The 72,089-nt window shown below is 37.7% G+C and overlaps 3 protein-coding genes across 4 annotated transcripts; all 3 read right to left on the bottom strand.

Annotated features, from left to right (window-relative positions):
• Positions 1-34,790: 34,790 nt before the first annotated feature.
• On the bottom strand, positions 34,791-38,532 carry LOC135080145 (UDP-glycosyltransferase UGT5-like). The gene is made up of 9 exons (XM_063974831.1): positions 38,428-38,532; positions 38,078-38,227; positions 37,235-37,328; positions 36,741-36,939; positions 36,227-36,424; positions 35,901-36,117; positions 35,538-35,757; positions 35,190-35,409; positions 34,791-35,105 (listed from the first exon to the last, which is right to left on the bottom strand). Exons 1-9 carry the CDS (start codon positions 38,428-38,430, stop codon positions 34,847-34,849), a joined length of 1,560 nt encoding a protein of 519 aa, XP_063830901.1. The 5' UTR covers positions 38,431-38,532; the 3' UTR covers positions 34,791-34,846.
• Positions 38,533-43,418: 4,886 nt separating this feature from the next.
• LOC135080142 (UDP-glucosyltransferase 2-like) lies at positions 43,419-49,499 on the bottom strand. Of its 2 annotated transcripts, none has more exons than XM_063974828.1 (9): positions 49,442-49,499; positions 48,126-48,269; positions 47,256-47,349; positions 45,822-46,014; positions 45,221-45,418; positions 44,911-45,127; positions 44,385-44,604; positions 44,041-44,260; positions 43,419-43,740 (listed from the first exon to the last, which is right to left on the bottom strand). In XM_063974828.1, exons 1-9 carry the CDS (start codon positions 49,475-49,477, stop codon positions 43,482-43,484), a joined length of 1,581 nt encoding a protein of 526 aa, XP_063830898.1. In that variant the 5' UTR covers positions 49,478-49,499; the 3' UTR covers positions 43,419-43,481. The 2 variants fall into 2 exon arrangements, with proteins under 2 accessions (XP_063830898.1, XP_063830899.1); XM_063974829.1 differs by having other exon boundaries at positions 45,822-46,011.
• A 10,494-nt stretch (positions 49,500-59,993) lies between these two features.
• On the bottom strand, positions 59,994-60,827 carry LOC135080283 (uncharacterized). The gene has a single exon (XM_063974970.1). It carries the CDS (start codon positions 60,825-60,827, stop codon positions 59,994-59,996), a length of 834 nt encoding a protein of 277 aa, XP_063831040.1.
• Between the last annotated feature and the right edge of the window lie 11,262 nt (positions 60,828-72,089).

Raw genomic sequence — 72,089 nt, 5'->3', positions numbered from 1 at the left:
CTTTTAAAATATATATTGGTTATGGCTATTGGAGCGGGTACCACTTTCCATACATTTGTGCCCATCATCCTTTAAGTTTGAGTGTAAATTGAGTTTCCTCGTTAGTTTAACCATTTCTTTTGTTTTTCCTACTTTTTTGCTTTATTAAAATTGTCGTAACCATTTTTAACTAGGTAGCTTGCCCACGTGGTTTTCCTTTCAAGATTTTTTTTATCGCGTACTTGTGTTAAACAGCGCCATCTATCAATTCTTTTGTAAATAAATATGATTCATCAATGCTCAATGATCAATGGCTTGTTTCAGCGAATAGCAATTAGTTCATGTTATCTTTAATGGATGTCGTTATTCTCTAAAATACTTGTAGCATTTTTTTACTGTTCGCTTAATTACGATACAAAAAAAAACAAGTTAAGTAATCCTACCTACCCATTAAACTTTAACCTCTATTTTTTTGGGTCAAACAACTACACAAAAGTTTATAAGTCATAATCTAGACATGTAGTCAAAATATTCCATAGGTACCTACTAGTAATTATTTATTACCAACTTGTTCGAGTTTAATTGTTGTGGAAAATTCTGTAAAATATTTTCTAGCAAGTTTTCGTTTGTTTCAAAATTCTTCAGTACTCCAGACTATTCCTTCCTTATCTACATTGCCACAGGGTATAATAAAATTTTATGTAAAAATAATTTATTAATTGTGACAATAATAGCCTAACGGTGTAGTGTTCGATTCGAGACCTCGGTAGTTCGAACCTCGTTCTCTCCCGTTCGTTGTCCTTATTCTGGACAAATATAATATTTGGGGTACCGGGATAATTAGTGTTTAAAAAACTACTGTCATACCTGGAACCTCTCTTGTACAGTAGCGTACGGCACACCGGAGTACTGTGCGTAAAAGCCGTCGGGAGAGACGGAGCCGCGCAGCCAGCCGCTGCTCACGCGAACCGGCGGCGTCGGCTGCCGCACCAGCCGCGCCGCCCACAGCGCCCATAGCACCGCCCACTTGCCGCGAGCGCGCATAACGGCCTCTGAAAGCGAACATTAACGGGCTCAAATTCTCCAATAACCAGCATCGCTGCAGCAGCCCAGGCTGCTTGCTTTCTGGGGGGGTCTAAGGTGGTTCGAGTAGGAAAATAAACTACCGTCGGACGAGAACAGCTGTGTGCTCCCAGCTGCCCTTGTCGCCCCCCTTCCTGGGAGGCTTGTAGGGCCCGCCGCGTGTAGGCGGGCAATCGCCGGGAGAGGCTGTGGTAGAGAAGGCTTTGTCCGGAAACCCACAGTTTCCTCCCACTTATGGCGAGTGACGGAGCACCGGGGTCTTTTTAGTGGTATGCCTCGTCCTTCTGACTTGGTGAGCTCCATATAACCTACCCTGTCCTCGCAGGTATGCGATTCAACGCATTTTTTCCCCGTAAAAAAAGAAGATAAATCACAAAACGCGCATAATGGCCCAATCAAGAGTTCGATTGCCCTGCAAAACTTAACCAAGTAATACACTCCTTAGCAGACAAAACTATACCAGATTTGTACAGAATTCTATTGTAGAAGTAGAACCCCAATAAATTAATTAGAGGCAAAAGGATTTTTCCTACCGTCGCTAGGTTTTGGGGTTTGTGGTAGCTTTGAAAGCTACAAAAAGTAATTTTATAGCAGCGTCAATCTTTTACGGGACTATTCCCACCTCTCCTTTCCACCACTGCAACTCCTGTGTAGCCAGGATCTACAGCTTGACCGCCACAAAAACCCAACCAATGAAGGTCAAGTTTGTCCCGGGGGAAAGTTAAACTGTCATTGGACCCGCAACGAAATTAATCAGAAGAACATAGGAGGAGTTCGAAATTAATGTTCGACTTCCCTCCATTGCAAAGCGGATGACAGGTGACAAACAAAGGTTTAAAACCTTTAAGAAAAGATTATGCACCAGGGACAATAAATTTAATTAAGGGGGCCTATCTTATGAGCAGTTAGCAACTACCTGCTAATAATTATTTTGACAAAATCGCTTAAAAGCACGGACATTTTTCCTTGTCGCGACAAGATCGATGTAATAAATTGCGGAAACAGATACAATGTATTGTATGTTGTATTGAATTAAGCATTATTTATCACGTTCAAGTTTCCAAAGATCACACTCCCACAAGATATGATGGGCAGACTGCTCATGACTGACATCATCAGTGGAACACTCGCAAAAAGGAGACGGAACTAGTTTGAATTCGTGAAGTTTATGTTTAAAGTTGCCATGTCCCGTGAGGAACTGCGACGAGCAATGGTCGATTTCTAACCATCGCCTAGTTAGACGTTCGCGTACATTCGGGAAGAATTTATATAAGTGACATTATTCATAAGAAAGAGAGTAGAGTTTTTACTGGTCATAAAAAGTAATATTGACTAGTAGACTATTATTTATTTATTAGTAGCCCTTTTCCGAGCCCTTAATACATATCCCAAATACAGTTTGCCTTATCACGACCTCGGGATCGGGAAACATATCGGCTGAAGCTGAGCTGATGTGGCTGAAGAAAAGCCACTTTTGTTAAGATAATTTTATAATCTTCCAAAAAACACGGTTTTACTCTCACCTGTTTTAATTTTCCTTCAGAACCTTAATTGCTCATTAGCACTCTATTGTGAACCTGGCACCAAGCTAGTTCCTAGTCTACTTACTGACATGTTATAAACAATTAATCAAACATATTTTATAAACAAATACCTAGTCTATTCAACTCGCGTATCTGCGCTAATTCGTCGTACACACTTTATGTGTGTTTAATATCTATGTACAATCTACGTATTCATGACTAATCTCTTTCTATTTATCAAAGACCTCCCATTTATATGGAAATGCGTTCATTTCATATAATTATAGTCTCATAATAAAACATGTCAATCTCATTTTCATAATGCTTTTTTTCTTCTAACTACGAGTTAAAGATTGACTATAATTACTATTGAGTATTGTTGTAACATGTAAGTAATTCATCTGCCAGACAAGTTTAGAATAAAAATTGACTTACTACAGTTTGATTACTTGAAATTACAATCAATTACCTTTTTTTAACTAATTAGAGTTAGTTTTATAAGCACTAGATGCCGCTAAGCCGGCTTTATCTGTCACTGTCACTTCACTTATGTCACATCACACACTCAAACTATCGATCGCGACCTTTAAAACGTCACTGTGTTGATAAACGAGTCACAGACCGCTTTTAATGAAACTGTGTTATCAGTACCACTGGCCATGGTCAATGTCTGTACCACACTGAGTATGGTCAGTTATTGGAGTTAAAACAAATTCCATGCGTTACGTAATGGCCCGAAAATAAAAGTAAACAGACCCATGCCCGACATGAGCCGTGGCCTTGGCGGCTCGTGGTCGGACGGCAACTAGTACAACTAAGTTTTGGGCAGTAGGTTAGATGTAACTCAATTAGGTTATGTCACACACGCGCAAGCACTATACACGCACTGATAGTGTGAGCAGCAGCACGATGCTGAATAAGATGATAAATAAGCACACAAGAAAAACTCGAGTAAGAAAAACAGCATGATCCATTTTATAAATGTATTTACAAGCAAAATAACTTGTTATGATTACGTGCGTATCTGTGATTCAGTAGTTAAGGCTTTCTACTCTTAGATTTGGGTTTGATTCCCAGTTTAGGACCACCTAGTCCGAAAATAAATATTTATTCTGTGTTTCGGAGGGAATTTTTGACATACCATTAAGTCCATTAGCACCCGAGTTAAAATATTTTTACATCTCCCGTAGATTACATGTTTTGGAAAGTTAATGTTACATTTATTTATTGTAGTGTTCATGTGAGCCTACTTTTTCTATAGTAATAATATAGTTCTACATACATTAGTGTAATTACCTAAGTATCGTACAATTCTGTGCCATAACAACTTCCGACGTAACCTTTGGAGTCTACGAATGTTATTATCAACCATAATGACATGTTTATTTATATTAATTTCCTTAACAACAAGAAATAAGCACAGTATTGTAGGTAACTTTATTTATTTGATCACCAACAATATCGTAGCATTCACAAACTTACATATTATCATCATCCTCATCTCAGCCATAGGACGTCCACTGCTGAACATAGGCCTCCCCCAATGCTTTCCATGTTACCCGGTTGGTAGCGGCCTGCGTCCAGCGCTTCCCTGCTACCTTTATGATGTCGTCGGTCCACCTTGTGGGAGGACGACTCACGCTGCGTTTTCCGGTACGCGGCCTCCACTCCAGAACCTTGCTGCCCCATCGGCCGTCAGTTCTGCGTGGCCTCTCACTATAGGCCTTATACAGAAGCTCAAAGTTGCACAGCGTGCTTTGGGCTGAGGGCTATGCTCGGTGTATCTTTACGAGATCGAATCAGAAATGAGGAGATCCGTAAACGAACTAAAGTCCCTGACATAGCCCGATGGATTAGCAAGCTGCAGAAGTGGCAATGGGCAGGGCACATAGTACTAACTTACACGACACTTGTTAAATGCAAACTTAATTAAAGGTGACAAAAACATGTTATTACATTTTTCCAATACGCGCTCCATTTGGGAACGGAACCCCGGACCATGTGGGGACACCCAACCACTTGTCCTGAGGTAAGGCAATTATTTGGACAGTACCTATTGCCCAATTTAGCTAGCCGTGTCGACACGCCTCCTTGAGTAAGGCTCTCGAGTTAGGCTGCGCACACATTTGAGGAGTATCGGTTAATATAATTAGTTGGTGTTTGGGGATGCAAGCGGTATTAAATGAAACTATTTTGCAACACTATAGTCTGATAAGCTGTCGATTTGTACCAAAATCAGGTGCAAGAAAATTTGTGTACTTCAAAATAAAGCAAAGTTCCGTTATATCATAAGATTTTGGTATTGCGGATTTGAATATTTGCAATATCATGTTTGTCTCTTGTCTTTGATTCGTAGTCGTAGCTCGAACTACGAATCAAATCAAATCTCAATCAATCAAAAATAACGTATCCCTTGTCTACGGTACGAAGGAAAGCATAATCACTGAAATGATTTTGATGAACTTTGCTAGAGATTGGTAGAGATTTTGTGACAGATCCTTTAATGCCGACTTCCTTAAGCAAAATCATCTTCATTTAGTTTTCACTTCAGGACGAAGACCTTCTCCAATTTACCAGAGGCATATTGAGGATTTGGTCATTTGGCCTACAGCCCTACATTCCTGCTTGTTAGATAGGTTGAGGAAGGCCTGATGTTCGCATAATTCTCCATTGGTGGCTCTATTTTACCCTTTCGGAACCACACGATACCTTAGTAAAAGAACTCATGTAAAGGTATGTACGTAATCTACTATATAAAAATAAGTCGGGTTTTCCTTCCTGACGCTATAACTTCAGAACGCACGAACCGATTTCCACGGTTTTGCATTCGTTGGAAAGGTCCGGGCTCCGTGAGGTTTATAGCAAAGAAAATTCAGAAAAAAAAAATAAGTCGGGTTTTCCTTCCTGACGCTATCAAAACGGGATCCACGCGTACGAAGTCGCGGGCGGTCGCTAGTAAGGTATAAAACCTGTGTAATTAAAATAAAATAAATAAATAAATATAGCCTATAAGCTTGTATGGATGCAGCTTAATCTTGCGAATTGGTCGAGTAAGAGTAAAATTTATTGGTTTGGTCGCCGTGTCCCGGCCCGCCCACCTCGGGTCCTCAAATACACTCGGAGGCAGTATTGTGTCCAATGATGAACAGCCGTGCGTTTTCTCCAGCTTTTATTGTGGTGGTTTTGCCATAAATTACTATTAAAAGATGCATAACTTACGTGTAGAGAAGGTAGAAGAAGTTGCAGGAGTGATACTAAAAATTCCTTGATTTCGGAAAATTTCAGCTATGAATATTGCTTGTTGCGCTGTACGGTAAGGTAAACATACTAAACACTTGAATAATTATACAAATATTGAAAACGTCCACGACTCGGGGTTTATATGCTCGTGCTCGTGACACAAACATGACGTAATACTGCACGAATGACTTTGTAAAACTGTTAAATAGTCGTTTTGCTAATCAAACAGTCTTTAGACTCTATATCTAACGTGGTTGAATTCATTTACCTTCTGATAAAGTATGTTGAAAAAATCTTATCATATTGCACATCAGATGTTACCTGCTTGTTCCAAAAATGGCAGTAACAGCTATTTTCTATTTTCTCTAGGTTTCTATTTTCTGGTTCTGGCAAAAATTGGCAACAGGTATTTGACGTATGACATTTCCAGTGTCATCGTTGAGGTATAGAAGTCTGACTGTAGTGTTTGCTAGAGCTGGTGTCTGTCAAGCGAGCGACGCCGAGATCTTTACGACTATCTTATTACGCCACTAGCTCCAGTGCGGGGCTCGTAAACCCGGCCATTACTAGCTCGTAGGGACGCGAAGTGTGTGTATCGATAGATTTTTAATAGAAAATGGGGAAGCTTCAAGCTTCACTTGATTGAGATCATAATTGCACTTTGATATGAACACCACCAAAAATTTTACCATTCGTTGTCTACCTTTCTTTAAAGACACCGTAAGCTTTCTAATCAAAACCTTCATCATCAGCTCATTTAGTCTCCACTGCAGGAGCACGACCCTCTAATTTACCAGAGGCAAATGGAGGATTTGGCCTACACTCCCCACGCTGGCCAGACGGGTTGGGGAAATCAAAATCTTATGATAGGTATTTAATTTTGGATAAATTATTAAATGTGACTATGCGTGTTGTCCATTAAGGATTTTTTCTCTTTACTACTTTTTCTACTTTGAAGTAACAAGTCTTAAATACCCTCGCCTCATCTTTGTATAATATTTACACATGACAGGAAACAACGCTTTAAAACACAAAAAATAATAATTACAGTCGTGTACTTTTGTGAACACTTGTACAGTTGACAGCACGTCAACCTGTATTATTTGTTGCTAAGTAGTACCTATTGTAACTAAATAAAATACAATTAATTATCTTTATGTTAACTTCTGTTCTGTGCTCCGTACATATTTAAACATGTTTTCATTGCGTCCTTTTTAGTGAATGCATCTTTTGTATATTTGTTGACTATTTTTTTATTTAGTTATGTTAGCTTTAGTCAAGGTTAAAGTTTGATAACAGGCGTAACACTCATGTCAATTTAGATTTTTAACAACTGCCATTATTTTTTGATATGAGTCATGTTATCGATGTTCTTGTATAAGACCATCACTACTATACTTTACTCATGATTAAATATAGACCTTACACATACGTGATAGAGTGCACGAAATGAAAGCGTTAGTGGCAATTCAACATAAATACTCTGGTTTATGTACGTTTATAATGAGTTGTATAAGGTACACAAATTAGGACAGAAGGCTTGTTCGACTACATGGATGTGTTTTCATGATTCATGATGTAGTTTTAATAATTGTCAAAAAGGTTTCTTTACGCAACTGAACCACCCCGTAGATATAATAGAGAGCAACAAACTAGCAATTTTGAAAAACAAATGATACCATTTAACATTATTATATATTTGTCTATGGGCCTAATTACATTGATAAATTCTACCTTTGATTTGGATATCATTTGGACTCGTATCTGTACATGTAGAGCTCTTTATTACGTCACGGCGTCGTAAGTTTTTAGAAATTGACTTTTTTTGGGAAAGGCATTCAGGGCATTGTGGATATAGTTTTTTTTTTAATATTTTCATATAACGTGACACAAACTCAAAAATCAAAATTAAAAATATTTATTCAGTTTAGACCACAAGTGGCACTTATGAACGTCAAAATATTATTATAGACAATAATAAAAAAAGAAAAGGTAGTCCTTATGGGGCACTTTACATGTCTCCTTATCTTATTGAACACTTAATAATGATTGATTTTTACATAATAGTAGATTCCCGTCAAAAGATAACAGATACTAAGAACCGCGTTTTACTTTATCAGAGTCAAGCAACTCAGACCCATGCGTTAAAACTATTCTTCAAATTCAATTTTCAGAATTTTCTTAATATTTCCAAAGGGGACATAAAAGAGAGGCTGAGCCTTGACATTCTTGTAAAAAGTGCTGGGGGCCTATTAATTCTTGGTGGCGCTGGGTTGTTTATGGTGGCCGTTTGCGGGCCGCCTCCGAGGCGCCTCCAGGGAAATTAGGGACTCCGAGATGCGCTCGTCGACATTTGAAAACACCCAATTTTGAAAGTTTAAACTTCGAAGCAGCGTACGGTTTCTTTTTAATAGGCGAACGGAGCAGGCCAGGTTATGTTCCGCGAGGGAACCGCGAACTAAACCACAGACTAAATGGAGACTGTCCGAGGACTGCGTGTTTTGAATAAGACAGAACGTTGTGTGCTGTCCTTGCTTCAGAAAATATCTGGGCCTGAGTCAAGAGTCAAATCTTAGAGAGGTACTAAGTAGTCGTTTAAGAATTAAATTGTCCATCACCTAGTTGTTATAATGTTAACAGAAAAAATATTTTGAATAAGGATACATGCTACTTTGATCGTGGGAAAATGCATGGTTCCCGAGGGAAGCGCATCATCGAAGCGAAATCCTCGTGGTTTACGGCTAATGAATGAGGAAATTCATTAGTCTAATAATCTGTTTATAATCCCCCTACTCCTTTCCTTGTAACAAAAAATCCACCACGAAGATTTGCATAAACCTCAACCAAAACTCATTAAAATGCATTTCAGTTTAAACAACACTTTAAACCGAACATTCGCCGTAAGGAGAAACATTTTAATTTCTTTAATTCATTTTTGGGTGAAAAAAGCGAGTCGCATAGACTAGAGGAAAAAAGTTAATAAACAAGTCTCTGGCTTTAATTAAAAAGCAAGGAAGCATGAGCCAAGCAATTATGGCCGAAAAGCGGGACTCCTGTTCCTTGTTCCCGGAGTATTCCGGCGGAGAGCGGTTGTGTATTACATTTTATTGCTAATTGCGTGCGTGCGCTTTTGATTAATTTCCAGGTGAGAGAATGAAGAGCTGGCTTTTTTGTTTTTAACGTAACATTAGGTACATTACCTACCATAGAAAGCTTTGAAAATAAAAAATAATACGACTTTTCGTAGATCGACCCTTGTCTTTAGTTCCCCGAAATGCGCTGAAAAAGTCTGCAGAATAATCCTCAGTATTTTATATTACAATTCTAGGAATACTGATAGCTGAATAATAGCTTAAAGAAATCGCTGAAAATAAAAGGCCAATTACATACTTACTTTCGCTTTTAAACAAATTATGTACACACGTAGGTGTCGTAGGCTACGTACCTAACTGCTGAAGAGTTTGTCTTATGTAAACGAAAAACGTTTTCTTGTTCTCTGAAAAGTTACAAGTGGTTACTTAGGTTAACGTTGTTTGATAATTTGTACGATGTTTTCAAAATTCAGTAGGTAAGCAGTAAGTCGAGAGAAAAACTGGCAGAAAAATATTCTCGGTCTCGCCCGCTGCGCCTGAGCCAAAATCTAGGTGTCTATAAGTTTTAATTTTGCATTCCACAATAAAGATTAAGCGCGTTGCACCCGACGTGGCGCCGTAAAATCCGGGGAGCGCCGAAAAATCCGCACGACGCCGTATATCCGCGGGAATGCCCATAATCCGCGCATTTACCATAATCCGCTGCTATCGACACCGCGCACGGGCATATTTTGGGACACCATTGCAGCAAAGGCCATATTTTGGGCCAACTACCAAGCGATAGGTCCGTGAACAGAGCAATCGTTTTCGTTTTTAATTCGAGCTGATATCAAATTTTTATTTACCTAGAGAACGTGGTATCATATTTTTTTTTGGGATTTGAAGCACCATTATCAGCAAGCTGATTATTGTTTTTCAAATGTGATTTATCATGGACAATGTACTTTCAATGGCTTTTGTGGCTTCTCTATTACTTTAGTCATCTTCAGTATGCCTTACACTTCAGGCACATTTCCCAACGAGAGAGCAATTTAATGTAACAGGGCAGAGTATAGTGTTGCTACGTTGAAAACATGCCTAGGCTTATTACAATATAATTCCGCGTTTGTTACCAATTAGTTAACGGTGCAAAGTTGATTTAAAAGAAAAATGCGATCATTAATTCCGTTGATCATAAATTGCTCATAATTTTGCAATTTTGCCAAAAGCAAAGTTTTCAGTTTTCACATATTCATCATACTGAATCCCAATCGCGCTGTGGTCGCGTCCCTTAATGGCAAATAAAAATATGATTAGCCAGAGCTGCGTAATGTATGGCAGGAGCTGATACTAAACCCTTTCTAATTGGCCCTAAAATTTAATGGCCGCCCAAGGGTGGAAAAACTCAACGTGCGACCAACGCAAAAATTATGTGTGAATATGTACAATATTTTGCGTAAATTTTTAATTTTGGAGATGTGCAGTTTTGTATGTGAGCCCGGTGGTGACATTTGGTTTAAATTTTAACTTTGGTTGGTGGTTGGTTTGGTATAGGACTTCAGATTTGTGGGTACATGGTGTAGTTCTACGTATTATGTTATGATTCCCTCTCGACTCTATTTTTATTTTAATTTTCTCAGAAAGATCTTCAGCACAGGTTTTCTTTTCAGATCTAGCATTCGCTTTACACTGGAGATTCTTAGCTATGAATTCCTTCCATTTTCTTCTGATTAATTTCGTTGTAAGTCCAAAGACAATTTAAGTTATTTCCGGGACTAACTGCATTTACTGGTTAGGTTTATCAGAAGTACAATTTTCTCGGTTATATTGCTATGCCTTACATTTAATAGAGTTAAATTCGTACATTTCCATACTAAGATCTCTATCCCAATGCTACCGAATCCAACGAAATGCTTCCGTAAAGTACAATAGCTAAGGAAACTATCTCTATCAGTGACGTTAACCCTTACAATATCTTAAAGCCTCTATTTTAGATACGAACCTTTTCGTCGCTTCATCATTAACCCTAAAGCGCCGAATAAACATACCCTGTCCCCCGGTTTATCTCGCCAATGCGTTTGCGTCGCTCGCTAATAGTCCGAGACGCGAATAGGGCTGTAAGCACGATAATGTCGACAAAAAGTCGATAGCAAATGGATGTCGATAGATATAAAGAGTCGGGGACAGATTACAAAAAGCTTTCGCAGTGAAATGTTCGCCAGATGTAATTTAGATTTTTTTCCTGAAAATAATGGACAAAATCTTTTAATTTATTGTTTTTGTTTACTCTTCAATACAACCATTCTCTATTACGTCGCGCCAGAGTGCATTTAATTATAATGTGTACTATTTTATCTCAATTTATTATAATTGGGCTCTTCAATCTACAAAAATTTGAAACGGAAATGTTGGAAGGTCATGAAATTTTCTTGAAAAAATTCACTTCTTTTTAACAAAACCATGGTCTGGCTGGCATTTCTCTTTTTCAAATGAGATGGCATTTATTGCCTTCGATCTTTATTACCCGACTGCGCCAGAAAGAGGGTTATTTAATTATTAGTATTTTTATTCCATCGATACTTTCTCCAAATCGACGCGTCTATAAAATGTTAGATGATGTCGAGACTTAACCCTTCCGATGATAAACTAAAAACTGGTGGGTCCCGACAACGGCCTGCGCGACCGCCTACAAATCTGGCCGAATGGCCGAGTGGACCGGCCCGGGGTGAGTGGCAAGCTGCAGCGAACCACGAAAATAAGCATAAGATTTAATTTTTAACTTAAGTCAATTATAGCGATTGTGACTTCGCCGGTCAAAAAGAAATAAAAATATCACTAAATAGCAAGTTTTTGATAACTCTTTTATAATGCGAACAACTAGGGACTGGAAATCGCTGCCTGCTCCTGTCTTTCCCGAACACTATAGTTATAAAAAAAGTTGGTGTAATCCAAAATCGCTGGAATCTAACACTTGCGCTGCCCAATATTTTGCGGGTACGTGCAAAAATGTCCCCGTTTTACCCGCATTACTCACGTTATCTACCTGGCTAATGTGTCCCTATAAATATTACAATATGATAACTGCGGCTACTTCGGCCCATCGTGAAAGTTATGCGTCGGGTCGAGTGGACCCCAATGCCTTTGGAGGGTTGGGTCAGAATTGCATAGTTTTAAAGGAAAGTTAGCTTATCTGAAGGGACAGTATAGGAGGTTATACGCTGTTGATGTTAAATGTAACCAATGCCTAACGGTGATGTTCCATAATACTTAATATCACCATAGAATAAGATTATGCTTACTGTGACACTAATATATGTATTTCAGGGTAGGCAGTGAAGAAGATTTTCTGATCTATCCTAAAATATAAGTGTAGTTAGGACCTTTAAAGATAACAAATTAATTACGACGAAAAAAATCTTAAAAAAATCACTTACAGGTGTTAGGGCTTGTTCCCACGGAGACATTCCGTTTTTTGCAGGATCCTGTTTAGTAGTATACTTACTTGTTTTGATATTAACGTGCACGAACATCCCGTTTGCAGTGTCCCGCAAAAAAACGATCATTCCGAATTTGTAATTCGAATTTCAAACACACGTGAGTTCACACGACTGTCTTATTTTGCGGGGTCCAGCATTACTGGATTCCGCTAAACTGGATTGTTGTGGGAATGAGTCCAAGGTGTGTTTAGATTTGAGTCCCGTTTTTAGCTGTTACATTTAGTTTAACATTGATATTTAAGGGCGTTGTAGGAGTAGGTTAGAAATGAGGAGACCCGTAAACGAACTAAAGTCGCTGACATAGCCCAACGGATTAGCAAGCTGAAGTGGCAATGGGCAGGGCATATAGTACGCAGAACTGACGGCCGATGGGGCAGCAAGGTTCTGGAGTGGAGGCCGCGTACCGGAAAGCGCAGCGTAGGACGTCCACTCACAAGGTAGACCGAGACCTCATAAAGGTAGCGGGAAGGCGCTGGATGCAGGCCGCCACCAACCGGCCATTGTGGAAATCGTTGGGGGAGGCCTATGTTCAGCAGTGAACGTCCTATGGCTGAAATGATGATGATGATGAGCAATAGGTAGGTACTTAGGTTGAAACGAGCTATACTACATATTACGAGCCATACAGAATTAAGAGCTTTTTGTAGTAGAATTGTCGCTGCCAGTAGCAACCATCTTTTCATTGACATGTGAGTTAATACGAGCTGTAGATACAGTCAGTGTCAAATAGTTCGTGGCACCCAAAGTGGGCAAAAAAGTTTACAACACAACCTAATTCAAATTGTAACAAAGACGTGTTACGAACTTTTTGGCTACTTTGGGTGTCAAGAACTACGAGTATTTGACGCTGACTATACAATAGGTATAGACAGGATACAGATTCTGCAAACAAAATGTTTGCTCCCCGTCTTCCAGCCCACTGGGTAATCTAATCACCAGCACTAGATTACTGCATCTGCGACTAATTAGCCCCATTAATTACGCACTATGCCATTCGGATAGATTTGATTTAGTGCGATTGAATTAATTTCGCGGCGCTAGTTTATTAGCTACCTGCGTGTCCAGTTAATTAAGTTATATCATGTTTAGTGTTGATATTGATATAGAGATTAATCAATATTGTCTTATACATAGTGTTATTGAAATAAGACCTAATGCTTCATGACAGATAGGGTATTATGGGTGTGCTCATGTGGGTAGATTAGCGTCTCACTCTAGTTGTTTCCAATCTAACAATAGAAGAAAAAATACAGGACACACGCCATTTATCGTTAAAAGTAAATCTAAAACTTATCGAACTTCGTAAAAACAAAACGAAATAGATGATAGTTACATAAGTAATAATTGGTAGGTATTGACCAACCCTCTAAATTCAGATTTAAAGTAAGAAGTGTTTACTAATATTATGTGATCTCTAACTGCGAATTTAACTTAGTAATTATCATCAAGACACATTTTGGGGTCAAAAAGTAATATTTACTGTCCTATATTTCAGTCTTATTTCTGTAAAGTCAGCAAAGTAAACATACTTAGTAAGAACGTGTTTAGTTTAAGCAATACCGCGCTGTAAATGTAAAATATGTCACTTACAAGAGCATAGTACCCAAGTAAGCACTACTACATACCTGAATTTAGTACTTCGTGTTTAACCTAAGTTACCACATTCACATTGAAGTGGATGAAGTTAGCTAATAGCTGGGCACAAACTATTCTCCCGATCAGTCAAGTTTATCCAACTTATGACAGATTACACTACAGTGTTACAAGACCTTCATGAACTTCAGTCTTCAGGACTCCAAAACATCTCTGTCCATGTTGTTAGTTAATCTAGTTTATTGAATACCTAGATCTAAGGCAACTTAACAATTGCGATGTTAAACGCCCCAAACGCCTGACTAAATTGTTATAGCAATATTTTACAAGGGAGATACTGTGCTAATGAAAACATTTTATTACTAGATAACTGGGTTGCACCATCTTACTTGAACTTTGGAAAACGTCAAAAATCTGTCAAACTTCATACAAAAACATACACCGGTTGTCGTTATAGTTACGGTCAAAGTTAGGTGGTGAAACTCAGCCTTAGTATTTTTATCATTTTAATTAAGTAGTATTTACGCAGTTAAATATTTTACATGAAATCTAAAAAGAAAAAAGTTTACCTACCTTTAATAAGGGGGTTGATCCAGTAGGGTTTAATTGCAGGAATTCGGGATAGGGATCGTACCAGTGGGGTTTTGCAATACTGCAGGAAAGCAGTTCTGAGAATTTTGAGATTTTACTTAAAAGGTTTTCCTAGAATAACAACAAGTAGACTAGAATGTAAGCATACCAACCCTGTCCACTGTTATACACTCGCGTGAGCAGACACTGAAGCGTGTGATCGCTAATCAGGCTAAATTAGCCTTCCGCGTACAAGAATATTAATTAGTATGTATTGCTGTATTGGGTGGAAGTATTATTTCTTAATGATAGTATTCCTAAATCCTCTGAACAACCTGTAATGGCTCCTGGGCCTTACGTAAACTGAGTTCGTATTAACTTTGGTATTATATTCCGATAGGTAAATCAAAGTGCACTACCTACCCTACTACTAGGGTGACCGTAGTAAGAAAAATACTTATTCTGATACATTTGTTGAAGGAAGAATCTTACCTTCAAATTATTTTATTTACCCTGGTCATGATCATGTACCTAGTCATTGAATTTATTTATAAAACCTTAAAATTCATCTTTAAACTTAGATTTGAATAGCCGCCATAATAATTATAAGGCTAGGTTCCGATAGACGCGCGTCCGAGTATCGCTCCTCTGGACGCAAAGAAATTCATAATAATTAAGACCGTTATCAAAATCGTGCAAAGGAACGTACCGCGCGTCATCTGAATGTGTCTGAACCTAGCCTAATTTGAAGTTAACGTTTTTATATTTTCTGTTGCAACTACCTCCAATTTGAATTTAGAACACCCAAAGAAACCGTTCGAAAATTGAATTACGCATCAGTCTATTTCGCGAGTCGCAGAGTGCTGTTGTCACCTGTATTTTGTGCAAAAATTGCTTCAAACATTTTAGTAAATTGTAAAGTGTTATGTGTTCCTTATAATTATAATATTTAGCAAACCTAAGTACTATGGGTGCTCGTGAAAACATTGAGTGAAAGACTTTGTTCGTGATCTGTTGTGTGTAGTGTTTCAATTTGAAAGCTGATTGTAGTCCGCCATATTTAGGTAAGCGTTTTTGTAATTCTTCAGTAAGTTACGAGTGTCTGATGTCTGGTATTCTGAATGATTTTCCGGTCGGTGTATAGGAAACTGGGCGCATTGCAATGGCTTACAGGACGTAGTAAAAGTACCTATCTATTACTACTTAGTATTAAATAGATTACTACTTAGTATTTAATAGAATAACTTTACTCACTCAACTAAGTAGGTACTAAAGGTAGATAGTTTTTTTATCCCAACTAATATTATAAATGCGAAAGTAACTCTGTCTGTCTGTCTGTCTGTTACGCTTTCCCGCTTAAACCTCGCAACCGATTTTGATGAAATTTGGCATAGAGATAGTTTGAGTCCCGGGAAAGAACATAGGATAGTTTTTATCCCGGTTTTTGAAACAGGGACGCGCGCGATAAAGTTTTTCTGTGACAGACAAAATTCCACGCGGGCGAAGCCGCGGGCGGAAAGCTAGTTTTTTTTATAAATATCTTTAAAAGTCTTTTCTTGTTTTTGGTGGTGTACCTACAATAAAGTATTGTAGGTACAGCCTAGGGAGAGGATAGTGGTTAAAAGTAAGGTACACGTATCCTATTTGTACAAAAGTTGTATTCGTGTGAAAGTAAATTAATATTCTCTCTGAAACATAATTCCTGAATTCAGTTGTTTGTCGTTTCCAACATGGCGCGTGAAATAATGACGTTACAGCATTAGCCTGTCATGTCCTCGTGCTCGTGAAATTAAATACTTCCATTCCGAAACGTTCGGTTTGTTGAACAGCGGGTCTATTCTGAAAAATATCTCGATTTCCAACTCGATACTTATCTCTCGCTCATTCTGTATGCGAACGAAAGAGTGCTAGGCATTGGGATAATTCTACTTCTCGTTTCTAACCAACTATTGACTCCTGCGGAGCCAGGATTAGTTTCTTTCAAGATAAGTTAAAATGAGAGAGAGAGAAGAAAAGTCGAATCGGTTGAGTTCTGTATTGGACATAGGTAGAATAACTCAATTCTTGTTTGTCTTTAAAGTGATTTCGAACATGGCAGGTGTAAGATTTCCCAGAATATGGCATAGGACTCGTGTAAAAGGCAAATATTATAATGGGAATGAGGTCCTTAAATGAGACTAACTCTGAGAACCTTGTAAAACTGTTTGATTCTAATGACATTTGTAAAAATAATGTTAATTTATATTTTAGGTCTCTATTTAACACGTTCGTTCGTTCGTTTCAGCCAAATGACGTCACTGCTGGACAAAGGACTCCCCCAAGGACTTCCAGAACGATCCTGCGCCGCCCGCAGCCAGGCAGCTCCCGCGACCTTCACCAGGTATTTAACACTTGTAATTTGATAATCAAATTATGTTGCAATTTTGATCATATTATTTTCCATTCGTCGTCCTATGTATGAGAATGTAGGGTAAACTTTTAAGCCTCTGTTTAATTTTTATTTTTCTATGTTTTTCTTGTAAAAAAACGTAATAATGTTCTGTGGACTAGACGTGAAAACGTACCAGATAACATACAAATAATTTGGCATTTAAAATTTACAAAATATTTAAACAGTTAAGATTAGCAATGAATATTATTCATCCAAATGTGCAAACAATCAAGAACAACCTAGTTTCGAAGGATTAAAATGGTTCAAAGTAACATTTAAGATACCCGCCACAACTCGCACGGTTCATTAGTAATCTAAGATTATTAATAATTTCAATTCATTTAGGGATAACGGTGTAAGTTATTTAATCAGCGTTCCGCGTAACGACCGCAGTTCCTAGTTTTGCGGATCCCTAATTAAAATTGCGCATTCGTAGTTAAACCAGTTACGGGGGTCTGACGTGGGGTGAACTAAACAAATAAATTACGCCAAAAACGGCCTAAATAAATGCGGGATTGAGCCAAGATCGCCCTGGATACCGCAACGACACGGCAATCGTAAACTCAAATATTCAATTTAGTAGTTGACACCTTTACTCAATAATTCTTCGTAGTGGATACCGTTGACCAAATTCTTGGTGACTCTTATGTCATTGAACGCCACGACACTAGACACAATGGAAATTTTATTGTTCGAGGCTCACCGGTGAGCCACGTGGCGCCCAACGTGTATTACATTTAATTCTAACCCGGAAAACGCTTGCCAAGCATGGCGATTAAGGCAAAGAAATCCCCTGATGGAAAAGAAATCTTTGGTGATGAAAAAGAAAGAAAGAAAGAAAAATATTTTTATTTAGTTCAAACATCCTTAGACTACTTACAACAACATAAGTCCAGTAGTCCGTCATTTGGCTGAAATGGTTTATAAACAACCAAAGTACTTATTATGTATATCATCATCATCATCATCATTTCAGCCATAGGACGTCCACTACTGAACATAGGCCTCCCCCAATAGGTAATTACACATTAGTGAGTAGTAGATACAACCTACGTAGTATGTGCGTAAATAGGGGAATAAGTATTTGTTCAATAAAGTATGTAGGTATCCTCACTACATCGATATAGCTAATACTTGGCAATGAAAGCATAATGACTAAATGTTGCCGAAAATTTGCAAGAACTAGCCGAGGCGGAGAGCGCGCGGCTAACGGACGATTGGGGGCAAATGGGGCGTGTCTCATTTGCCCCGTCCGGCCTCGGGCAGCGGGAAAGGCCTTTACACACCACACCGTGTTCAGGAGAATTCATGTTTTTAAGTTAGTTCTTAAGTTAGTTACATCAATTTGAAAATATAAGGCTTTATTAATCATAATTAATTTTAAACTTACGCGGATTAATTTAAATAGGTTTAACCAAGATCAAACCAAGTACCAAATTTTTTGTCATCACATTAATGGAAAAAAATGTATTTCATGTTTTCCGAATCTTAAATTCCAGCAAACCGAAAAATTCCAGTACAGTAAATGTACTCTTACTAAAGTTTTCATTTTCGCTATTGAGTAGGAGCCCTTTAGTTCAATGGTTAAATAACTGAAATATTTGAGTAAGTCTTTCTAAATTCAATCACGATCACTTTGAAAAATCGCTTCGAATGAAACGGCCATTTCGCGAATATTTTCACTGCAAAATCGATTGTAAAGGCTTTGCATCTACTTAAAATACAGTGTAGACGAAAAGCAAAAAGCAAGCGAGTGGACTTCGCCGGCGAGCAACGGTCGACTGGGGTCAAATGGGGCGCGTCTCATTTGCCCCGCTGCTCAGACTGGCATAATTTTCCTATTCGACTGTACCGAACTAGTTGACCAAACTGACGTGGGTGGATAATGGTCCTACACATAGTATAGCTGATGCATGGGCTATGTACTCTTAATAGCAGAGATGGTTCATTTTCTTTCATCATTATCAGCTTGTTGATTCTGTAAAATTTAAAAAACAACTTGCATCTCACTTTGATCTTCACTGTTCCTTGACATTAATTACTAAATGACCTTTATTTAACATATTTTTTTATTGGAGCAAACTTGCATACTTATTGTTATCATTCTTTTGTTTCAATAAAACTAATTCAAAATTATTATTAATGTACACTGGTCATCACAAAAATCAGCCCACCTACGTTTTACAGGAAAACTCGTTTCTACTGACACAATCATGGTGCCCCAACAATATTGGTGTTATTTGAAAGCCCAATAAATATCCTTAAAGAAAATCACATTTAATTTCCTAATAAACGATTAACATATACAATAAATGTGACTTGAAAAAAGACCTTACTTTGGGCTCACCTCTGGGATCAATTAGACCAATTTTTATGGTTATAAAACCAAATATACCCACTAGGTGGACCGACGATCTGGTGAAGGTCGCGGGAAGTACCTGGATGCAAGCGGCGCAGGACCGGTCTTTGTGGAAATCCTTGGGGGAGGCCTTTGTCCAGCAGTGGACGTCTTTCGGCTGAAACGACGACGACGACGAAAACCAAATAATGATCTCACGTGTCCTCTTTAACAGATGGATAGCGATTAATCCCAACTTAACAGTTTTATAGCCATAAAAGTTGGCTCAAGCGTTACTACCTATTTTATGAAGAACTGACTCTGGATTCTTCTACAGACATATTTTTGGGGTAAAAACCTTTCCTTTAATGAAATGAAGTTTAGAACTAGGCTTTTAAATGGTAATATAGTTTATAGTATAGTAATATTGGTGGGAAGTGGGGATGCATACGTTTGAAAGTGCTTGTCGCGGGTGAGTCGATTTTTATGATGACCAGTGTATAATGACTGTTGTTTTTAATAATTTAAAATGTAATTTTATTTGAATCCAAACTAATAATTTTGTTTATTGTTACAGGTAAGTCCACTAAATATTACAGCTGCATGCAGTTTCAGGTATTTGAATCTATTTTATGTGCCATTATTTTTCTGTGCTTGCATACCTTTTCAGTAGTTTTCAGCTTTTCAGTTGAGCTTTATCAGCTTGAATCGACTTTTGCGTGTCAATTTATAACGGCCTATGATATTCGGACGGTAGGTGATTTTTGTGCCAGAAAAAAGGATTTTCTTGCGAACATAACTCAAAAGCGGGCATAATCTAACCATTCGTAATATCATAACTAAATTCCTTCGGTACCATGAAATATGTTGAAGTTTCGGCTAATTCTCCGTGACCCCATAGATAAGCCGGCGGGGGGCTGTTTACTTACAAAGAAAAATGGCGGCATTTTTTTACGACTTACTCCGTTATTTATACTCTGAGTTAGTAATATCGCTGATATAGACGCTGGGGATAAAAAATGTTACGTTATTCGACTATAATCTTTTATTTCGTCGAAAAATGATATCGTTTGGGTCAGGTTCCTAAAGCTGTTTTTGACGGGGTGTTCAAATATGTATTTTATTATTCACGGGTTGCAATAGCGTATAAAATATAAAATAATTGAAGTGTAAACATGTACGGGCGACAGAACATCAAAGTAAACACTGATTGTATTTTATAGTTATTGTAATACGGTTGCGGCGATCACCTTCTTTGGAATCAATAGTGTTTTCTCAGTGATAATAGACCGACAATATTGCTATGCTAATCTGTGCGGCGTTCGCAAGACAATTTTAAAGGATTTTTTTTTTTCACCCACTCTTGCAATCGCACCATACCTTGTACCTACTGAGCAGAAATTTTAATATAATCGTTGAAACCCGTAAAAGTGTTGTGATTTTGGAACCATTGTGTTCTACGAAATAGTAATATTTTGCAACAAAATGGCAGTCATCATAGAATCTAAGGGAAAAAAAAATCAATAAAAAAAAAACTGTACCTTATAACCAAAAGCATGTAAGTAGTAAATTAAATTGCGTTAGTTACAGACTCATTCTATATTCCACCACTCTCATGCTTTATTAAAGTGATTTTTCTTTAAAAAACTGTAGTTTGTAAAACGTAGTTTACGTTGAGCAAACTTTTTAGTCGCGCTCCCCGCTGGTCAGTGATTTGTATAAGTTCTTCGGTCGCAGAGAGCCAATCAATTTACTTCACTTTGTTAGTTGATTGCACGCTGGACTGGAACTACGAAGGAGTGGACATGATGTTCTGTTAATTGACTAGGTATTCTTTTACTTCCGTCGGTGTGCTCTAAGAACAATCTGTTGTATGATTGTCATTTTCATCATCTTCTCTAAATATTTCTGCGCCCACCAGGGTATGGAATTGATTTAGTAGAACAAGTCGTGTGTATCACGGAAAGCATTTTAAAAATATTAATTAATTTTAATTTAAAGTGAAATTAAAATCAATGAACATGTTGTTCAATTTAGTAAGGACATTCTAGGATTCGAATCAGTCTGATTGCCCGAAAAAGGACATGATTGTGGGCTTCAGAGGGTTGTGGGTATACTGAAATCAATTTATATTTAACTGTCAAATGTTTCTACAATAAACCAGTCATTGCCCAGACCTCGGTGTATTACTACGTCTCCCGTCCTCTGCACCTTTACATGGCGCAGCCGGTAATAATTATTATCGAATAGTAAAAAGAAGAAACTCAATTTTTGTGGTGACATTAATAGACTGTACAAACAAATCAAGTAGTGAAAACCGTAAGAAATGCAATCAAGCATGCTTAATTTACAACCGCCTCCTCCATTTTATTTTGAAAATGACCTTTTGAGTGTAACGTCCGGAAATTTGAATAGACAGTGGACGAAATGGAAAAGTGCGTTTTCAATCTACTTCAAAGCTTGCCAATTGGATACTAAGCCTGATGATGTTCAAGTGAGTATTTTACTTCACATAATTGGTGAAAAGTGCCGCGACGTTTATGAGCAGTTCGGAGATGAGAGACCTAAATCTGTGAAGGTATTATTGGAGAAGTTTGATTTATTTTTCTTGCCGAAGAAAAACCTAACGATTGAACGACACAGATTTTTTACACGTAATCAGCTAGAAAACGAAAGTGTAGAACAATACGTTTTCGAGCTGAACAAGCTAGCGGCCACTTGCGAGTTGAAAGATCTCAAGGATGAACTCATCAAGGATAGGCTTATATGTGGGCTAAGAGAGGATGCCTTAAGAGAACGGCTTTTGAGAGAATCTGAACTCACACTAAAGAAAGCATTGGACATATGTCGGATTGCAGAAATGTCTCGGGCGCAAGCGTACAAAATACATCATCCACCAGATCGACGGAATTTGCTATGGTGGCTTTTGAAGTATAACTCCAGGGTGACCTTATTTACGTCACACGATAGAACAAGATATTTTTTATGGCGATGATACTAACTTTTTCCAAGTGTTGTTGACACATTATGTACTCGTAAACTTGCCGCATCCAATTCAGTACTATATCAGCTCCTGGTTTCATCCGTTATTAGTTTTAACTTCTGCAGGTACGGCAGTGTACCCAGCTGTTGACTTGCATTTCGATTTTCAGTCTTATAACGCAGAACTTAAAATTGAATTTTAAACTATAGCCCTGGATGTGGAGTTGCACAGGCGCGTTTTTTAAAATTCGTGTTACAACAAATTTTATTGTAGGTGTACCTCCAAACAATTCATCGAAATAGTATTTCCACATCTTTAAATTAATAATAATAAGTCAGTGTCTTTAGTAATTCTGTAATGTTTTGTTTGGATCCTTTGGTATTGCTTATGAGTCCCTATTTGTTTCCCGGTCAGGTCCGTTTAAAAAACAATATGGTTGATGGCCGTCAAGGTCGGCGGTGGCCTTCAATCTCGGCCGGGCATCCCTTTGAGTGTTAAAATGAGTTACTTACTTAAACTTTGAAACGTAAATGACGTCAAAGATTTAATTATCCTAATCATTCTTCTCTTCTTCTTTTTCCCTGGTCTTTTTTCCCATTATTTGGGGTCGGCTCTCCTTGTTCTAAAGCGCCAGGACATGGCAGTCTGTTCTGAGTTATGGAAATATTTGTTTGGGCACGCTCTAAGTCCTTGGCCACCGGCCACTTTTTCATCCTAAGTATTTCATTATTTTACAAAATTTTACCTGGAATCTAGCTAAACGGATTTGCAACTTCCTTACGACTTAATTAAGTCTCGCTTCACCACTGTAGGATAGTCTATGCCGTAACGCTTAGAATATTGTAAAAGTGATACTTAATAAGGTTAATGTGTCTTGTTTTTTCACGTCTGTCGACGAGTGTTTTGTTTTTTAGTGAATTACTCCGGACGCCCTTAGCATAAGATCTACCAACTTTTATTTTACAAGTGAAATAATCTTGTTTCTCATTTTAAGTGAAATGTATAATTTCTTTTGAGAAATAAATTCTTAAAACTTAGACTATATTGTGATGTAATAACAATATTTAGGGCTAGAGTTCACTCACTAGAGTGAAAATAAGAGTGCTAAATTAAGACAGGCCACACTCGTCGCAAGTACCTCAGAGTAAGCAAGCAAAATCCTATCCATACTCCTACCACAAAGTGATTCCAACTACCAAATCCGTAGTACATTGTACGACTACCCGCTACCCGCAAAACGCGGTAATTAATAACGGGCGCCATAACAATTAATAATAAAACCTCGACCATCGAGCCACACTCGACGTATTTATTAAGAAAGCAATAAATCAGAACTAAACGCCCGCAGCATTCACAACACTAGTTTGGGGGTCGATGTCGATATCGAGGTGTTCGATCAGCAGATATTATAAGTATGAATGGGCAAGTGTAAGGCTGGTTTTAGTGTCACGTGGACCGTCCGGTGCGGACCCGTTCCGCACGGCCAATCTGTATGAACTTCTAGGGAGCGTTTTAGAGTAATGCGGTCCGGAGGAACCGCTCCGCTCCCTAGCAGTTCAATAATACAAACGTCGGCTGTGCGGAGCGATCCGCACTGACAGTCCGCGTGACACTAAAACCAGCCTAAAGGCGGTGGAGTGAAGTGACGTATGCAAGAGGTAACAAAACACGCGGTCCCAAATAACAACTACAGCTGAGTTCCACCACTTAAAGTTAACCGTAACTACACTCAACATCAAATAAACCGCACCTTCCGCGACGCGAACTTTAAAGATTTTCTACTGACACAATCATGGTACCCCAACAATATTGGTGTTATTTGAAAGCCCAATAAATATCCTTAAAGAAAAATACATTTCATTTCTAAATAAATGATTAACATATTATTATACCATAAATGTGACTTGAAAATAGACCTCACTTTGGGCTCACCTCTGGGATCAATGAGACCAATTTTTATGGTTATAAAACCAAATAATGATCTCACGTGTCCTCTTTAACAGATGGATAGCGATTAATCCCAACTTAACAGTTTTATAGTCATAAAAATGGCTATAGAGTGTAACTACCTATTTTTTGAAGAAGTGACTCTGGATCCTTGTAAAGACACATTTTTGGGGTAAAAACCTTTCCTTTAATGAAATGAAGTTTAAAACTAGGCTTTCAAATGGTACGAACGTTGGTGGGAAGTGGGGATGCATACGTTTGATAAGTGCTTGTCGCGGGAGGTGCGATTTATTTGATGCCGAGTGTATGACGATAACCAGTGTTTTTTGTATGGAGTTTGACAGATTTTTGACGTTTGTTAAAGTTAAAGTAAAATGGCGCAACCCAGCAAGGTCTTCGTTCGGAGAACTTTGTTGTATTTAAAAGACGATACAATCGTCAACTCTATCCTATAATGGCTGGTGCTGTAACTAACAACCGGTGCAGTTCTATTAGCATTAAGCCCTTTTCAGGGCTCTTTAAGCACGACCCACAGACATGCTTGCTCTACCACAACTTTGGTACCTACAGCATGTCAGTTTGTGCTGAGAAGTAATGCGGTAGAAACTCGGTCACATTTTCAGCCTTTTGTGCTTATAAAACTTTTCGGCTTATGATATTTTTTCTTAAAATCTATTACTTACGAGTACTTACATAGGGAGCCACTAACTATGTAGATCTGTGACGGGTTAACATTTACCGGGATTCGAACCCACAACCGTTTATTTTGGTGCTAGGTTAGACAAAAACCCTTTGCCATCGATACCACCTCGCCACACCCCTAACCGGAGTCTGCCCCTATAGCAGGGATTTAGTCGGGATATTTCGCTGAAATTACTGGCAATACATCATTGGGATGTTTTTAATAAGCGCCAGTGTTGCCATGCTCTGACAGACCAGCTTTGTCGGTGCTAGGACTGCACAAGTGGACGGATTAGAGGTGATAATTGCTTACAACAGTCAGGATCTTCATAGGATTCTGCAGGGAAATCTGAAAAATTACGTTTTCAGTACATATGTATGCAATTTATGTTTGTGACCTATGAAATTGAAAACTACCAAACGGGTTTTAATTTTATTTATTTTACTTACATTGCTTGATATCATATCAGAAAGTAACAATTTAATTTTGATTACCTAAGGCATATTTAGTAGAGAGACGACCTTTCTCGCTAAAAATAGTTTTAATAACAAATAAGAGATTTTTCAATTGGTTTGTCCCTTCTGGGAATTGAACTCACCCAGGAAGTCTAAACTCTCTAAAATACCTATAACTGCTGAACTAATTGAATGTTTTAGACAGAATCGACTGAAGCGTCAAAAGGTTTTCTGCTGAAATCGTTGAACTTTGAAGGGTTCGTGGAAAGGGCTGATAGTTTGGGGATCGATTTATGCTCATTATTTATGTATAGGCTCATAACTTCTGCGGAATGTATTATTAGATGTTACTAACTTGTTACTTGAACATAGGATAGAACCAGAAATAGACAAAAATGCAAAAATATGCAGCGAGATTAGGCGGGATTCAAACCCGCAACCTCTGGCATGGTAGTTACAACATAAGCAACTAGGGAAATCTATTCATTTTTATCGCATCGCAATATTGAGAAAAATATTATTATCGACTTAGGGTGGATTCGACCAAACAAGAGTAATATTAATCTCAGAATAAATCGTCAGTTTTGACATATTTCCCATACTGAAACTGTCAATGTGCCAGTTAAACCAGGAGTTGTTCTCGGATAAAAGTTTGGTCGGATCGGGCCTTAGTCTATTGAATCTTTTTAAATAATTGTGAAATTGTCCAAAGATTTACTTAAAGTTGTCTCATCTCATGGTTTCATTAACTAACTTTAAAGATCATAGCAGAAACGGAAGTTGACAGTTCAACTTTATCAAAAATCCTTTTAATTTTGATCTATCAGCATTCATACTTCCATGTTTCACACTTTTAATAAAGTATAGGTCCTTAAAATTCCCCGAACAGTTCGATGGCAATGAAAAGCCTTGAAATCGGCCATCAGTTAAAATGGCCATTGCAGCCATTGTGCGCACAAAGCGCGGGAAATGCAGCACAATTGCACCCTCCCCATTGTCAACGCACTCCAATGTTGCCGTGCTCACTTTTAAATGTTGCTGCGTTAAAATCTTTTTTTCAGTTTAAATTTTCACTGGTTCTAAAGAACAGTGGTCAGTTTGATCAAATAAGTAAAACTTTTCAGTCATTTCCGATGTTAGTTCTGAATTCAGCGCTATTTTAGATTTTTTCTTTAGTCAAATGAGAAGATGCTCTCTCAATTGTTTAAAAAGATTCGTTAGGTAATAAATAAATATAATTTACTGAAATACTACACTGGTTTTGGAGGCATATTATGGCTTCTATTATATTATTTCTGTATACGAATTTGGTCGAATAAACTCATAATATTTTTTGCCCTTGAAGTCCGAGAGATATTTATTGCTAAACTAATTTTATATCATTAGTTATTCTTCTGATTTTCTGAAAATGACTGGAGGTATATCATCCTATCCAACTGTCGAGCACTATGTGACTGTATACTTAGGCTGAGTTGCACCACTTAACTTTGACAATAAATTTAACGATAACCGCTGCTTTTTGTATGGAATTTGACAGATTTTTGACGTTTGTCAAAGTTAAAGTAAGATGGTGCAACCCACCCTTAATGTGCACATGTTATTGTGTTACCTCCTTCTCCCCTCCAAAAATGGAAAAGTTTTTTGAAAACGGAATTTAATTAATGACGTCTTGTTAAGGCAGCATCTAAAAAGATAAGGGCACGTTACAAGAACTTTGCATGTAATTATCGAGACAAGTTTACATCGCGAATAATTATTGCCATTGCAAAACCAAACGACAAAGTATTTTAATTTTGACTGAACGATATCGGAGATAAGACAGTCAAGCGTGAGTTGGGCAAAGTTTAACCTTAAGCTCGTAGAATCAGACTTTAATTTTAGGTAATAAGTATTGATAATAAAATAATAAAAAAAAACAAAATAAAAATATTTATTCAGTTTAGACCACAAGTGGCACTTATGAACGTCAAAATATAGTAAATAATAAAAAAGAAAAGGTAGCTCTTATGGGGCACTTTACATGTCTCCTTATCTTTTGGGCCCTACTAGCGCTTCGAGACAAACATAATATGGCAAGTGCTGAGAAGAAACGCTGGAACAAATAATGTCGTTAAAACTGAAACTCTAGCTTCTTTATTCCTAATGATCTTAAAATTCAAAGATATTTATTTGATACAATTTATTAGAAAAAAGTTTTTATAAAGCTTGTTGATAAGTAGCTCGATTAAAAGCCTCGAATTTTGTATTTTGTACTCGAAATTTGTATATTAGCACGTAAAGTTATTTTTGTATTGGAAACGACGCAACGGAATGTTGGAAGTGTTGAATTCCAAAACACAAAATTTCCCAGAAAAGTTTAACCGGAAAATACTTCCATTGTTTTCGCTCTTCAAAAATTGAATTATGAAATATTGGTTTTAAAATACTTGGAAAGGCTTCTGGTTTTGTGTTACGAACTGAACCCTCTCGAATGAAAGGCAATCAAGCTATCCATAAATCAGCTGTGCTAATTGAGGCCCGAAATCCCGGCGAGGGCGGTATGCGCGTGCACAGGGAATGGGAACGTGTGCTTTTTGCGGTGCGGCGAATTATGTAGGCTAGGGGCTATGGTGGGTTATCATTTTGGTATCCTACTGAACGAACATGCACTGACTATTTGATATCCAACTTGTATATTTTTTGACGTCAATCGCAAGTCAAAGTTACTGTTGTTTCGTTACCATGTCATAATTCTGTCAAAATAATCCAATTAGTGAAATTATTACGGAAATTATTACATTGTTCTGCTTGAATTGTAAGACCTACTTAAATGCTAATGTGGTGAAGCAATAAAGTATTGAGTATTGTATTGACAACAAATTAAGTGTTAAATGTATTGTCGATGATACTGAATAAACATTTCTTCTTTCTTTCTTTAAAATTCATTTTAAGTAGTCCTACTCGTACCTATGTCGTACTATTATGAGTACGTTAGGTAAAATCAGATACTCATTTCTTTGTCTCTATCGAGGGTCTAATTTTATCTCCCGGTAGCTTTTGAACTCCAAACTTTAACTATTACTAATTGAGATTATGACGGCTGCAGGAAAATTAATTGAATTAACAATAAAAGGTATACATGCTGTTGTCTCTAGGCCTACAAACGTGTACGTGCGGATGCCGAGAGGGCGCTTCCGTCGATTACGGGCAATTATAGCAAAAAGTCGGGCGATTTGCGCTCTACCTTCAGGTGTCCAGTCCACAAGACATGGAATGACATGTCCAGTTCACTGCAGGGTGCCGTTTTGAATTATGATAAGGCATTCGCATGTGATACATGTTATTACAAGATAATTGTTAATATTCATCATCATCATTCAGCAATAGGACGTCCACTGACTGCTAAACATAGGCCTCCTCCAATCTATACTTTAATAAATCTGTAGAGAGGTCAATTCTGTACATGAAATATATTTTCAAAATAACTATCAGGGGGTGATTAGTGATCGATACTGATGCCAAAAATGCAATCAGTAAAAATTTTGTTTGTCTGTCTGTCTGTATGTTCCTTATAAAAACAAAAACTACTCGACGGATTTTAACGAAACTTGGTACAATTATTCTTCATACTCCTGGGCAGGTTATAGTATACTTAGGTATTCCCACGGGAACGGGAATTAGCGGGAAAATCCTTTTGTATGAAAAATCTAAACCGCTTAAGTTAGACGCTTGAAATTTGGCATGCAGGTACCTTAGTAAACTTAAAGCTTAGTTACAACAGGATATTGAAAAATTCCCACGGGAACGGGAGTTAGCGGGAAAAAACATTTGTATGAAAAAATCTAAACCGCGTAAGATAGATGAAGGGGGTAAAACGGGATCCACACGTACGAAGTCGCGGGCGGCCGCTAGTCCATAATAAAAACCGGTTGTTAACATTGCCTTCAAATAATCAAATCTATCACACTGAGTAGGTACTGTGAAGGTAGAGCAAATCAATTGAGCACCATTCAGAAACGAAAATAGGCTAAGTTCATATTTAAGTAGAGAAGAGCAACAACGGGTGGATAGTGACAACTGACAATATTAATTACTTGAAATATAGGTCAAAATTAAAAAATACAATAGACATCTTTGAATTCCAACAAGCTATTAAATTGTAACAACTTCAAACGACACACCTCCGAAAGGGCTCAACAAAATTAATTAAACCTTCAGCGCTCGTCAAATCACAATTAAAGATTTCAAATTTAATTTGTCAAGCGAAGTCTCGCCCGGGGGATGAGCCCCTGTTATTGTGTTTCGAGGAATCGCAGACAAATTAGCTGTAGAGATGCCATTCTATATCTTAGTATAATAGACGATAGCACGTGCAAAGGCACATAGACGGTTCACCTCCTTTTTTTCGCGTGGCGTGGGTGTAATAATAATTTCATAGACGTATACTGAAAAATTACTACAAGCTTTGTGTTCCTAACATTAAAAAAAATGGTTAAAAAGCTATTAAGACGTCATAGGGTGAGGTTTGTTCTTTTCTCTTTCTAAACGTGTACTTTGAAGAGATAGGTAAGTAATGAACCTTCGAAATATCTTGAAAATCTGATATTATTTAAATTAGCAATTTTATGTAGTAATAAAAACTCAGAAAACTCAAAAAGCTCATAAATCTCATTTTATTTTTGCAAGTGGGCTTTTAAAAAGCACTTCTACTTTTACGCTTGTAATTTACATAAACATAGTCACTCTAAAGTGCTAATTTGTCTGCAGTTTGATTGTTTGTGTATTTTAATTAAGCAGTGAGCGACACTTTTGAAATGATTGCTAGTATCTATAGGTAATTTGAAGAAATGAGTTTGAATATTCATATTTCGCCATTAACGCCTCCGTGGTTTTGTGGTTTCCGACCGAATCCGAGGTTCGATACCTCTGAAAGTTGGTTTGGTGAAGCCAAAACCTTATAAACGACATTGAAAGAACCAGACGCAGGTTAGCGTACCATTTCTACATTGTCGACATTCCACCAACTCGCACTGAACTTTTCGATAACTCTTTTATAATGCGAACAGCTAGGGACTGGAATTCGCTGCCTGCTACTGTCTTTCCCGAATACCTACTTTAATTCGGGCCTTTTCAAGGCGAGAGTGAATAGGCACTTACAGGGCACATGTGTACCATCCTAGACTGCATCTCACTTAACATCAGATGCGATTGCTGTCAAATACCTGTCTTGTTCTGCATAAAAAAATATTCGTTGACACTTCATATGAGAGTAGGGCAGGGCAGTGATGATGATCATGAAATGTTTTTTGTTAATAGGCAAATAGAATCAATCTTCATGTTTATGAAGCGGACTCGGGGCGGGCTTAGCGACTTCACTAGGCCTCCCGGGGAGTCCCTTAGTAATGTCATGCAGATCCCCGGGCTTATGGGTGCGAGTTTCCATTGTTATCCGGTTTATTTTATGGTTTTCAGACTTTCTTGATTAGTACTACCTAGCCGTGTTTTTTCTTAGCACTAGCCCATTTATTGTCTGTAATCTGTAAGCAGTTGTAGGGGTTATTGGGACGTGTAAAAGTGCTTTTATAATTATTATTTTTTAAATTTTTATAAGGCATAGTTCAGGATATTTATTTTACAGACGATGGCACATCTTCTTAAACAACGTTCAGTTTTAGTTGCCGCTAAAAGTAGCACTGTTATGCTATTGATAAGTCTTTATTATCGTATCAGTAAGCAGTGTTCTAATATTTCAAACATAATAATAGTTATATGAATTATTTCAAACATTAATCCAAATAAAGTAAAGGTTTACAATTTATAATTATTATCACTGAGATACTTAGTTTGATAACATTTTGAAGATTGCACTGTCACCATTTTGATTTCCAATTCAATTTAATGTTCCTGAAGATGAAGATATTTTTAATTGTTTTTTTTTCATAATAAAATAAGTATGGCATTTTTTTCAAAATGTCGTTGTACAATGGAAACAGCCCTTAATGACAGTGCCACAAACCGGCGTTCGTTAAACTATCAATAAAAGGTATTAAATGATTTTTATAGCCGCAATACTTTATGGGCTTACCACTAATGATATTGCCCTTAATGACCCCGATTTTATTGTCCGTTTAGTGGGCCAACAGATTTAGCGTAATTACAGTTAATTTTAATCGTAAAAATAAGAATACTTCCATAAAATACTTTCTCTCAAGGGAGTTGATTTACTTTGACGTAAGTTCCTATGTCCCCTAGATGGGGCAGAGGGCGTCCACAACAGTCCTCCATCGCGTTCGGTCTTGAGCTTCGCGTTTGATCTCGCTCCAGGTCTTGATTTTCTTCGCCTCGTCTGCTGCAGTGTCACGGGTAGTGGTAGGGCTAACTGTTAATTGGGATGCCTAGCGCTCTGAAAATGATAGGGAAAAATCTCCATTTATTTATACATGACACATTTAAGACAATTTTAAATGCATAAATTATAAAAAAATAAATCCAAATCGTACATAAACCATGTATGATTATCGTACTTAAATAATTTAGCACAGATTTAACTGAGTGCTTAAAGATTTTTGACCGCCTCTAGATCTTTCGGTGGAAACCAAACTGGACGTAATTTGCTTCATCCTCTTATTATGAGATGCCTTAACCATTGGAGTAATTGTTATCTGATTGAACAAAGTGAGGTCAAGTTTTATAGCGTACATAATCATCAGGTCATTAAGCATCCCCTGTAGGACGACCCCCTCTAATTTAGGAGTAAATGGAGGATTTCGCCTACGCTCCTTACGCTCGTCAGACGGGATGGGGTGATATTTTCGTTGAGCTGTTTTTTTACACCTATGTGTTCCACTGTTGGACAAAGGTCTTGTAAATCTCTCTAAGGTTGGGTTGCACCATCTTTCTTTAACTTTAGCAAACGTTAAAACTCTTATCAATCTCCTCACGAAAAACACCGGTTATGTTTAAAGTCACGGTTACAGAAAAGTGGTGCCACTCAGCCTGAGTATTTTGGCCTTAAAGCTAGGCCGTTTTCATGAGGTTCCATTGCCATTCTATGGTACCTACTTATGCTCATCATCGTTCAGCCTTGGTGTTCGATTTTTATCACCAGGTAGTTTCACCGTTCACCTTTTTTCTCAGTGACGGAGAAGTACGGTTAGCTTTTTTCAGCTAGAATAATTTCGCGTTAATTTTCCAGCGTTACTTCATTTCCAGGCTCACTTCATCTGGCGCTCCGCGATGAATTCCTTATGACTGCAGCGACCCTCTTGTAAAGTAGTGATGTTCGGTTCTTTGCAGTTTGATATCGATGGAAACTAGTATTGGGATCAAGATAGCATGAATTGAAGAGATAGGATTGACAGTGTCAAAAAGAGAAAGAAAGGTAATTCGATGTCGTTAGAAACGATGATTGATGGAGTGGAGAAAATGTTGCAAGTGCTAAAATAGAGTTTGGGCTTTTGACGCGAATTTTGAATGTAGGATAGTGAAAATGATAATGATGGGACATAGGTTCCTATTTGCATTATTTTCATCCAATCAATCAACTACCGATCGTGTATCGATAGTAAGTATCCTTCGAAGAGCATCACTACCGTAAAGTTAGCAACTTCTTTTTATTAATGAAGTATTTTCGAGGCTAAATTAATTTTGTCCGGCAAAGAGCCGTTAAAAGTTTATGGGCGGCGTTAACTGAGCAGCTGCCGACTGTCCAGTTTCGTTAACGCCTCGGAGTTTCTATCGGGAAAAACTTTAAGGTCGTTTGATGTTCGTTTACGGCCCCGCTGGAGGTCAATAACTGTATAAGGCGGTGTAAATATTGTACTTCATCGACGTGTTGTACAGACAACAACACTCTGTAATTTTGTTGTAGTAGCATACCTATTGCGGCTACAGAAGGTGTATGAGACTACAGAATGTTCAATAGTTATAACTTTTGAATGTTTGGAAAAGTTGAAAGTGGTGACTGCTTAAATTAAAGGAATAATAATCAATTACACAAATCTACTGCCCTCAGTTTTTAAAGCATCTTTATCTCATAAAATTTGGCATTTTAACACCTGTGTTTCTAGAGGCGGCATGTTCCTTTTAACCCCTAAAACTTAACTTAATCTGTAGTTATGAAATCACGATTTCCTATTAGTGTTCTTTCCCACGGAGACATCCCATTTATGCAGGAACTGTTTTTTGCAGGATCCAGTTTAGTAGTATTACCTACGTGTTTTAATATTAACATTCACAAGAACATCCCGTTCAATCCCGTGGAATTCGAATTTCAAATACACACGTGTGTGTGTTCATACAATACGGCCGTCATACGGGATACGTTTTGCGGGATCGCTGCATTACTGGATCCCGCAAAACTGAATTTCCGTAGAAAAAGGCCCTTACATGCGCGCGTTCACCTGTTCCATACTTCCATCCAAACAACGCATCATTCCCAAGTAGGTACCATGGAGCTGTATCGCGTGACGGAGCCAGTACTTCTCGAGTTATGGAGCCATTAGCCGCCCATGATCTGCTTTGATGGTTTCTGAAACTGGTAGGGCCAACGTCATCGTTTGGATACCAGATAACGATAAATTATTCGCAATGTTGGGGTTCACACAACCCATCATAAAAACTCTTTTATAGGGTTACCAATACTTCCATTTTCGTTTAAGTTTGTGTTACAGGTGTATATAAGGCTTTATTCTTACTCTTATCACTGAGTTCTCGATATTCACAACCTTCTGTTTAATGGGAAAATGAGATGGAGGAAAAAATAGAAAAGAGGAGCAATTTTTTCCATTATATTTATTATCGCACTTTCCAGTTTCATTCCGCGTAACGACAAAAATTTAAACTAAAAAAACCGGCCAAGTGCGTGTCGGACTCACGCACAAAGGGTTCCGTACCATTGATTTATGAAATTAAAATTATTATTTTTTAAAAACAATTTTCGTTGGTAGTTTTTATAGTAATGTACATCATATGTTTTTTTTAGATTTTTCATTTTCTTATTTTAGAAGTTAGAGGGGGGGGGACCAACTTTTTTCCACTTTGGAAGCGTCTGTCACGCAAACTATTCGGTTTAGAAAAAAAGTATTTTAGAAACCTCGATATCATTTTTGAAGACCTATCCATAAATACCCCACACGTATGTGTTTGATGAAAAAAAATTTTTTGAGTTTCAGTTCTAAGTATGGGGAGCCCCCAATATTTATTATTATTTTTTTATTTTTGCATCAAAATCTTAATGCGGTTCACAGAATACATCTACTTACCAAGTTTCAACAGTATAGCTTTTATAGTTTCGGAAAAAAATGGCTGTGACATACGGACGGACAGACGGACGGACGGACGGACGGACGGACGGACAGACAGACAGACATGACGAATCTATAAGGGTTCCGTTTTTTGCCATTTGGCTACGGAACCCTAAAAACTGGCTAAAAATGTCAGGTACTAAATTGGTTTGGCAGAAGATCTATTAATATTATTGTTTCTTCTCTTTGCTTGGTTTCTTCTTAAATATTCTTCTAAATACTGCTTTTATAACTAGTAAGGCAACTACTACCAAGGCAATGAGATCGAGGTACATTTTCTGGTACAAGGGTACGCTTAATGCTGGTGAGCGAAGATGGGGGGCGCCGTTAGTCTTGACCACGTGCTCCACCCAATGCACCAGCTCCTTACCAGGAGGCACTGGGCGGTCGTGGTATATCAGTGACAGCTCTTTCACTTTTTTGGAGTACCTGGAACAATTATACATACTTTAAAGCTGGTCGGACTTATCTCTCGAGTCAAGTAGGGATCCGAGAGTAATTGAGATAACTTACTTTGGATCTTGGATAATATCCTTTATAGCTGCTTCGAGCTCGTTTGCCATATCGTAGGACAGGTCAACTCTCTTAGCGAATCCTTTGGCCACAGCTCTGTTCACGTTGACAAATTGATCGCCAAAGACCGGAATGCCAATGATCGGCTTTCCAAAATGGATGGTTTCGGTGGTGGAGAGAAGACCTCCGTGCGTGATGAAGAGGATACAGTTGGGGTGCGCTGGAAGATGTAAATAGAATTAATATGGAACTTAGTGGATTTCAATTAAGATACGTAATGTGAGACTAAAGAAGAACTTAAGTAAGAAAACGTAGCGTCTGTACATGTGGATTAAAAGACCAAATTACCCAAGATACTTGGCTGCGGGGCCCATTGAAGGATGTGCACGTTGCTCGGCAGCCCAGGCAATGCCTCCTCAAATTTCCATATAACGGTGTGTTTTAGTTTTCCAAACATTTTCAGGAGACCCTGTTTTGTCTCGTCAGGAAGATCCTTGCTTTTGATGTTTGATCCCAAGCTGAAGTATATGACGCCGTGCTTGGCGTTGTCCATCAGGGTTTGTAAGTCCTGTATGAAATACAAAAAATATGTAATTCATTGGTATGATGAGAACTAGTTTGTAGGAGCTGATGATCACCATGCACGCGACTGATTGATGTCAATTGGGACAATCAAAGATTCCAAATGAAATGGAGCTTGGAGCAACTAACCTGAGGAAGCGGCGCTGACTTCGTATCAATGTGGTATCCACCAATGGGCTTTAAGCTCTGTGGCAACGTCATAGCCTGGCCTAATGACACGTGAGAATTCCCAAACATGAGGGAAGCGTTGAACACCAGCTCGTTGAACGATGGAGCCTCTCGACCTCTCATTTTGAAGTATGGAGTGAGTGTGGAGTATATGTTTTCCTCGGAACTATCTATTACGCTGAAATTTAAAAAAAATATCTTTTGGATGCGTCAAAATCTAAAACATACGATGCTTCATTGAGCAGCATGTTTAATCGAAAAAACAAGCCAAGTATGCTTAAACTTACAACTTTTTTAAACCCAACGTATAAACTCGACTCCAGAGCTCTTGAATTCGAACTAAAAATGAGAGTGGAGGTATATTAGAGGATAATATATCTGCTGTATAAGCAGGGCTGCTGGCTTCATCAAGAAGGCGCAGCACCAGCCAGTGTGGCTCGACGGTGGACAGCCAGATGTGTGGAACGTTGAAAATTGCTGATATCCTGAAAAAAAAACCTTTTTGCATTTTAGGTTGTTATAAACAATCAGTAAAATAGCAATTTAAGGATAATTAGAACATAGAAGATAGAAGCTCATGATAACAATAGAAATAATGCGACATGAGAAGATGATAATATGATGTAATTCACAGCCACTTGATGTTTTAATGTTAACTGTAAGCACTTTGACGACTAAATCAATGCGTTGACGAACAATGATGCTTTGGAGTAGCTCCTTCGTATTCACATGATGACGGGAATTTGGATTAAGGTTGTGGCGATGATGATGCTAAGCTTGGAGATGATGACAATGACTTACGCAGCGTGTAGCTCGGTGAACATCCACTCTGCGATGACGACGTCGAACTGCTCACTGGTGTCTGACAGCAGACGCTGGACGTTTGGGTTGTGGTACGTCAGGTTGTGGACGTCTAACATCATTTCAATGATGATGCGCATATTGCTCATATCCACTTCCTTTTTCTGCTCCATGTGGCTTTTGATGTTCATTACATCTCCTGTAAAGTTAAAGGATTTGGTATTTTTGCCAATTCACAACTTATGACAACACAAATAATAATTATCGAACTTTGAAGAAATACTTCAAATATTCCACAGTTTACCTGGATTTCTGTAAAATATGAGTAAATATGAAAGCATAATAAGCATAATATTTTTTTATTTTAATTTTAAATAGCTAAGATAAGATTGTGGTTGTAAATTAAGAGTAAGTATTGAATTTAGTAAACAAATCGGGTAGAGGAGAGGGTTTTTCTACGAATACACGCAAGTTACGTGGTGAAGAGAACATACCGTGACTTGTTAGGTATTTGAAATTGGCAGACACATCTATTTGCCTCAAATTTTTCGGTGCAGATTTCATTAGTATTGGAGTAATGTATGTAACCTGAAATAGTAAAATAATTAATGCATCCGAGTTTAAAAATGATACTGAATTATACTGCTGTTAGTGTACTAGTTAGTGTTATCATATTATCTACGGAAAGATTCAAATGGCTCATGGTGATAAGCTTTAGATTTGGAAATTTATAGATCATCATTATGATTAACATTTTTTACGATACTGATTATCATAGTGACAAATAAAATCACATAGTCTGGTTTCGCGTTGATAACAACATGTAAAAAACAAACGTTATCTTAATTTCCTTGTTTTGTATATTATGTTTACTAACAAAGATAAGAAATCAAACTTCGACAAAAGGTTATTTCAAAACCAGTTGCTAACCTTCTTTAGGTTAAATTTGTTAACTCTTTCGGTACGGAAATTTTATTATTGGATTTTTAATATTTCGTTATCATCATTAGGTCATTTGGTCTCCTCCAATGCAAGAGGACCACCCTCTCTAATAGGAGCAAAATGGCGGATTTGGCCCATACTTCACGGGTTATGAAGGCTTATGGCTTTTACGCAGAACGTCTTATTCGCAAAATGTCATTGCGAAAAATATGGCCACATTCTCAAAAATTCCCTTTCGCAAAAAATTACTTTCATGGAATATCATCATTTTGCGTATAATATGACTTTCTGCGTCAAAACCGGCCCGATGTTTGCTTATTTCTCCCTTACCCGCTTCTTTATTTCATGCTTCTTTTTTTTTGGAATTTCAATTGACTAAATATGAAAAATCTTACATCATGTCCAGCACTTGTCAAGTGCCGTACAACTCCTTCCCCCAGGATCGTGTGACTCTTCCCTGGCGTCGGGAACACCACGAGGATCTTGTAGGTATGCCCTGCTTGCAGGAAGGTAGCCACTAGTAGTAGCCAGGCGACTGATAACTTCTAAAAAAACGAATAAAGTAACAAGCCCTTTAATATAATAAGGTACTATACTTTAAATGAAAAATTTGAAAATATTTGAACTAAAATTTGCTTATTTCGAGCAAGGAAAAGCTTCCCTGCATTTGATTTCCTTTTAAGTTTTTGAAACCTAGGCGTTATTAACCTAAAAATGATTTGAAATAGTTTGGTGGATAACTCACCATTTTGTATATTATTTATAGGTCACTTAGTTTTATGTTCTCACAAAGACCACTGTGGATACGTCCGTCTGCGTACACCACACCAACAGTCTAGGACTCTACGTGTATGGGGTTAAATCAGTACTCCTGTTATATTCATATCGTTAATGTAACACTAATAATACATTTATGATAAAACACGATTGAGATAATAAAATATCATAATACATCAGTTGTCATGCAAATGTAGATTATGTCCAAATTATGATGAGGGCCAAAGTAGTGTCTTTTTAGAAAACTATAAAAAAGGGAAGGATTCTCAATCTCATTGTATGTTTTATTATTTGTATCTTTGTTATTTCAGAATACCATTCTTTTTATTTTGTAGCCAGGTTATATCCTAGATCTCCAATTTCGAAATTTCATCAAAATCTGTTCAGTGGTTTAGTTTTTAAATTAAAATAACTGGAAAATCTAAAACGAAATTGCTTGTTTCGGTTTCCTGTGACTTTCAGTGGTGTTCGTTGTGATTAGAAAACCCTAATGAACTAACGACAATCTTCATTGGTAACAACGAGATTCACCTTTAACAAAATTATATAAAGGGGAGACTGAGGAGAGTTGTAACAGAGGTAAGTTGTCAGTTGTCACATAGCTGATTTCTCGACGCCTGTGACATTTAGCAAGCTGAAAATTTCACGCAAACTGTGAAGTTTCGAAAAAGCAACGAATTCGCAAAGTTGCTAGCTCGATAAATAAACAACAACTCTCCTCGGTCACCTCTACTAAAACGCTCTTTCATAGCATGTTGGCGTCGGAAAATGTATAAAACTATAGGTACCACTAAGTATTATAATAAAATGAATTTTGAGTTTCAAAAATTCAAGTGAAAATTATCGGTCTCCATTGTCCCAAACAACTCTCACGTACCTACGATTAGGTATCGTATAATACATAAGGGAGAGTCCGCTAATTTGGACCACTTTTTTTCAATCTCATTTTACACCTAGTTTTCTTTTGTTTTTGCTAATGTCCATGGTATATAATTAAAGATACATTATTCAACTTACTATTTCATAAGTATTAATTAACATGATTGTTGTATATTTAGTACAAATCAACAAAGTACGAGTTCAGAGCTTCGGTCCAATTTAGCCAACCGGTTCGATAATTTGTACCACAGGGTTACTAAATTGGATTTCAATAAATTTCAAGCCTATAAAAAAACTATGGCAAAATATTATACGATACATTCTTAACAAATTAGGAAACGAAAAGGAACAGAGTTAATAACATAGACAATCGATATTGTTTTACACGTTATCACGATTTTGAGTACAAGTTTTGTAATTCCAATTATCGTAACGCACATTTGTACCTAATCTACTTTGCCAGTCTTTTGCTTTCATTTATTGTTTGTCAAACATAACTACGCTATTATAACTTCAAAATATGATTTACTAAAAAAAAGTTCAAAATCCTTTGGTAAAGTTCCATACAACTTGATGTGGTACAATTTAGCCGACTAGGTGATAGTGCTTTTAAAAAATCGGTAAAAAATATGACTTATAAATACCGAAAAATGTTTCAAATAATTGTAATCCACACTAATTTACGCTTCTAAATAATATATTAGAAACACCCTATGATTAAATTTAACAAAATTACAAACTAAACATGTATTGTCAAAAGTTACTTGAAAACAATGAAAAAATACTTTTCAAAATAAAACACACGTGTTTGTTGTCACGGCAAAAACCACATGGCCGATATTAATTGATTTTAGTTGTGTATCGCTGAGTGTTGCAATTACAGACATTCAATAAATACTTTACGAAATATGAGGGTGGTACAATTTACCCGGCGGTACAATATACCGAACTCTCCCCTAATATGTCAAATCATGACGACAAACATTTTTATACGATTAAGGAATTGATTTTCTGACGGTACTAAATCTCGTTATGTTAAATAATAAATTAAATGGGACGAATCCAGAACGAAAAATTTATATTTTTTTGAATTCAGTGTTTCGTCCCAGTGGGACGAACGTGTTGTTTGTGGGACGAATCACTGAACTAGCCGATTAAGGCACATCACCATGACGGGCAGTTTTGGTTACGATTATTCGTTGTCATCGTGACAAGCAATTTTTGTAAGAATATAATTTTATGCATGACAAGTTGTATCTTTATCAACGGCACACTAGTCGAACATTTGGCATCTTAAGTGGTTGTAATAGGTAATATTTCACAACAAATACGAGTATAGCTAGTACCTATTATTATTACTATAGTAAATACTGTGGGACCTTGGGGGAGGCCTTTGTCCAGCAGTGGACGTCATTTGGCTGAAACGAAAATACTGTGGACGGGGTACAGTGATCAAACTTTAAGACCATGATCTATGGACAATTTTATCGATGAAAATATTATGTACTTCAAATCGGAGATCTGGGGGATTCAATTTTTTTGTTGTCGATAGCGCCTGTGTGTATAAAATAGTACAGTAGTATAGTGTAGGAACGGAACGAAGAAGTACAAAATAAAAATGTAGAGTAATATTGTAGCTTAATTTTGTAGAATAGCTCAAATACTAGTAATACAATGCAAACAAAACGTACTTTATGGACCTTGTTTTTATGATACTTTACAGTGTAAATGGATAAAAAGTGTTATTTGTTGACCAGATGACATTGAATTCTGAGTGTATAGGTAAAGAAGGAATCTGAAAAACCTATTATTGGTTTTTTTTTTTTTTTTTTTTTTTTTTTAATGTGATAGGAGGCAAACGAGCAGACGGATCACCTGATGGTAAGTGATTATCGTCGCCCATAGACACCCGCAGACCCAGGGGCGTTAAAGGTGCGTTGCCGGCCTTTAAGGTAAAGATACGCTCTCCTCTTGAAAGCTTGCAGGTCGTATCCGTCCGGAAACACCGCAGACGACAGTCCATTCCACAGTTTGGTTGTACGGGGCAGGAAGTTTCTAGAGAAACGTACTGTTGTGGACTGCCAACCATCTAAGTGATGGGGGTGGAAGTGCTGTCGGGTAGATCGGTGGCGAAAAGTGGCGGCAGGAATAAGTCCGGATAATTCTTCGGAGCACTCCCCGTGATACATGCGATAGAAGATGCACAGTGAGGATACATCTCTACGCAGCGCCAAGGGGTCAAGCCGATCCGAAATGTCCTGGCAGTCAACGATTCGAGCTGCTCTCCGTTCAATGCGGTCCAGAGGGAGAAGCTGGTACTGGGGCGCACCTGCCCAAAGATGAGAACAGTATTCCATATGAGGCCGAACCTGCGCCTTGTAAAGTTGCAGACGATGGGCTGGAGTGAAATACCGTCTCGATCTATTGAGCACACCAAGCTTCTTCGAGGCTAATTTAGCCTTACCCTCTAAATGACCACGGAACTGGACTTCGCTCGATATGTCGACACCAAGGATTCCGATATTGGCTGAGGCAGTTAGGGGAGTGCTCTCGAAACAGCTGGTCTCTATATTTAGATTTAATCGATTACTGGCTTCAATAACCATCCTTGACTGCATCCCACTTAACACTAGGTGCGATTGTGGTCAAATACCTGCTTTGTTATGCTTAAAAGAAAAGCTAGTTATGAGGTTCGTTTTATTCTGAGCAAGGCGGTTACCCGACTGCGCCAGAAGGAGGGTTATTTAATACTAGAAACTGATACGGAGATAGTTTTTTCTTCGAGGAGGAGAGGAGAACATTTTGAGATTTGAATTGTTATATTTTAGAATAATCTAAATAGATACATGACATGAAAATTAAATAATGTTACAAATAACCTAAATGATTATTAAGTTTCGATTTGTACAATCAAACATCTCTACGTGCGATGATTATCATGTATCAAATCATGATTAGTGAGTGACGGGCAGTTTCAGTTACCTCAACGTCATCTTAATTAGCAATTCTGGTATCCTAGATCCTTTTATTTATTTACATAATAATACAGATTCTTTTAGACCTTATAAAATGAACAAAATGGAATGCATTAAAGATATTGACTATTTTTTTATTATTTTTTTAAAATCCCATTTTGATTGGAGACTTCAGCTCGGAAATCCCCTATTGTTTAGAGGCGTCAACTTGGAAATCCCCTATTGTTTAGAAGCTTCAACTTGGAAATCCCCTATTGTTTAGAAGCTTCAGCTTGGAAATCCCTTATTGTTTAGAAGCTTCAGCTTGGAAGTCCCCTATTGTTTAGAAGTTTCAGCTTGGAAATCCCATTTTATTTGCAGACTTCAGCTTGGAAATCCCCTATTGTTTAGAAGCTTCAGCTTGGAAATCCCCTATTGTTTAGAGGCTTCAGCTTGGAAATCCCCTATTGTTTAGAAGCTTCAACTTGGAAATCCCCTATTGTTTAGAAGCTTCAGCTTGGAAATCCCTTATTGTTTAGAGGCGTCAACTTGGAAATCCCCTATTGTTTAGAAGCTTCAACTTGGAAATCCACTTTTCTTTAGAAGCTTCAGCTTGGAAGTCCCATTTTATTTGCAGACTTCAGCTTGGAAATCCCCTATTGTTTAGAGGCGTCAACTTGGAAATCCCCTATTGTTTAGAGGCGTCAACTTGGAAATCCCCTATTGTTTAGAAGCTTCACCTTGGAAATCCCCTATTGTTTAGAAGCTTCAGCTTGGAAATCCACTTTTCTTTAGAAGCTTCAGCTTGGAAGTCCCCTATTGTTTAGAAGCTTCAGCTTGGAAATCCCCTATTGTTTAGAAGCTTCAGCTTGAAAATCCCCTATTGTTTAGAAGCTTCAGCTTGGAAATCCCCTATTGTTTAGAAGCTTCAGCTTGGAAATCCCCTATTGTTTAGTGACTTCAGCTTGGAAATCCCTTATTGTTTAGAAGCTTCAGCTTGGAAATCCTCAGCTTAATCCACAAGTTAAGTAAATAAAACAATGCATTTTTTATCTGACATGTTTATTACTACATTACATTAAATTATTAAATTACAGTTCTATTCCGTTTAATATAAACGTCAAGAACTTTACTTGTTGGTATGATTTAGGAACTAATTTTGAGTATTAAACCGATGTGTCAAGTTCGTTCACTCTTTCTTTACTTTACTTGATTTCTTCTTGAATATTCTTCTAAATATTGCTCTTATTCCTAGTAAGATAACTACTATCAAGGCAAGGAGATCGAGGTACATTTTCTGGTAGAAAGGTACGCTTAATGCTGGCGAGCGAAGATGGGGGGCGCCGTTAGTCTTGACCACGTGCTCCACCCAGTGCACCAGCTCCTTGCCAGGAGGCACTGGGCGGTCGTGGTATATCAGTGATAGTTGTTTCACATTGTTGGAGTATCTGGAAGCATACAAAGTAAATATGAAACCATGAAACAAAAGAATTTGGCAGCTGAAGCATCTGATTGTTAGTTCCGAGAAAGTTAGAATGAAAATTAAATCTAGAGGAATTCATAATACATTCCTTCCTATCTATGGTGTCCTCTGTTTAATCTAACATGAAAATAATTGTTTAGAAATTAGTGAGCATAAAAAGGTTCCAGTTCTATTTCCCACTCATTCATCAAAGTTCTTTTGCTATCTTTTCATGATGTAGAAGGAGATGCAGATAGAAAAAAAAGGATTTTGGATTGGAACTCACTTTGGATCCCCGATAATATCCTTGATGGCTGCTCCAAGCTCGGGGGCCATGCCATAGGACAGGTCGACTCTCTTGGCAAATCCCTTGGCTACGGCCCTGTTCACGTTGACGAACTGATCAGCGAAGACTGGAATTCCAATGATCGGCTTTCCAAAGTGGATGGTCTCGGTGGTGGAGAGAAGACCACCGTGCGTGATGAAGAGGATACAATTGGGATGCGCTGGGAAATAAACAATAATTAGTACTCAGTTTCTGCTAAACTCAATGTGAGCTTAAAGATATTAAGAGAAGAGTTCAGAACGGCGCGGAAAAATTGAGGAATAAGGATTGAAAGTACAAATTACCCAAGATGCTAGGCTGAGGAGCCCACTTAAGGATGTGCACGTTGCTCGGCAGTCCAGGCAACGTCTCTTCGAATTTCCAAATAACTGTGTGCTTTAGTTCTCCGAACATCTTCAGGAGACTCTGCTTCAGTTCGTCCGGCAAGTCCTTACTTTGGATGTTGGACCCCAAGCTGAAGTATATGACGCCGTGCTTGGCGTTGTCCATCAGGGTCTGTAAGTCCTGTTAGTGCAAAAAGTGTTGTAAGTTTTTTGGTATGATAGAATTAGAAATTGTTCGTTGACAATGTTCTTTGATCACTTATTATGATTTAATGAGGACGCATCACAGAAAAAAACAAAGTGAAGTGAGAAATCCCTCGAGAGATGAAAATCAGAAATAGGCTAAACAGTTTAATTACTAGGTCTAACTTTAGGTCTAATTACTTTAATTTAAGGTCAAAGGACTTTAATTTGCGGTGGACATCATTTGAAACAAAAATTTATTCGATTAATTGCATTATAATCCCAGGAATTATGCACAACAAACCTTAGGAAGAGGTGCCAAGTTCGTCTCAATATGGTATCCACCAACGTTTATGTAGCTCTGTGGCAACGACATGGGCTGGCCTAATGACACGTGAGAATTTCCAAGCATGAGGGAAGCGTTGAACGCCAGCTCTTTATATGCTGGAGCCTGTCGACCTCTCATTTTGAAATATGGAGTGAGTTCAGCGTATGCCTTCTCCTCGAAGCCTTCTATAAGACTGAAATATTTACATTTCAATTTATTAGATGTATCAACTTTAAAGTCAAACATAAAAGTAGCTGTTCAGAAGTGTTTATTCTATTATACTTACAATTTCTTTAAACCAAATCCAAATATTTGGCTTCCGAGTTGTTGAAGCCGACCAATGAATGAGAAAGGAGGAATATTGGAGGACAGTGTATCCGAAGTGTAAGCAGGGTTACAGGCTTCGTCGATCAGGCGCAGCACCAGCCAGTGGGGCTCGACGGTGGACACCCAGATGTGTGGAACGTTGAAAATTGCTGAGAACCTGAAACATTGAACATGTCATTCTTCGTTATTTAATTGAGTTTTGTAATTCACAATTTAACTACACCTAAGATGATTACGATCGTACACGTTAATGGGCATCAAGACAGAATATTGCTATTCGTGAAATTCAAACTAGCTATTTTACAGAAATCATTGGTGAATATTTAAACATTGCAATGAGATTGACATGCGATATCGTAAGAGGAGGTATGTTATTGGTGTATAACGTTTGTCATATTTGTCAGTGATCGCTTAGTGTGTTTAATATTTTACCTTGAAGGACGCAGACTTGGATACGGACAGTGCCCTACTGGCTGATTTGGAAATTCGTTGAGGAGGTCTTTGCCCCGCATTGTTGTACTGAACTAACGTTTGTAATATAGGAGTGGACAGTGACTCACCCAGAGTACAGTTCACTGAACATCCACTCAGCGATGACGACGTCGAACTGCTCGCTGGTGTCTGACAGCAGTTTCTGCACGCTCGGGTTGTGGTACGTCATGTTGTGGATTTGCAGCATCATGTTGAAGATCATGGACATATCCATTTCAGCATTATTGTCCATGTGACTCTTGAGGTTCAACATATCTGCTGCTAAGTTAAGGAGAAAAGATAAAATTATTCTAGTGTGATCGATTGGTTGATATCTACGTAGGCACCTGTTTAGTACAGTCGAAAGCTCTTTTTAACCGACTTCAAAAAAGGAGGAGGTTATACAGTTCGACTGTATGTATTTTTTTTCTATGTATGTTCACCGATTACTCCGTCAATTGTGGACCGATTTTCAAAATTCTTTTTTTTTGTTCGATAAGGGTACACTTCTGAGGTGGTCCCATTGTCACCAAGTTAGGATCTGATATTTATAGGCACGTATATCGTTTTTCAAACTTTTTCTTAAGTTATTCAAGTATTTGCTCCTGGAAATCATCATCTCATATTGATGAGCTGATGATAGAAGGTAAAACTCCTTAATGCTTAGGAGTTGGATGATAATTCTTTTAATTTTATAGATAAGTATAGTTTCTAAAGTTATTCAAGTGTTTACATCAGATATTCATCATCTCATCATGATGAACTGGTCATGGTAGGTACAACTCCTTAATGCTTAGGAGTTGGAGGATAATTCTTTAAATATTATAGGTATAAATAGACCAACAGTTGTATTCTTTCATGTTTTTAAGGTGGGCTGACGGTTAAAGGTCTTTTTAGGTTTCCTATATGGTAACCTGTATTTTGTAGGGAATATTATTTTACACTAGACATGAAGAATATGGTCTCAATGTACTGCCTACCTTCAGTGGTAACATCAAGGTAATAATTAGTTAACTAAAAAGCAAGAAATAAGTAAAATTTTATTTAAAAAAAATAAAACCGACTCCAAAAAACCTACTTTTTAGTGTAGGTTTTTTGGAGTCGGTTTTTTTTTATAAAATTTTACTTATTAGGCGCATTTATTCTCATACGGCAACCGACTCGCTAATGGACTACTTCTCATTATGGCTACTTCTCATTTTGGCTACTTCTGATTAGGGCTACTTCTCACTTGGGCTATCAGGTTTGTATTAGATAAGAAGTCAAAAGTATTTTGTTTGAAATTCGAATTACAACGATCTGTTTATTGCGGGACACTGCAAATGGGATGTTCATCTGAACGTTATTATTTAAACATGTACCACATATAATATTAGATAGTACTAAATGGGATCCTGCAAATAACAGTTCCTGTAAAAAACAGGATGTCACCGTGGGAACAAGAACTTACACTAAAGTCACGCGCAGGGTACAGAGTAGGTACTCCTGCGCATATCACTTGGCAATATGAATAATTAACATACCATTGTTTTTCATGAAGTCGAAATTGGAAGTTACGTCTATTTGTCTCACATTTTTCGGCGGAGATTTCAGAAGTATTGGAGTTATGTATGTAACCTGAAAACAAAAACACTAATTAAGATCATGCAGTTAGTACATTACTGCATAAGTGCACATATTATGCAGATGGGATTTAAGTAGAAGTATACCTATGGGACAAAACATTTATACAGAATGATTGTCCCAAAAACAATGCGTAATTATTCTGTGACCTCGATACGCCTATTACAGCTTCCTTATATCAGACTGACCTTGATAAAACATACTAGTTTTGTGACTTTGTTTTTTTCAGTGTTGCCTATTTTAACGTAATAACATGTTTATCTATGCGACGACTGTTTGTAATACCTATACAAAGTACAAACCAAACGTAAATGTAATTAGATGACGTATTGTGAATCGTACAGATAATTATCTTATTAGGTCAAAATATAAAGTCCAAACTTTCCTTATCATACTTATAAAAGTAGAATTTACATATCCGCAAATATTTATAGAAAATAATAAAAATAAAAGAAAAGAAAAGCTGGTACAAATGATTCCGAAGGTGGAAGCGAGCTACCTCCACATTCTGTAATGGAAACAGACTTAGATGATGACAGTTGATAGCCAGACTTAGAAAAAGTCACCAACAGAGAAAAAAACTGTGTCTTTACTGGGAAGTGGGAACCAAACCCGGGGCCTCTTCAAATTCAAACATTTCAATAATTTACACAGTGCTTACTATTCTGCTTACATTTTTAGCATGCAAAATGGTCAGTCTCTGGATCTGATACACTAGTCTTAGATTACAACTAGACCACAAAGGTGTAATAAAGTATAAAATGTCTTACATCATGCTGAGCATTAGCCAAGTGTCGGACGACTCCTTCCCCAAGGATTGTGTGGCTCTTCCCAGGCATCGGGAACACCACGAGGATCTTGTAGGCAAACCCTACGTGGAGGGATGCCAGCAGTAGACATGCGATTGAAAATTTCTGGAAGGAAACGAGTAAAATATTTTTATCACATTTTAAAAATACTCTATCTAATTTTTTTGGACAAATTTTTCAGCTATCAGATATCTTTTAACTGAAGAATAAAATTGGGATTTTGACATGTATCCTGCCGATTTTTGCTGATTTTTTAATCTTTTAAGTAAATAATAAGTTTGGCACATTGGCAGTTTCAGTATGGGAAATAATATGTCAAAATGTAAATTTTATTCTTGTTATAAAATAAATCCGACGATTGAAATACCTATTTCATACTTCAGATAAAAGTTATTCAATGATTGAAAAATCACTCCTTGTCTGAAGACAGCACGTGAATGCTTTGTGCAATGATTGGTTTAGACACAAAAGCATTAATAGGTATTTGGCAATTGGATGACAAATATTTAAATAAACTAGCTTTAAGGATAACTTACCATTTTGCACTTTTCATTAAGATAAATATAGTCACAGAATGTAAAAAAAATAATAACAAAAAACACTTCACACCCGTCCGTTGCGTAACGAAGACGCCAGGTGTGTGACCGGTGTGTGAATCAAATCAGTTTTCCTGTGTTATTTGTAGGCCGCTAATCTTACGATAATGGAGATAATACACGAATACGATAATATTATAACTTAACTGCCGAGATCGGCTACCAAGCAACAATTAATATGATTGTGAACAAAAACGATCTATCATGACAGCGCAATAATTCGTTTGACTAATCGAGTAAAGATAAATTAATTAATACCTAGTCATTATTATGAAGCACTAGTTTGATTTCGAAAATGGATCAGTGAAGTTTAAAAACAATTAAAAGTATCATTTTATTAATTATGCTAACGCGTAGATCTAATATTAATTGATCGGTCTTGTTGACACTTTGTGACAAATGCCCGTATTCATAAACGATGCTTGTCAAATCAAATCAAGTCATTCTTTCTTTCTTTATTTGAGTAGACTAATTAAATTAGTAGGTACTTACAAATCGTCAAATGCTCCTAGGCAGCCTATACATGTTTCATTCTTTTTTTGGCCTACCAGCGCATTGTGCTTGCTTAAATGAAGCAGTAAATCGAACGCACAGCGTTGATTAGAGCTCTGTGATTGGTTCGTGTGTCACCCTGTGATTTGGAACTTCAGTTTTACTATGTTTTGTGTAATGCGAACATACCTTTAGTTTGCAAGAAGACGAAATTGGCGGAGACATTTTTCGGCGGAGTTTTCAGAGGATCGGCGTTATGTATGTGATCTGTAATAGAAAAAAATATTTTAATGAAATTAGGTATAGAATTAAAATCAAATCCTATATTATACTCGTATTGCTGATAGAAAAGCTATAGCTATTGCAAACAATATGAACGAATGCACACTGGCATCTTATTTATAGTCTTAAAAACCTATGTCATCATAATATAAAGCAAAGTAAACACCTATTTCCAATATTCGGGTATTTTGTTCACACCAGCATTTTTATTTCCATACAGATTACGCATCTGTAAAGAAATTGTAATTCGACCAAACCGCAACACGTGTTCGTTTTTACGAGCGCATCTGACTGGTGTCATAAATCCGGCGCGCAATTATTAATACGGGCCGCCATGTGCGCCAGAGACGCTTCATACTCAATTCATTTGTTTGTTTGTGTAGTAAGAACATGGCTCTGGGCAAGGTTTCAGGAATATTGTAGAGAAGATAACATAATATCAAGCCTAACATTGCAAATTGTGACATTCATAAGTGCCAAAATACTGGTCAAAATTGAATGAATATTTTTGATTTGACATCTTATTTTGTAATGGAAGAGATTTTGCAACAAATGTAAATTAGTCTGATATGCTGCGTACGTAGATAGACGGCAATCATAAAAATTCAGTGGCGAGTCTCGGTTTTAGTGCGTTAACAAATGTAGAAATTAGATCGTGGTAAAATTATTCATTGGTTTTAGTTAAAAAGAAACCTAACATCAGACTTTATGAATCACTTTTTATCTCTTTCCTGCTCATTTGCTTAAAATCAGCGTCGTGAGATAGGTACTCTATCAAGAAGACCATTGTCTATTTTTTATTTTTCTTATGTTGTGTGTGTCAAATAAAATATACTTACCTATAATATTTTTTTCTAAGAATCCAATTGATCCGCTTCAAGTTTGCAATATTTCAACCATATACGAGTACGAAAGAAATACAAAGTGAAAAATCACTTGTATTTCAACTGAAAATCGAACCCAAAAATTAGCTATGACTTCCTGAAAGTACGTTTTGTAACAAATATTATATTCTAAAACCTCAATAGCTCAACCATCATCCAGGTAAAATTAGATCGCATTGTAGGGTAGTAGACTCGATTCTAAGTGGAATATTGGACGTGTGCAGCACACAGCCGAAATAGTCCCGGAACGTCCGCGGACACGTCACGGCAAGACACATCGCCCAGCGCCGTTTGTGTGTTTTGTCAAAGATTGTGCAACGCAGAAGTTCCACTGCAATGATGTTTAGGTTATGTCACCTATTCTGTATATCTGTAAGTTTTATCCATTCCATCGTAAGTTATTCAAGCTGAATAACTTACTCATGTGTTAGATGCTACATTGTTTAGCTTGGTGTGCCATCGTCTGTATTTATTTCAGGCATACGTTATGATTGAACGCCCGCAATCGAGTGCTGTAGCCCATTTTATAACCTATGTTAGAAGTACTAACTTAGGCGGTTTAAATTAATTCGTACGTTTTATTTGTATGCACCACCCCAATCTGTACTATAAATATGAAAATATTAATTCTGGTAAAAGACTAACGAAAACAAAAAGTACGAAGCTTGCACAACATAAAAATATTATCAAGAGGATAGTTAAAAAGTAGTTGCAAGTTTGCCTGTTAAGTCTCTTCAAATTGGTCCCCGAAGAAAAATTACAGAAAAACTAAGACGATAACATTTTTATTGCGAAGTGTTTTTTGCAACTTACTTCAATGAATTGTCCAACTAAAGACGAAGTTGTGAATCTGTGCTAAAGCTCAATAAAATCGATTGTTTTTAGCAAAATAAGTATTTGTTCAGTTGTTTCGAAATGCAAACGTTAAAATTGAACGAGTCAATATTGTTTAAAAGTATTGTTCCGTTCTGGCAGTTCCTCTGTGGTTGAGGATTCCGGGTGAAGCTCGCTTCCAGTTCCACCTTCGGCCTGATCATCACTTACCATCAGGTGAGATACAAGCCAAGAGCTTCCGCGTTGTGGATAAAAAAAAAGTACTAGTTGTTGATATGTGTCTTCTTAGATAGCCCTGTTCAACACTAATTAGATAGTTACATATTTGTAACTAGTATTGTAACATGTTGTAACATGTTGTAACACTTAATAGCATGTGTTTCATAACCTGACTAGCTTTTGCCCGCGACATCGCTCGCGTTGATATCGGTCTGTCAAAGACAAACTTTATCCCCTTTTCAAAAACATACCTACTTAACAAATTTTATCTAATTTGGTTTAAGCGTGAAAAGGTTACAGAGAATTACTAAGGCTTATGTATTAGTAAGGCTTTAAATTATAATTTTCGCGTCTGTATTCTCTACTCTATGGCCACAGATCAGTTACACATACGTCAAACTGTAGATACAGCCTAAAGGGTTGTCTGCGCGCACTGAACTGAACAGCGGGCGGGCCTTCATCGCCTCACACTGACGACTGTATTGAGGTGGCATGCTATTTGCTTATGGCATTTACCTACCATAATAGATGCGTACCTCTATAGGTCCCATTTTACCGGAAAAACAATAATATACGTCATCACACTGAAGTAGTTTTTCGCACTAAATTAATCTTTCGCACTTTTATGTCTCTTACCTTTTGATTCAAAGTATTCACAGAGATAATGTGGTACAATAAATGTAGTCTTAAGTTAAGAAGAGGTGCTGCTTATTTCACCAGCGCAGCTGGCATGTGAATTTGTGCATTTTATAGCCTATACTAATTTTATTTTGGCCAAAAAATTACTGGATGAGAATGCCATAATTATTGCATTAAGCGATTGTGCCTTATTTTTTAAGGCTTGAATAAATAAATATTTGTTATCAAGTAACATATTTACATTCGTAACGCAGAGACAGTAAGAGTAAGAAAAAACGTAGGAATCCCAGCAATCCATGAAAGCTAGAGCTTGCTAATGCTGGGAGTCAATCATAGCTAGTCGTAGCATTGCCAGCAGTAGGCCACAAGCACATAATAATAATAATATATAAATAATTCTTTATTCAAGTAACCAGGACTCAGTTTGTTAGTAACAATTGCACTTAAAAACTATGTTAGTTGAAGCACAAAAGACCACATTCATAAAGAGAAGAAAAGGAGTCCACCTTACATAACACCTATCCGGCTTCCAGCAGAATCTGTTTAATTTTGAATTCGTTAAATTTTGAATGCGACCGCGTTTTATACCGCAACTTCGACAATTAAACAAACTTTGACAAAGGCGCGGAAGAAAAAGAAAAATAATTACTTTCTTTAATGACTGCGGGGGAAGGGAGCCGGTACAAAGTAAAACACATTAAAGGTACACACAGTAACTCTACTTATAATTTATTGGAACATAACGAATATACTACATCACTGGAATAAAGTCTAGAAATATCGCACCGACGATCGCCAAACGGCTAGAGTACCTTCTGTACCCGCCACAGCTGGAAAAGCTGGTTAAGCTGGAAAAGCGCTTCAAGCTACCCTTCAATAAAAAAATATCTACTTATATACAGGGTGTTAGGTAAATGGGTATATGAGCCGACACTAGCCCATGTTAACATGGTCATATAAATGGTATAGTGAAGTCAGAAATTTGATATCATCATTTTAATTTTTTTAATTTTCATACAAAATAAATTTTATAAAATCCGAATTGTATGAAAATTAAAATAATTAAAATGAAGATATCAATTTTCTGACTTCACCATACCATTTATATGACCATGTTAACATGGGCTAGTGTCGGCTCATATACCCATTTACCTAACACCCTGTATAACTGAGTTATGTCGGTCGGAGATTCATAAAGTCTGAAATCAGGGTTGTTAATAGGTAACATCATCCATTTTGGTCCAAAATCAAAAGTGCCGGCCAAAAAATAAAAGTGCTGTATTCTGATAGAATACGTCCGCCTTAGCATTTATTACTATGGCACCAAAGCTGTAGCACCACTGTGCATCGTAGTATTTGAGCTCTAAAAATATATGAAACGACTGACTTTGATCTCAAATACTACGATGCACAGTGGTGCTACAGCTTTGGTGTCATAGTAACAAATACTAAGGCGGACGTATTCTGTCAGAATACAGCACTTTTTGTTTTATTGGCCGACATTTTTGATTTTGAACAAAAAATGTATGAATCGTCGATGAATTTTAGATCTCAAATACTCGACGCACAGTGGTGCTACAGCTTTGGTGCCATAGTAACAAATGCTAAGGCGGACGTATTCTGTCAGAAGACAGCACTTTTTGTTATTGGCCGACACTTTTGATTTTGAACAAAAAATGTATGAATCGTCGATGAATTTTAGATCTCAAATACTCGACGCATAGTGGTGCTACAGCTTTGGTGCCATAGTAACAAATGCTAAGGCGGACGTATTCTGTCAGAACACAGCACTTTTTTTTTTATTGGCCGACACTTTTGATTTTGAACAAAAAATGTATGAATAATCGATGACTTTTAGATCTCAAATACTCGACGCACAGTGGAGCTACGGCTTTGGTGCCATAGTAACAAATGCCAAGGCAGACGTATTCTGTCAGAATACAGCACTTTTTTTTGTTGGCCGGCACTTTTGATTTTGGACCAAAAATATATGAAACGTGGATGATGTCCTTTAATGATAATAAATAATATCTTTGGACATTTTACACTGCGCCTCTAGTCCCAAACTAAGAAAAGCTTGTACTATGTATACTAAACAACAGAGGTAATCTTTTATTGATTGAAATCTTTTAAAGAAAATAAAACACAGTACCTACATAGGCGAACTTAATGCCATTTGGCATTCTTCTCCAGTTATCCTTAGGGCCTATTTGAAAATGGAGGAGACACAGTACATAATTATTGCCCGTGCTTTTGCCCATGGCTTCGCCCGTGTAGTGTTATTGTACAAAGTACAGTTTATTGCAAGCAAGCATAAAACCAAATGTTATTTACGCTTTGCTAGTTGACATTATTTATTTTGTTAAATCTACGATTAGTTCACTGCTGCCTTTATTAGTGTGCACACACATTACATCATTGTATCAAGTCGAAACAGTAAATCAAGTATTTCAAGTCTTCGAGTGTTGTTATTATCAAGATCACCCAAGATACATCAGTTTAATGTATGGACCAGTCAAGGGCTCATACATTAATGGTCCTTCGAGTCGGAAAATATCAAGAGACGGATCGAAAAATTAGATTACAACTGGAACGAGTATCAGGAAAATCATAGAAAACTATGTCAAGTGCTACAAGACGATCACGAATATTTCACTGAAGACGACTACAGTATCATACAAAAATGTTATCAAGATACAAGACACTATTTACTAACTATAATAAAATCATCATCATCATCATCATCACTGCCAGAACCGCAAGATAAAGACAAGGAAGACACGATGGAAGCTGGAAAACCTACTTTCTCGTGGGCCTCGGAAGTAAACGAAGAACAAGCAAAATCTACTTCGAGAGGAAATTATAGCCAATTAGACGACTTAATGAAAAAACAAACTACCAACTTCAAGGCATTTTCAAGAACGATATCTCAAATTAACATTGAGACAATCCAAGATAAGTGGGAATTTGAAGATACGTTGCGATCTCTACACTCCCGATGGCAAGCGATAGACACCCTCCACTGGGAAATTGACAGTATCTTAAATGGGTCAGACATGGGATACGAGATGGAATTTACCCAACATGAGCAGAAATACAACAATATCAAGCGAGCGATTAATAACAAGTTGTGGTCAGTTTCACACCGAGAGAAGTCGACCCCCCAGCTGGACATTCCAGTCTTCACCGGGAACTACCAACAATGGGCGTCGTTCAAGGATCTGTTTTGCGAAACAATACATAATAATCCTGCCCTATCAAACGCTCAAAAGATGCAACATCTCAAAAGCAAGTTAAGAGGTGAAGCTGAACGTTTGATCCAACACCTACCAATTGGGTCAGAAAACTACCTCGCAAGTTGGGACATCCTGAATCATCGCTACAACAACAAAAAACTAATATTCACTTCCCATATGAATATTTTGATGAGTATACCAGCGATACAGCAAGTGACCTCAAATCAAGTAAAACGTATCCATGACGTCACAACAGAATGTATAAACGCCATCAAGAACTTAGGTGTTGACATCGACAGCTGGGACCCGATCCTCATACACATGTGCGCGCGTATGCGCGGGGTGAGTGTAATTAATGAGAGACGACACAATACTTGTGGTTTGAACGATGTTTATTGCTCCGATCAATCGTATTACACTGACTCATTTTACATGACAACTTATTTAAATAGAAGTTAATACATAGAAAACTTATGTGTGTATACGGCACATTACTTCCCCCTTTGAAAAGGAAATAAAATTAATAAGTATAAAGTAAGTTAAAAAAAACTATGTTAAAAAATTTGCTAAAAATTAGTAACGTTCTATCCACATTTTTAATTATTATGTTTATACATTTGATATTGATTTTATTTCGTATACATTGATATAATTTTATTAATTAATAAGTGACGGATTACACATTTATTAAAATTTCAAATGTTATACAATTCATGTCTCAAAAAATATATTATGCAAACGGATTTATTAATTTTTATGCCATAAATTACAGGATTTGCAATGTTTTATAATATTGATACAATTTCCGTGAATTTAATTTAAAAATAAGAAACTAAGTAATGACACATTACTTTGAAAGAAAGTATGTAAAAAAAATATAAGTCACATTATGTAAAGAACGTAATAAATATTACAATTATTTTCGAAAGTTTTAACCAATGACATTAGTGTAGATAATAAAATATTATGCGTATACGTACCATTTAAAATACATTAGTACACAGTAAATACACATTTTGTTAAAATAAAATAGAATTTGCTATTTAAAAAAAAATATCTAATAGAGATACGCGATTACACTTGTTATACACTGAATTATTAATATTACACTTAGATTCACTGATAAATTGACTTTTGCACTGCACGACACAATTTCACTTTTATCCGATGACTTGCGAAGGTGCGTAGCCTTGGCGGCTGCGCCTGCCTTCAGCTCTGATCGTGGGCTCGACGATGCAGGTAGGAAGCTCTTGGAGCTCCCGCCGCATGTATCTACCATAATTGTTTTTGCAGCGTCTCCATAAGAAATATCCAACGATGACGAATAGTATGACGACAGTTATTGTCGAATACATTTCCATGCTTTGGAGCATCTGGCGATGGTGATTGGCTTCAGCAGCAGATGCAGAATTTCCAGCACCATTTTGTGCGATGATTATTTCTTCTTTTTCGATTTTGCTCGACCCTTTTCCCATGTTTAGATGAAATAAAGTTGACTGATTATTGACGAGTAGAACGTGACGTGACGTACGTAATGCTCAGGAACGAATAATTATAACGCAAAGCGTACGACAGGTTTGCTGATGCGTCCAAATCTTGTAACTATCGGATTGTTTACAGAATGCCTTTCCTTATTTGGTGAGAGCTCTTCAGACTCAATTGTAAATGCTGGCTTCAAGCGATCTATACTAACAACTTTTTCTGTATCTGCTTGCAATACTTTATAATATTTGTCCGATCTCTCTATGACTTTGAATGGGCCAAGATAAGGTGGCGTTAATGGTTTTCTTACTTTGTCGTCACGTACAAATACGTGTGTGCAGTCTTTTAAACCAGAATGTACGAATATTTTGCCTTGTCTGATTTCTCTTCTAGGGACAGCGCATAAGTGTGAAATTTTCTGTCGAAGGTTTTGTAAGAAAGTTTCGTTTTCAGAGATATCTTGCGTTGACGGCTGAAAGAAATCTCCAGGTAACCTCAGTACTTCGCCATAAACTAATTCGGCGGCGCTTATTTGCGTATCGTCGCGTAAACTTGCTCTTAAGCCCAAAAGTACGGCAGGTAATTCTGTAACCCAATTATCTGTGTTTCCTCGGCAAATTAAAGCTGTTTTGAGCATACGATGCCATCTTTCTACGAGTCCATTCGACTGAGGGTGGTAAGCAGTGGTCCTAATTTTTGAAATGCCCATTTTCTTCGCAAGGTGGCTAAATAAACACGACTCAAATTGCCTACCTTGATCTGTGGTTAGACGTAAAGGACATCCGAATCTCGAAATCCAGCCTGAGAATATGATGTTGGCTACAGTCTCGGCTGTGATATCTTTTACTGGATAGGCCTCTGGCCAGCCTGTACCTCGATCCACCATGGTTACTATATAGCGATAGCCATCACAGTAACTTAAGGGTCCCACTATATCCATATGAAGATGTTCGAATCTGTTGCTATGCACGAAGTTGCCAAACGGTGATGTTGTATGACGTTGGACTTTGGACTTTTGACAGTTTAGGCAAGATCTTGTCCACTTGGTAACGTCCTTATTCATCGACTTCCAAAAGAATCGATCGCGAATCATGTTTCTAGTGGCGCGAATACTTGGATGACTGATTTCGTGAATCGCTTTGTAGGCAGATATCCGAAACTGTGGTGGCAAATATGGTCGCGCTGTGTCTTTCGATACTTCGCAATATATGGGTATGTCACAATTAGGTAGAAATAATTGTTTCAATTTAATTGTGTTCGATTGCATCATTTCTTTCAGTTGTTCATCATTTACTTGAGCTTTGGCAATTTCCTTGTAATCTATTGGAGATGGCGTTTCTAATGTTTCTATAGATGAAATTCGTGACAAAGTATCTGCGACAACGTTATCTGTTCCAGTTATATGATGAATCGATGAGCAAAATTGCATGATGAAATCTAGATGCCTTATACGGCGAGGTGTGTCATTTTTGCCAACTGAATTGTTCATTAACGCGTAAACCAACGGTTTATGGTCGGTGTACACAATTAAGTTTCTGCCTTCGATGAGATATCTAAAATGTTTGATAGCCATATATATTGCTAACAACTCACGGTCAAATGTACTGTATTTTTGTTGTGCGTCACTGAGTTTTTTGGAGAAAAATCCTAATGGTTTCCATTTGTTTCCTTCTTTCTGCTGTAAAACTGCTCCAGCGCACGTATTAGAACAGTCGGTCATTAAGGCAATCGGTGCGTCAGCTGATGGAAAGGACAAAGTTACCGCTTTTTTCAAGCTGAGTTTACTTTGTTCGAACGCTTGGATACTGTTATCGCTCCAAGGGATCTGTCGCTTATCATTCTTTTTAGAATTGACCAAAAATGAGTTCAAAGTTGCGTGAAGATCTGCTGCTCGTGGAAGGTGTTTTCGATAGAAATTTAGCATTCCCAAGTATCGCCTAAGTTCTTGAACAGTCTGTGGTCTTGGGAATTCTGTGATAACTTTTACTTGCTCTTCTAATGGTCGCAATCCTTGTTTTGATATATGAAATCCGAGAAAGTTTAATTCTGATTTTCCGAATTCGCATTTTGCCAAATTAATAGACATTCCGAAGTTATTTAGACGTTCAAATACTTTTTTTAACTGCTGTTTGTGGGTTTCTTCCGAGTTTGTAGCTACGATGACGTCATCAATATATATAAATATATTGTCTATATCGCGTAGTACGACGTCATGCATGAATCTCTGGAATGTTTGTCCAGCATTCTTTAATCCGAACATCATTTTGGGAAATTCGTAAAGACCGAATGGGGTTGTTATGGCGGTCTTCTTTATGTCTTCGTCAGCAATATTCACGTTATGATATGCTCGCTGTATGTCTATACGTGAAAATATTGTTTTTCCGGCTAGTAGGTACGTACAGTCTTGTACGCGAGGTATTGGATACCTATCGGGTACAGTTATGGCGTTAAGTTTCCTATAGTCGCCACATGGTCTTATGTCTCCGTTTTTCTTGCTAACGACGTGCAAGGGACTTGCCCAGCAGCTGTTAGATGGTCGACAAATGCCCATTGCCTGCATTTTTTGAAATTCGGCTTTTACACGTTGGTATTTATCGGGAGGCAATGGCCTCGGTTTCGCAAAAATGGGTGCGCCTGTGGTCTCGATGTGGTGCACTACGGAATGGCGAGGAGTATCTTTAAAACACATCGGTTTAGTTATGTCCGGATATTCACACAAAAGATCACTGTATTCGCTACGTAAATCTATGGTGAAAATAGAGGTTTGTTGCGATGACGTCACTGTTCCCTCTGAGCGTAAATTAGTCACTGAGTCTATAAGTTTTCGTTTATACACGTCCACCAATAGTTTATAATGTTTTAAAAAATCGGCACCTAAAATAGGGCGTTTAACGTCTGCAATCACGAAAGTCCAGCGAAAGGATCGACGTAATTTAAAGTCTAATTCTAATGTTTTGACACCGTAAGTCTTTATTTCACTGCCATTTGCAGCATAAAGTTTATAGTCACTGCACTGATTTTGATAAAATGGTTTTCTAGGCACTGGTAATACAGAAATGTTCGCACCTGTATCCACCAAAAAATTCAAACCACTACGGCTGTCGGTCACACTAAGGCGGTTCACAGGTGATATGGTGCATATCTCCGCCTGCGATTGCACCTGATCTAGTTTTCCTGACGATGATCATCCTTTTTCCAGGAGCACGGGTCTACGCATTTTTTAGCTCTACCACGGAATTTATGATGATAGAAGCAAAGCCAATTAGGACTGTCGGGCGTGCGTCGGCTCTGGTTACGACCTCGTGACGTGGATCGCGATCGCCAACGATTTCTATTGTTGTTGAAATTCCTTGATTGGTTTCTGTTTCTCTCCATGTCGTTAATTTTCATGGTTAGTTTAGCTATTTCAGCTAAAATAAAGGCATGGTCACCGTTTGAACTGGTTGAAGGTGACGCCTGAACTTCGGATATTTGTATGGGTCTGGAGGTCTCCATGACCTTGTCAGCAATGGCGGCTAATTTATCCAAAACCTGGACATCGCTGACGGCAAGCACGGCTCGAACTGAAGACGGAAGGTGGCCCTGCCACATGATTTTTAGAGTCTCGTCGGGTATTTTGTCGCGAGCTAGGTCTCTCATGCGACGGAGGAGCTGGGAGGGCTTCTGGTCGCCAAGTTCCATCTCACTTAAGAGTTTTTGGAACTGTCGCATCTCCGATTCCTCGTAGACAGTCATTAGGCGAGTTTTCAAGGCTTCGAATTTTCCAGACTCGGGAGGTTTCAGTAGTATGTCGCTAACTTGTTCGACGACCTCCTTTCCCAATTTTGTGACCACCAAGTTGTATCTCGCTTCGTCGCTTAATTTTTGCGGTCCCAGTATCGCCTCGCATTGCACGAACCAAAGTCGGGGTTGGTCACGCCAAAAATCAGGGATCCTTGAAGACACTGTCACTGCTGATAGTTCCATTTTGTCTTCTGGTGTTGCTTGCGTGGACTGCATGTCGCGGGTCACCAATGTGCGCGCGTATGCGCGGGGTGAGTGTAATTAATGAGAGACGACACAATACTTGTGGTTTGAACGATGTTTATTGCTCCGATCAATCGTATTACACTGACTCATTTTACATGACAACTTATTTAAATAGAAGTTAATACATAGAAAACTTATGTGTGTATACGGCACACACATCATATCCCAAAAATTAGATGCAGAAACGCATAGTGAATACATGAACTCTCTTAAAGACCCAAGAGAGTTACCTAAGATGATCGATTTTATGGCATTTCTGGAGAACAAATTTACAACTATGGAGTCATCACGTCGCAAGCAAGAAGCGAATCTAAGACCCAACTTCCAAGCAACACCTTCAAAAAAGCAAGAATACAATCATCAAACAAGAAAATATCTTCAAAATACAAGCAACAAAGTTACATTTCATCAAGTACAATCAAATCGCTACAAACTATGTTGCGCAATTTGCAACAGCAATGAACACGGAATTTATTTCTGTAAACAATTTTTAGAGATGACCCCAATGCAAAAACGACAAGCGATTACGAAACTGAATTACTGCGCAAATTGCCTATGCAGTCACTATGGAAAAAACTGCACTTCAAGCTCACGTTGTCGTGAATGTGACGGAAATCACAACACACTTTTACACGAAGCATTTCGCAAGTTCAATAACCCGATAACCAGGACCGGGATTCAAGGATCAAGCTCACAACCGACAAACACTTACACCGCTCAACAAGGAGAATCATCTGAAGTACTATTAGCAACCGCCATAATACAAGTAGCAGGAGTAGATGGTGTATCCCGGAAAATGAGAGCCCTCATCGATCCAGGATCACAGATATCCATCATCACAGAGAATGCTGCACAACAACTAAGATTGCCGCGACAAAAATGTTCAGGAGTAATAACTGGAGTTGGTACCAAGGACACAAACTGCAAAGGGAAAATCACGATCCATTGCTCGTCCTTGATTGAAAACTTCGCATTCACCACGGAAGCACTCATCATGAACAAGTTAACTAATAATTTGCCAAACTACACATTCAAGAAACCAGACTGGAAATACCTAAACAAGTTATCACTCGCCGATCCCGAGTTTTTCATCAGTCGTCCTATTGACATACTACTAGGCGCTGATATTTACGCAAGCATCCTGATGGAAGAGATAAGAAAACCTAATAACACACAACCCGTAGCACAAAGAACCCAACTTGGTTGGATTTTATACGGAAAAACAACGACAACACTGCAGTGCAACGTTGTCCTTAACAATATAGAGGACATTCAACGATTTTGGGAGATTGAAGAAATATCAAATGAACCCTCTCAATCAAATGATGATCAAGAATGTATAGATTTTTATAAAACAACCACAACAAGAAGGAATGATGGAAAGTATCAAGTGCGACTCCCGCTCAAGAAGGACATCCATGAATTAGGTCAATCAAGAAACAAAGCAATCGCACAGTTCCTCCAATTAGAAAGGAAATTCAAGGCGAATCCAAAAGTAGAAACCGAGTACAAGATGTTTATGCATGAATACCAAGATTTAGGTCACATGCAAAAGGCCAACTGTAAGACGACACCTGAATATTTTTTACCACATCATTGTGTGCTTCGAGAATCGACCACGACGTCACTACGTGTGGTATTCAACGCCTCCCAAAATACCAGTAATGGGAAGAGCCTTAACGACTACATGCATAAAGGACCAAACCTACAACAGGACCTTTTTGCATTGATTTTGAAATGGCGCCAATATTACATCGCTTTCACGGCAGACATAGAAAAAATGTTTCGCCAAATCTGGATACACCCCGACGATCTAAAATTCCAGAAAATAATATGGCGCGACTTCCCTAATCAAGCCATAGAGGAATACGAGTTGACGTCAGTCACATATGGAACCAAGGCCGCTCCATTCCTCGCCATGATGACTCTGAGACAATTAGCAGAAGACGAAAGACAAAATTATCCTGAAGCGGCAGAAATTGTAAAAACAAGTTTTTATATGGATGATTTACTTCAAGGATCTCATTCACTGGAAAACGCCATAAAAATAAAACAAGAATTGATCGAATTATTGAAAAAAGGAGGCTTCAATCTGCGAAAATGGACCTCAAACCATCAAGATTTACTGCAAGACAAGCAAAATGATACCAAACAAGATGAATACGATTTCAAGCATTTGACTTCAACGAAAACACTCGGACTCCGTTGGGATCCAGAACAAGACATGTTTATATTTCAATCAATGATAGACAACCCTACAGATAACATCAACAATACCAAGAGAAAACTGTTATCTGATTTATCTAAACTTTTCGACCCTCTCGGATGGCTTACACCCATCTCTACAAAATTGAAACTGCTATTTCAACAAGTATGGGAACAAGATATCCCCTGGGACGCCAAGATACCAGACAACATTAACATAGAATGGATAAAATTAAAACAAGACCTAATAAACATCAATAAAATACAAATACCAAGATGGTTAGGTACAAAGCCTGACACAGATATTGAATTGCACGGATTTTGCGACGCATCGCAAAATGCCTACGCTTGCGTCATTTATTGCAAGTTATCAAGTGACACAGAAACAAAAATCATTCTAGTTGTCGCGAAATCAAAAATAGTACCACGAAACAAAGACATCTCACTGCCCAGGAAAGAACTAATTGGGGCACATCTGCTATCCCAATTAATGCAGAAAGTTGAACAATGCTTAACCAACTATAAAGTCAGTCTATACGCATGGACTGACTCTACAGCAGTGCTCGGATGGATACAAGGAAATCCAGACCGCTGGAAGACGTTCGTTTCCAACAGAGTAAGGAAAATCACAACGGTCTTACCAGCCGAGCATTGGCGGTATGTAAAGTCAGCCGACAACCCCGCTGACTGCGCCAGCCGAGGCATAACACCATCGCAACTACTACAACATAGCCTATGGTGGCAAGGACCGGCTTGGCTATCGTCATTCAAGGACGAAAAGACTGAACAAGAAACCTATTTTACAAACGAAGAATCAAGAAACAACACACAAGTCAACTTAACTACTCAAAGCACAGAACAAGAAAGCATTGTAAAAGACTTATTACAAAAGTACAGCTCACTATCAAGAGTGATACGAATTTTGGGCTGGGTACGTCGTTTTATATCAGGAGGAAAAAGGAAGAGAGAGTCGTACCTGACGTTGGAAGAATTAAAAAATGCAAAAATTGCCATCATCAAGCAAACACAAGCTGAGACATATCAAGATGAAATCTCTGACTTACAAAACAACAAACAGATTTCACCTAAGAGCAAGATTCTTCCTCTGAATCCCTATTTGGATCAAGATGGATTGTTGAGAGTTGGAGGAAGATTACAAAATGCTCACATAAGTCAAGAAATGATGCATCCAATAATCTTGCCCTACAACAGTCGACTGACTGACCTTGTTATCGATGACGCACACAAGGCAACCTACCACGGCGGAGCTCGTGTTACTTTGGCTTTTATTAGACAAAAATATTGGTTGATATGCGGAAATAGAGCAACAAAAAAGCACATAAGAAAGTGTGTGACCTGCAAGAAGCAAAAACCTATAAAACAAGAACAACTGATGGGACAGCTACCAGGTGCTAGAGTCAATCAATCCCGTCCGTTCCTTCATACTGGAGTTGATTTCACGGGGCACGTGTTTGTGAAAGCCAACAAGGGTCGCGGAATAAAGACACTTAAAGCCTACATCGCAGTATTCGTGTGCATGGTAACCAAGGCTGTGCATCTCGAATTAGTGTCTGACCTGACAACATCATCTTTCATAGCTGCGCTGCGAAGAATGGCAGCACGAAGGGGAAAACCTAGTCACATGTACAGTGACAATGGCCGGAACTTCGTGGGTGCGAGCAAAGTATTACAACAAGAATATCAAGATATACAGCAAGTTTTCACAGACGAGTTTATGAAAGAAATAACAGACCTAGAGATCACGTGGCACTTCAACGCTCCAGCGTGGCCATCAGCTGGTGGGATTTTTGAAGCTGCAGTTAAGAGTTTCAAGTTTCACCTTAAAAGAGTGATTGGACAACAAGCGCTTACATTTGAAGAATTCTCAACTCTATTAGCACAAATAGAGGGGTGTCTTAACTCAAGGCCTCTGTGCGCCCTATCAGAAGATCCTGAGGACCTAGATTTTCTAACTCCGTCTCATTTTCTCACTGGTGGTCCATTACTGACCATAGTGGAGACTGAAAGAGACACAAGAACACGTTGGCAAATGACCCAAAAGATTCTTCAAGATGTATGGTCCCGCTGGAGGGCAGAGTATCTGACACAATTAACAACAAGAACCAAATGGAGAAAACTTCAACAGAATATCAGCATCAACGACGTTGTAATAGTCAACGACGAAAATCTTCCCCCAGGCAAGTGGATAATGGGAAGAGTGGTAGATACCCACCCTGGTCAAGACGGCCACGTGAGAGTTGTAACATTGAAAACAAAAAGCGGCTACATCAAACGCCCTATCACTAAATTATCAATATTAACCGAACATCAAGAAATCAACAAGAGTGACGTAATCAATCAAGCTACAAGTCAATCAAACAATACTGACATCAACAACGCAAGTACAAGACGACAGAGAAGCAAGAAATTCTCGTTTACCACCATACTTACCACATTTTTGATGTTCATGACCTTCATATCAAGTTCACATGGCTTGGTGAACATAACCAAGTTCAAGGATACTCAAGGACTATACTTCGACAAGTTATCCAACATGCAGTTGATTAAAGACGAATGGAAACTCGTGACATACTTTGATATGGAACCATATTGGCAAGGAACACAAGCCTTAGAAAAGTACTTACAAACATTAGAAAAATCATGCGGAGTGATAACAAGGGAACAAGTTCAATGTAGTGCAATAACCCTACAACTGCGTCATCAGTTTACGGAACTCGAGTACTATAATCACCTGTTAGTAAATCAGCAAATTCGAGCTCGTGCTAAGCACGCGAGGCGCACGCGACGCGGCTTTATCAACGCAATTGGAAACCTAGCCGGCGACCTGTTTGGCGTATTAGATGACCGCTTCGCAAACCAATATGAACAAGATATCAAGTTACTGCGTGAGAACCAGAAACATTTATTGAATTTATGGAAAAATCAGACTTCCATAGTAGAAGCCGAAAACAATCTTTTAAAGAGGACTGAAGATTTGATGAATCAGCAACACAAGACTGCAAATCAACATATTATAACATTAGAAAAAGCCATGGATGATCTGAAAAATGCCGCGGAAGTAAATCTGAACCTTAACGACTTTGCATTAGAGTCCATAATAGCGAGCAACATGCTAAGCAATTTGAGAGTCCTACAAGACACGCTCTTGCAAACTGTCACTGAAATTCATCAAGGATACTTCAACATTCACATACTTACACCTGATCAACTTAGAAAAGAACTAAGCACTGTATCAAGCCAAGCACCACAAGACGTATCGCTACCTGTGAACAATCTTCAGTCAGACCTCGCCAAGATGTATGAATTCATGAGTGTACGAACAAGAGTCCTCGATGAATACTTTATCTTCGAAATAAGGATACCACTCATAAGCAGAGACACCTTCGAGATCCTACGCATCATTCCGTTGCCAAAATATCAAGATGAGAAGATGATCAGCCTAGTTCCAGTGGCAGATTATGTAGCAGTTAACATCAAGAAAGATTTATTAATAACTATATCTGACAGCGACTTATCAAAATGTTTTCATCAAGATGATGCGTATTTTTGTCGTAACCAAGGGCCAGAATATCTGATGAAAGCCGACAAAAATCTATGTCAACAAGAGAACTCAGAATGCATGATAGAAACAAGGTCATGCCAAGACGTCTGGAAAGAGTCATATTCTATAAACACTTACGTTTATTTTTGTTGTTTACAATGTCAAGTACGAATCATGTGCGACGATCAAATTGCAACACATCAGCTGAGCGGCAGTGGCCTTATCACCATAGGTCATGGCTGCATTATCAAGACGGAAAAGTTCACCATTTATCCACATAGATCTCATACAAGCGAGATAAGATTATCACCAGACGTATACTCTCCGACATTGGCGCCTATCAACAACATCATCAACTTATCAATACCTCATGACATGAAAGAAATTGAACCAAGTACTCGTTCATCCATCCAACAAGAAGCAATTAAAATCGATGACAAGATCAAAGCAATCAAAACAAAAGAGGATGAACTAGCAATTTCTTCAGAAGCAGTCTCGTTCCATGACATCCACCACTACGTCATGATATACATAGTAATAGCTGGCGTAGCGATAGTAGGAGTCGTATGGATCGTACGTCGGTCGCCATGCAGACGAAGAGTGAATGTAACAAGCCCAGAGCCAGCCGCCACGACCGCAGCCATAGAGCTGTCTCCCGTCAGCGAGTCACGTCCCCGGCCTGCTCCCGCCTACCGAAGCACTCCGAACGTAGAAGAACCTCTGCAGGTCGACAAGAACACGTCTCCCCCACCAAGAAGGGCTTACACCCAGCGGCTACATAATACAGTGTCGTGAAGTGTTACATGAAATTTATCAATTTATAAGATTAGACTTAAGCATGACATGTAAAATATTTAAGTTTTAATTTTATCTTCTTTAATTTTTCTATTTTCTATCAATAAAATTCCCCAGCATCTCCCGCCCGGGAATATGTACAAAGTACAGTTTATTGCAAGCAAGCATAAAACCAAATGTTATTTACGCTTTGCTAGTTGACATTATTTATTTTGTTAAATCTACGATTAGTTCACTGCTGCCTTTATTAGTGTGCACACACATTACATCATTGTATCAAGTCGAAACAGTAAATCAAGTATTTCAAGTCTTCGAGTGTTGTTATTATCAAGATCACCCAAGATACATCAGTTTAATGTATGGACCAGTCAAGGGCTCATACAGTTATAATACCATTATGTTATGTTATTCTGATGCATTAAATGTTAGATGAGTAACAAACATCCATCCTTCCTCGCAAACTTTAACATTTAACATATTAGTACAATACGAAGAGAAAATGTTTCATCTTGTAACTTCACACATCTCCAGGGACGTGCAGCACATAAAGGCAATTACACAGCGCTCACTTGGCAAATGTTGGTTTGTTAATGAAAATTTGTGTTTCGTAATTGGCTCTAGCGTATTATGTATTGACACTGAGAAGGCATGTACGAGTATAATTTCTTCACAAGTTTGAAGATCCTTTGTAGACTAAGAGCTAGTGAACGCCAGACCTACGTCAAAAGCTGAAAGTTTGTCAGCGTATGCTCCCAATATAGGATATAATGTTGGTGAATTATAGTGTAGTTATCTTCGCCTGGTGTTTTAGTTTTTAGTATTTTTGAACCTGGTCTTTTCAATCTGTTTTCTACTTTAGGAGTCTTCTGACTTGGCCTACTTTTAGCTTGGTCCACGGGCCAATCGAGAGCACAGAAGGTTTTACATTTTTGTGGAAAATCGCGACTGTTACAGCTTAGCTTCATGTGCCTTTACGTTCAATATTTGCGTGAGCAAAAAATGTTCGTGTACAGACGACAACAAACTCTGTGGGGTCTTATGCAGTTGCAATAGGGGTGAATTGGCAACAAAATTGATAGAAATTAGGGAATATAGGGATAACGAAGATAACTTCGTAAACCATCAATTTCGTTTTTAGTATCTGTCTCTTTTTAATCAAGGTTTTTTTCTGAGTATTGTCGAGTCAGCGTGTGTGTGTGCCGCCTTCGGGAAGTGAACCTGCTATCTGAGCCTATGTTGTGGCCGCTAAGTAAAAAGTTACATAAAGACCAGTGGCTCGTGAAAGGCCTTTACAAGCTGAATGCTTGAATTCGTACCTCGTTTAGGCCGCGGCTACATTCGGGATGAATGAGTAGAGGCTTGTTTAAGTTCATAAAAGGTACTATTTTATAAATTAACTATGTTTTAGGGAGCAATTTTACAATTTCAATAAAGACTCGACATTTTAAAAAAGTACTTTTGTGAAATCAACATGTCAAAGAAAAACTTCTGCATCTGGGGGCACGGCAGTGCCCCCACCAAGTCGAGCAAAAAAGCGGCACGGCCGTACCATCCTTTTCTCGAAGCAATTCAGGCCATTTTCGACTGCCTGTAACTTCGTTGTGGATAAAACTAGAAGGCTGAATTTTCATTAGCTATGCAGGCATTGTAAAGACACGGTACATTTAAAATTTCATTCAATTTGAACCAGTAGTTTAAGAATTATAACGGGTCAAAGTTACTTAATTTTGTCACTCACTGACTCACTGACTGACTCACCGATCATCAAAATTCTAAGGCACTTCTAGCAGACCTAGAAGCTTCAAATTTGGAATATAAGTAGTGTTTGGTGTATGAATCAAGGAAAAACTAAAATATTTGGGGGCACGGTAGTGCAACCGCCAAGTCGAGTAAAATTTTTCAATTTCGGTCCAGTTTTCTAGATACATAACTGCTGTCTACAAAATACAAAAGGGTACTTCTCATTTACACTCAAATTTGATGGTCACACAATAATAGTTCATAAACGGTATAAGTTAGAACAATACCTTTGAAATCAGATGATAAAATATCTATTTGGCTACATACAAAATAAATTTTATCGTAATAGAAGCAAAAATAATACGAAAAAATCACATGAAACGATAAAAAACGGGGTCATTTTTCGCGTTCTCATCGTGTCACACCTTCGGTTGCAATGAAACATTTGGTTACTGCATTCACAATTTTCATTCAATTTGTGTGTAGCATATACTAAAATCATCGTAATTAAATATACTTTCCACACAATAGTCAAAAAAATATCTTCTTATAATTATTTTGAATTGAGAAAGCGAAATACGTTGGTCACACGATTTTAGGTACCTAAAATTTTGAGTAATAATACAAGATTGCCGTTAAACCGAACACCAGCAACCAATCACTGCGTTCTATTCGGTTAACGTCAGTCACGCTTCGACCATTGGGGAGGTGAGATAGGTCGATCGTCGCTCTGCGAAAGAAATACGTAGCTTTTTGTGATTGTCCATAGACATACCGTCGCTTGATTGAACCATATTTTCTACCTCTAAAATTTAAACAATTTAATTGAAACTTTGCCATTGAAAACTTAACATGTTAGACTTATTTGTGTAGTATTCGACTTGAACCGTTAAATTCAAATTTAAGGATAATTCATAAAAAACTAAAATTTTCGTCACCTTCGTGGCATCACCTTCGTGGTGTTTTATACACGAAGGTGATTTTAGGCCACGAAAGTGATTTTTTGCTTTGGTTTATTTTAAAATATAGTGACTGGTGTTTATGTTTTTACAATATTTTAATAATAATAAATTTTATTATATGTGGTAAAGTAGAGATCAGTACATCAATAAATAAATAAGGGCCTCGTATTTTTGTTGTCTGTCTGTATGACTGTATGTATGTCTGTATATGTGACTGTGTATCTGTTTGTAAGATAAATTTAATCTGAAGTTTGAGTTAAAAATTGTACAGCAAAAATACGAGGCCCTCTGGCCTAAATAAAAAATATATTTTTGTTGAGGGACTGATAATCAGTTAGAGTTCTTTTTTATTGAGGTACTGATAATCCGTTTTTTGCTTCTTTAGCATTTCAGAATGCCACCAGTGTCACACTTAAAACCAATTGCGTAGAATCTTGTAACTTAGTAGGTGACCTAATCGGTAAAATTTTATCTTGTATTTAAGTAGGTACCTATTTTATTTATATTATGTTATTGCTATTTATCTATGAAAATAAGACAAAATATATGTTTTATAAACACTTAAGAGTCATTTACAGTAGTAAAGTTTGAAAAAAAAATATTGCTGTGAAGTACAGAATCACTTTCGTGGCATCAAAAAATTCAAAACGTTAAAGCTTCCAAACGAGACTCACTATTTGACTGATTTACTGAGAATACAATCTTCACATCAAGCGCTACAATTTTTGTTTACAAAAAGTTGAAATAAGTTAGAAATAAAATTCGCCACGAAGGTGACGATGAGAACCGTGGCGATGAGAAATACCCAAAAAGAAATGAGATTTGGGGGCACGGTAGTGCAACCGCCAAGTCGAGTAAAATTTTTCAATTTCGGTCCAGTTTTCTAGATACATAACTGCTGTCTACAAAATACAAAAAGAAATGAGATCCCATCAATCTTTAACGTTTCAAATCATCAAGGAAATCTTTAACGTTTTACATAAATTATTGACTTGGCCATCGCACTAAATAATTTAATTTACACGTGTTTTCATGCGATGGCCAAGTCAATATATTTATGTAAAACGTTAAAGATTTCCTGGCCTGGACTTGGTATTACATGCATCTCACAACTTTTTACCGTAGAACAACTGAGTTGCGAGACTTGGTTTTTTTGACAAGTATTGTTTTTGATGGGATAATAAATTACAGAAGAGAACATTAGACCACTTTATAATCTTGGGCACCGATTTTCAATTTTCGAATGAATATAATTTATTAAGTTAGGTATCATAAAGATTCTACAATCTTTATAATTTTAATCATAAGTCACAATTAATAGTACCTAATATAACTTTACTACGTATATTTTACTTCGTATTTTTTAAAAAAGAAATAAGAATGTTAATACAATTATCTCGATTGACCATTCATAGAATGATTCTGAACCACCTTATCCGATTACTTACCTAAGGATGTTGTAGTTCTCTGTTCCAAGACCATGGCAAGTAAATAAATAAATAATTCATCAAGTTCTTGAAGTTACGACGTTGTATACACCCCCTTAACTCAGTGTAAGCGTCCCTTAACGCCGTCGAAGTAGTGAAACTCGCATTAATAAGTTTACAATACTTAATAGCCGTTACGGAAGTGTTCGATGGAGTGTACGAGGCGCGAGTTGTTGTTAGGCACAAATCTGAGAGTACTAAACTTATCAAAGGATTGGATGTTCTGTAAATATCTTTTGAAAAGTGGGAAAAGAGGTCGACGTTTTTTAAAAGATTCTGGTTTCGTTGGTTACGTTGAAAATGTAAATAACATGACGAATTCAGAAGTGCAATAGCTATTTATGCTATACTAGCTTTTTCCCACGACTTTCTACTTTCTTTAGCTTTTGCCTAATGATTAAAGCCTAATTATTATGTCATTCTGCTGTATCAATACCACCAATAATATTGAAAAGTATCATTTAAATCCGTTCAGTAGTTT

Source organism: Ostrinia nubilalis, chromosome 17, assembly GCF_963855985.1.
Source record: "Ostrinia nubilalis chromosome 17, ilOstNubi1.1, whole genome shotgun sequence".
NCBI lineage: Eukaryota > Metazoa > Arthropoda > Insecta > Lepidoptera > Crambidae > Ostrinia > Ostrinia nubilalis.
This window is presented reverse-complemented; position numbering and strand designations above follow the sequence as displayed.

Excerpts from the sequence above, each read along its gene's own strand:
- LOC135080142 (XM_063974828.1), bottom strand. The coding sequence starts at position 49,477 with ATGTCTCCGCCAATTTCGTCTTCTTGCAAACTAAAG. Across the intron at positions 47,350-48,125 it reads TGGCTAATGCTCAGCATGAT|GTTACATACATAACTCCAAT; the intron begins GTAAGACATTTT and ends TTTTGTTTTCAG. Across the intron at positions 45,419-45,821 it reads TTCAGTGAACTGTACTCTGG|GTTCTCAGCAATTTTCAACG; the intron begins GTGAGTCACTGT and ends TCAATGTTTCAG.
- LOC135080145 (XM_063974831.1), bottom strand. Across the intron at positions 37,329-38,077 it reads TGACAAGTGCTGGACATGAT|GTTACATACATTACTCCAAT; the intron begins GTAAGATTTTTC and ends TTACTATTTCAG. Across the intron at positions 36,118-36,226 it reads ACGTTGGGTTTAAAAAAGTT|CGTAATAGATAGTTCCGAGG; the intron begins GTAAGTTTAAGC and ends TTTAAATTTCAG.
- LOC135080283 (XM_063974970.1), bottom strand. The coding sequence starts at position 60,827 with ATGCAGTCCACGCAAGCAACACCAGAAGACAAAATGGAACTATCAGCA.